The 70,398-nt window shown below is 38.4% G+C and overlaps 8 protein-coding genes across 18 annotated transcripts; 6 read left to right on the top strand and 2 right to left on the bottom strand.

The window, feature by feature from the left end:
- Positions 1–18,508: 18,508 nt before the first annotated feature.
- Positions 18,509–22,592, top strand: LOC131017932 (uncharacterized). The gene is made up of 3 exons (XM_057946678.1): positions 18,509–18,636; positions 19,929–22,140; positions 22,224–22,592. Exons 2-3 carry the CDS (start codon positions 20,918–20,920, stop codon positions 22,564–22,566), a joined length of 1,566 nt encoding a protein of 521 aa, XP_057802661.1. The 5' UTR covers positions 18,509–18,636; positions 19,929–20,917; the 3' UTR covers positions 22,567–22,592.
- A 1,982-nt stretch (positions 22,593–24,574) lies between these two features.
- On the top strand, positions 24,575–26,640 carry LOC131018480 (uncharacterized). The gene is made up of 2 exons (XM_057947197.1): positions 24,575–26,482; positions 26,617–26,640. Exons 1-2 carry the CDS (start codon positions 24,575–24,577, stop codon positions 26,638–26,640), a joined length of 1,932 nt encoding a protein of 643 aa, XP_057803180.1.
- Positions 26,641–30,947: 4,307 nt separating this feature from the next.
- On the top strand, positions 30,948–36,613 carry LOC131017933 (receptor kinase-like protein Xa21). Of its 4 annotated transcripts, none has more exons than XR_009099935.1 (5): positions 30,948–31,547; positions 32,261–34,279; positions 34,372–34,773; positions 35,587–35,781; positions 36,053–36,613. XR_009099935.1 is itself a non-coding variant. In XM_057946679.1 (4 exons), the coding sequence occupies exons 1-4, from the start codon at positions 31,004–31,006 to the stop codon at positions 35,718–35,720; spliced, it is 3,099 nt and encodes a 1,032-aa protein (XP_057802662.1). In that variant the 5' UTR covers positions 30,948–31,003; the 3' UTR covers positions 35,721–35,896. The 4 variants fall into 4 exon arrangements, 2 of the variants coding, with proteins under 2 accessions (XP_057802662.1, XP_057802664.1); XR_009099936.1 differs by having other exon boundaries at positions 36,064–36,613; XM_057946679.1 differs by lacking the exon at positions 36,053–36,613 and having other exon boundaries at positions 35,587–35,896.
- Positions 36,614–37,465: 852 nt separating this feature from the next.
- LOC131017934 (putative late blight resistance protein homolog R1B-16) lies at positions 37,466–41,459 on the top strand. The gene is made up of 2 exons (XM_057946682.1): positions 37,466–40,849; positions 40,965–41,459. The coding sequence occupies exon 1, from the start codon at positions 38,261–38,263 to the stop codon at positions 40,814–40,816; it is 2,556 nt and encodes an 851-aa protein (XP_057802665.1). The 5' UTR covers positions 37,466–38,260; the 3' UTR covers positions 40,817–40,849; positions 40,965–41,459.
- Positions 41,460–43,160: 1,701 nt separating this feature from the next.
- Positions 43,161–47,157, top strand: LOC131017935 (putative late blight resistance protein homolog R1A-3). Its single transcript, XM_057946683.1, has 2 exons — positions 43,161–46,271; positions 46,658–47,157. The coding sequence occupies exon 1, from the start codon at positions 43,271–43,273 to the stop codon at positions 46,262–46,264; it is 2,994 nt and encodes a 997-aa protein (XP_057802666.1). The 5' UTR covers positions 43,161–43,270; the 3' UTR covers positions 46,265–46,271; positions 46,658–47,157.
- A 1,043-nt stretch (positions 47,158–48,200) lies between these two features.
- Positions 48,201–50,601, bottom strand: LOC131017936 (uncharacterized). The gene is made up of 2 exons (XM_057946684.1): positions 50,359–50,601; positions 48,201–50,232 (listed from the first exon to the last, which is right to left on the bottom strand). Exons 1-2 carry the CDS (start codon positions 50,564–50,566, stop codon positions 49,133–49,135), a joined length of 1,308 nt encoding a protein of 435 aa, XP_057802667.1. The 5' UTR covers positions 50,567–50,601; the 3' UTR covers positions 48,201–49,132.
- Positions 50,602–51,409: 808 nt separating this feature from the next.
- Positions 51,410–54,801, top strand: LOC131017937 (peptidyl-prolyl cis-trans isomerase FKBP16-1, chloroplastic). Of its 8 annotated transcripts, none has more exons than XM_057946687.1 (9): positions 51,415–51,719; positions 51,863–51,933; positions 52,008–52,131; positions 52,798–52,857; positions 53,399–53,590; positions 53,684–53,718; positions 54,176–54,269; positions 54,391–54,451; positions 54,577–54,801. In XM_057946687.1, exons 4-9 carry the CDS (start codon positions 52,853–52,855, stop codon positions 54,778–54,780), a joined length of 591 nt encoding a protein of 196 aa, XP_057802670.1. In that variant the 5' UTR covers positions 51,415–51,719; positions 51,863–51,933; positions 52,008–52,131; positions 52,798–52,852; the 3' UTR covers positions 54,781–54,801. The 8 variants fall into 8 exon arrangements, with proteins under 8 accessions (XP_057802672.1, XP_057802670.1, XP_057802669.1 ...); XM_057946686.1 differs by having other exon boundaries at positions 52,045–52,131; XM_057946685.1 differs by having other exon boundaries at positions 51,415–51,878.
- A 413-nt stretch (positions 54,802–55,214) lies between these two features.
- On the bottom strand, positions 55,215–56,297 carry LOC131018481 (uncharacterized). The gene has a single exon (XM_057947198.1). The coding sequence runs from the start codon at positions 56,295–56,297 to the stop codon at positions 55,215–55,217; it is 1,083 nt and encodes a 360-aa protein (XP_057803181.1).
- Between the last annotated feature and the right edge of the window lie 14,101 nt (positions 56,298–70,398).

A 70,398-nucleotide genomic window follows, 5' to 3' on the forward strand; every position in this document is an offset into this window, starting at 1 on the left:
TGGTATCCATTGATCTTGGTGCTCAAAATTTTCTTTGTATGATACCAGCAGGCCTTCGCTAACATAGTGTTTAAGCTTTTGTCCTTCCTGAAGACTCTGTAAGAAGGGAATTGTCTTGTCTTCATCCAAATGAAGAGCCTTCTTGGCCTTTGGTTCTGAACCGCTTGAGGAGCCTTCTTCTCTGAATCTTTTTCTGCTAAAACCTTCTGTAACAGAGGGAAGAGCTTGAACAGAAGACTTGGTAATCTTTGATATAAGGTCTTTAGACTTTGCAAAGTTCTTTTTCAAAGATGCAGGGATGTCGAAACTCAACTCTCGCTCTCGCTTCTTGAAATCCTCTTCCCCCTTTTTGGCTTCATTAGGAGGGAGTCGGCTTTTGAGTTCTTGAAGATCATCAAACATCTTCTGAAGGAGCGCGGAGTTAGGGGACTCTCTGGAAAGTTGAAGTTCGTGTTCCACCTTGGCAAGGCGACCAAGAAGAGGGTGCATCTCTTCTGCAACTAGAAATAGAATTTCTAAGTGTCATTTAACAAGAAACGAAGAAAGTATATTTAATGACACATCAGCCTAAGATCAATATATCAGTCGAAATAAGTAAGGAAACTCAATCATTATCACAAATGAGTTTGTTTGAGAGAAGCTTACACAGTGACTAGCACTAGATTAGTCTTTGACTGTAGTGGAAGTTCCCCCTTAAATGGATGACTGATTCTCCTTCAGTTGTACACCTGTCGACTGTTGCTGCACGTTCTTCTCCAGTTTCGTCATTCTTCTGAACTGAAGTGTTTCTTCATGAATCACTTCTTCAAATACTTCTGACGTCCTTTTGAATTCTGTCTCTGTTTCTTCAAGACGTGCCATAAGTTCTTGTCTCTGAGACTGAAGCAGTTTCAGTCTGTTGATCAGTCTGCGCTCTTGAACATTTCTTCTATCAGCTTCGTCTTCGTCTAATATGTAGCGCATGATGATCCTTCGAGCATCTAGCACATGATCGATCTCTCTGATGATCTGTCTGTGCTCCCTAAGGAGATTTTCAAATCTCGTTCTTAGGTTTTGATACTCTTGTCGAATTTGATCATATCTGCTCGTTCCTTCTGACTGTGAGTGGATTGGACTCTGATTTTCTTCTTGAAAAATGAATCTGTCATCGTGGTCAGAATCCAATGTCCCAATCTCAAGTCCGTTGACTCCTCGAAAGTATGTATAGACATAATCACTGGAGGAGTCTTTCTTAATCCAGTTCATGATAACACGAAGAGAAGACACACAGGAAACAAGAAGGTAACACCAAACATGCAGTCTCAAGAAGAATCTTGAGAGAAGATTTTGATCAAAGATAAATTACCCTCAGTAGGATCTAGTTCAGTTAGAACCTAGTCAGAGACAGACTGTTCTTGCGAACAACCTGCTCTGATACCAATTGTTAGGTCCAGAGGGTCTCGAATAGGTGTATGGGGGGGGATACACCTATGGGCTATTTTTCTTTCCTCTAAAAATAGAGGGATCTCAAGCTAGAGATCAAAACGAAACTTTACACGCAAACTATGACACCTGTTGTCTGAAAACAGTTTTGACCAAACAGGGTTGACGACTGATACTGAAAACTCTTCAGTAAGGAGTTATCAGTTAAGTTGTTGGAACTTAACTAGATGCACGTAAGGGCTTCAGTCGAGTTTGCTAAAACAGAGGTGATATAAGTCTTCCTGACTATCAGAGAATAGATCAGTCAGACTGATATCACACGCAGCGGAAATATCTTTGTTTCGTAGTAGCCTCGGTTGAGCACGTTGTTAGTCTTAGGTTTCTCTTTGCAGTTATTCAGTATTCAGTTTATCAAAGATAAGAACACAGGTAAGTATGTAAAGACTGAAAGCTGTAAATAACACAAAGACTTTTACATGGTTCGGAAAACACTTTCCTATATCCACGATCGGTTGATCAGACCAACAATCCACTCCGCCAGTGCTTAACTGGTGCACTGCAAACCGAACCGTGTGCTTGCCGGGTGCACACAACTGTTTCACTGAAGAGTCCACTCTTCAGTACCCACACTTCACTCGTGTCGGATTTCTCACTCCTAACACGACCTTGCACTAGGATCTCACGGATTCAGAGTACCTTCCTGAACTCTTTTATCACTCAAACACTCGATTTCTTTCTCTCGAAAGGAGGTTTGAAAAATTTGTCAACTAGACTTCAAAGAACAAATTCTTTGGAGCAAGTTTTGACCTGGGCTTCTGGGTAAACAGATATTTGCCTAAGGTCTAAGAGAATGTGTATAATCAGCAATGACTGATTTTGGCTTTCGAATTCTCTTCTTCGATTCAAGATTTGGGGAGTTTAAGCTTTGAGCTGAGTAGTGTAGGAATAAATGGCTTAATTAGTCCATAATTACTTTGTAATTAATGGAATTAAATGGCATATTTGGAATCTACATTTTGAGTAGATTAATTTGGTATATTTACTTGTTCAAATCTATTAAGAATTGAATGAGTAATTAAATGCCAAAAGATAGCCTTTGAAAATGGAAATGTGGAGTGTCATCCCACATTGGAAAAATAAGGAAGTTGAAAGCTATTTATAAAGTGCTCTCCACCATAAAGAAACAATCAAGTGTGCTTCTCTATGGTGGACCATATGGTGCACCCAAGTGGGTTTTGAATTAGCCTTTTAAGGCTAAAACTCAAATTCCTACGAGGAAGGTGCGAAGCACCTTCCGAGTCCGAGTCCGAGGCCGAGGCCGAGCACGTGCACGTCGCACTTGTCGCAATGGGCGCTTTGTAGGCGCACTTTGCACTTCGCTCGTTCGCGTCGTCGCGAGGAGCTTTGAGGAGCCTTTAGTTTTGACAAACTAAACGGTGGCTCGTGTGACGTGGCAGTGACGTGGAACATGTGGCTCGGTGACGTGGCACCGCGTGGCGGATAAGGAATCTGGGTGGATGAGGTTGCTGACGTGGCAGCGGTTGGATCAGACTGGTGAGGTGGGGGTGGTTGGCTCGCACCCCTTTGACCGAACCAGTGCGATGGTTCGGACCATTGGTTGGTTCGAACAGCCACCTCCTGGCAGACACCTCTTCATCGCACCCTTCCTTCTCCTATAAATACAGCCCTGCAAAATGAGATTAGACACACCAAAATTAATTCAGATAATTAATTTTACTCATTCTCTTTTCTAGTTCATACTCAAGTCCCGAGTATTCTATAGTTCGCTGGAAGTTCGAGTTCCTAGTACAAGGTCTCGTACTCATTAAAACCGTTGTATCTTGGGGACATTTGCCATCGAACCGTGTGTACTGTGCGGGGCAATTTTGTCTTACGGAGAAAGAGTCCAACTCTTGCCTCGGTTCCTACATTCACGTCGTTATTCTGTCCGCATTTCTACACCCTTCAATAACAATCGTAAGACAAAATTTGTGTAGAAGATGACGACACCACCCAACAACAATGCTCCACCAGTTCCGACCAACATTCCACATGCTCAAGCACCTGCAAGAAATTTATAGTCGGTCGTTTTCTAGACTTCAAAATGGTTGATAGCAAAACCGTTGTGGAGCAAGTGCAAGAATTTCAACTGATCTTGCACGACATTCTTGCCGAAGGTATGGAACTGTCTGAATCTTTTCAGGTGGCCGCGGTGATAGAGAAATTACCACCACATTGGAAGGACTTCAAGAACTATCTCAAGCACAAACGCAAGGAGATGGGACTTTGACAAACATGGTTTTCGTACCTCAATATCGCATGAATTGTTGTCATTTTCCCCCATGAATTGATTGCTAATATGTGTTTGTATCCCAATTTTGAGTTTTGTTGAGTTTTAATTCCTTGGTGTAGTTTTGGAGTGATTTCAGGGAACATCAAGAATTAATTGGAGGATTTTGAAGACATGAGATCGAAGTACGTCTCGAGAGGAATCCGTGAGTGCAAACGGCGACCAAATCCGAGTCCGGACGAGGGAGAACGGAGCAAAACGAGCGGACTGTGCAAAACGCCCAGTACCCCGCGGTCACCACCCGCGGCTGCGGGGTAAGACCGCGGGTCAGCTGTTCCCGACTCAGGAGGGACCCGCGGTCCCGCCCCGCGGCCGCGGGGCGGGACCGCGGGTCCCCTGAGCATCCCCCACGTTTGAAGGCCGCGGACGCGGGCCGTGACCGCGGGAAAAGGGCGGGGCTCCCCCAAATGGACCCCAAACGCGATTTTAGCCTCAAAACTCCATTTTTCTCTTCTTTTCCCCATTCATTCAACACATAAACCCACTTCATCTTCCCCAACTCTCCAATCCCAAACCCTAGCCTCCATTATCTACCATTTTTTCTCTCTTCCACACACAAAAACAACACCAAAATCAAATAAAGAAGGGGAAGACTTGGAAAGGAGCTCATCAAGACTACATGATTGAAGATCAAGATTATAGGATTTGTCTATGAATCTCTATCTCTCTATATCTTTATTTATGTTTTCTTATGACTTGAGATTTGCTTTTATTATGAATATGCTTGGCTAAAATCTCTTATCTTAGGGATTAGATTAGATGGATTTGTAATGGATTGATTTCTTTGTTCAATATATATCTTGATTGTGCTTATTGTTGTCTTTTCAAGTCCTAGATTTATCTCTTGTATGATTGGTTGGCCACCTTTTGTGCATTTCTAATTTGTGATTTGAATCGGGAGAGGATAATTACAATAGATTAGGAGTTTGATACATATCATCTCAATAAACCGGGAGGTTGAGAGTTGGGTGAGGGCTTGTTGATCCTTTGTGCTCTTGGGAGTTATAGGTTAGAAATTGACCGGGGACGGCAATTATGACCCGTAATCTACTGTTTTAGTCGTCCGGGAGGGGGCTAAAACTAGTGGGGAGATCGCCCTAGATAAGTAGGCCATATCAAGATTTAAATTGATTTAGATTGAAGTTCATTACGATCTATCGAAATCTAGTCCCTAGGATAACTTTCATTCAAGTCATTCCCCAATTTATTCACTAAGTTTATGTTATTGTTATTTACTTTTCTTGCTTTATTTAGTTTTGTTTTAGTTATCAACACCTCTTGAACTTTGGTTGTCTAAATAGATTGAAAACAACTTATTAATAGTATTTAGAAGTTTGAATTCACCAATCCTTGTGGGATACGACCTTGCTTCCACTTATTGCAACTACACCGTACACTTGCGGCATGGTGAAAATATTAGCGAACAAGTTTTTGGCGCCGTTGCCGGGGATTGGTTGAGTTTTTACTTTTGATATTGTGAAAAGTTGTTTTTATCTAATTTAGATATTGTTTTTATGTTTGTTTATTTATATGTTTATTTGTTTTTGTTAGAGAAAATTGCTCCACAACCGTAAAAGCGGCACCAAAAATGGATGATGGAAGGATTGAGTTGGTTGAGCAACTCCAACTACAATTGGCGTTGATGCAACTTAAGTTGCATGTTTTGGAAGCCAAAAGAAATTGTAGGCAACCAATGATCCAAAAAGCCTTCCAACCAACACCTTCCTATGGTGAGTATTATGACATGGGGTGCAATGCCATGGAGTGGCAATCACCATTGGAGTATGAGGACCATTTCAATAGTTGGAATTATGAAAATTCTTATTCCACTCAAGAAGGCTTCCAAGGAGGAAATCGATACTATCAAGTGGAGAAATCGAATTCGAAAGACGATCTCCTACAATGCTTCTTAACTACACAAGCTTGGATAGAAAAAAGTCTAGCAAAATCGGAGGTTATGCTAGATGAGCAAAGGAGGTCTTTGGCTACCACTATGGAAAATCAAAAGCGAATTGATGATTTGTGCATGGCCATTAGCCTACGGAATGGAACCTTGTATGAGGAACCAATGCCGATGCTAAGTGAAGAGCCTCAAGAAGTTGAAGAAGAGTATAAAGAAGATGAGGATCAATTCTCCAAACCCCTTGAAGTTGAGAGCCCAACTTTTCCAACGCAACCTCTACAATTCCAAAAAGATGAAGATTTCACAAGCTTTAAAGAATGCAAAGTCAAAAATTTTGTCGATCCTTACCTCGACATGGGCGACTCTATGAAGGCTTGCTTCTTTCACTTTTATTTATCTTCATCTTTTGATTTTCACTTTGATTTGTCTAATAAGGAATTGTTTGAGTGTGGTGGTACTCTAGATGGTGAACGAGATTACCATGACGCCCGGGATGTCTCAAGAATTGCAAAGCCACCATATTTTTGGGTCGCGGTGGATGGAGCATGCAAATTTGATGAGAAATGGCCACCGCCTAAGCCTCCACCTCGTTTGTGAGTACGAGACAAGTAACCATTTTCTCCTTCATCCAAACTTATTTCTCCTTTGTGTGAAATAAGTTTGGGGGGAGGGTGAAGATGGGTTACTTATCTCGTTTATCCGTTGTTTATTTATTTAGTTAGTTTAGTTTTCGAATAATGAGATTTTGTCTCTGTTTTTGAGCTTTTCCTTGTCTTTTGTTTTTGAGCTTGATTGTTGAAAAACATGAGTTGGATGAAATGTGTGTTGGGCTTATGATATGAATGTTGCTTTTGAAAAGAAATTGTGTGTATCACTTGTGGATTATGCATGAAAAGTTTGAACTTGTGACAAGTGAGTTAAATGTTTTGCCTCCAAGAACTTGATAATGAGCTTGTAAGATTTGAGTCATTGATTGTCATATTATCACAATCTCATTTTGTTCTTGAGTGTAAATCGATTGAGCATGTATGTTGGTCTCTAGAACTTGCCATGAGTCCTCTCTTGAAAATAAAAGTAGATGTGTTGTTAATATTGAAGTGATTTAAGGCCATCTTTGTTAGCCACTTGACCCCAATTGTGCCAAATTCTCATATGATCCTAGTTTACCCCTTTTGTGCCTTGTAGCCTTTCTTTGAATGAACCAATGATAAAGGGGTAGAACTTAGAGTGTTAGTGGTTGCTTTGATGAAGAAAAAAGTTTGGGAAATGATTGAAATTGCTTATCAAGCTTTGATTGTGTGAAAATCACTAATCCCCTATGAGCTCAAAAAGAAAAAGAAATGAAAATGAATGTGAATAAAAGAGCATAAAGGGGAGTGATTTGCCTTTTGAATCATAGCCATGATAGATATCACTAAGGATGAAAAGATGAAATGTAGGGATTTTGGTTTTTGATTGATAAGAGAAATGGTGAAGTTGATTTGTTCATTGTGATTGATGGATTGTGGGATGAGTCACTTTGCCTAAAAAAACTACTCACCTTACCAAAGAGCCCTCATTACAACCCAATGAAAGCCCTTTTTGATCTCTATTTATAACACATTGAAACATAGAGAGTTAGGACAAACGGCAAGCCTATGGTAGATTGCATGCATTGTTTCGAATTGAGTGTAAACACGTCCATTCTAAACACTTGAGAGTCGAGTGCATCATTGAAACATTCACCTTGTGAGGATTCAAGCTTGGAGGCTATAATGTTGAACTTACTATCACTTGTGACTTCTTGAAATGCATATCTACTTGTGATACACTAGTGAAATATTTTGAAAAAATTGAAGCCCTTGAAATGACACCAATTCATTCTCACATGTTTGTTATCTTTTATTTCTCTTCTCTTTGTTGTTTGGGGACAAACAACGCTTTAAGTTTGGGGGGGTTGACAAACATGGTTTTCGTACCTCAATATCGCATGAATTGTTGTCATTTTCCCCCATGAATTGATTGCTAATATGTGTTTGTATCCCAATTTTGAGTTTTGTTGAGTTTTAATTCCTTGGTGTAGTTTTGGAGTGATTTCAGGGAAAATCAAGAATTAATTGGAGGATTTTGAAGACATGAGATCGAAGTACGTCTCGAGAGGAATCCGTGAGCGCAAACGGCGACCAAATCCGAGTCCGGATGAGGGAGAACGGAGCAAAACGAGCGGACTGTGCAAAACGCCCAGTACCCCGCGGTCACCACCCGCGGCCGCGGGGTAAGACCGCGGGTCAGCTGTTCCCGACTCAGGAGACACCCGCGGTCACCACCCGCGGCCGCGGGGCGGGACCGCGGGTCCCCTGAGCGTCCCCCACGTTTGAAGGCCGCGGACGCGGGCCGTGACCGCGGGAAAAGGGCGGGGCTCCCCCAAATGGACCCCAAACGCGATTTTAGCCTCAAAACTCCATTTTTCTCTTCTTTTCCCCATTCATTCAACACACACACCCACTTCATCTTCCCCAACTCTCCAATCCCAAACCCTAGCCTCCATTATCTACCATTTTTTCTCTCTTCCACACACAAAAACAACACCAAAATCAAATAAAGAAGGGGAAGACTTGGAAAGGAGCTCATCAAGACTACATGATTGAAGATCAAGATTATAGGATTTGTCTATGAATCTCTATCTCTCTATATCTTTATTTATGTTTTCTTATGACTTGAGATTTGCTTTTATTATGAATATGCTTGGCTAAAATCTCTTATCTTAGGGATTAGATTAGATGGATTTGTAATGGATTGATTTCTTTGTTCAATATATATCTTGATTGTGCTTATTGTTGTCTTTTCAAGTCCTAGATTTATCTCTTGTATGATTGGTTGGCCACCTTTTGTGCATTTCTAATTTGTGATTTGAATCGGGAGAGGATAATTACAATAGATTAGGAGTTTGATACATATCATCTCAATAAACCGGGAGGTTGAGAGTTGGGTGAGGGCTTGTTGATCCTTTGTGCTCTTGGGAGTTATAGGTTAGAAATTGACCGGGGACGGCAATTATGACCCGTAATCTACTGTTTTAGTCGTCCGGGAGGGGGCTAAAACTAGTGGGGAGATCGCCCTAGATAAGTAGGCCATATCAAGATTTAAATTGATTTAGATTGAAGTTCATTACGATCTATCGAAATCTAGTCCCTAGGATAACTTTCATTCAAGTCATTCCCCAATTTATTCACTAAGTTTATGTTATTGTTATTTACTTTTCTTGCTTTATTTAGTTTTGTTTTAGTTATCAACACCTCTTGAACTTTGGTTGTCTAAATAGATTGAAAACAACTTATTAATAGTATTTAGAAGTTTGAATTCACCAATCCTTGTGGGATACGACCTTGCTTCCACTTATTGCAACTACACCGTACACTTGCGGCATGGTGAAAATATTAGCGAATAGACTTGAAGACTTGATCGTTCGCTTGAGAATCGAAGAGGACAATAGAATCTCCGAAAACAAGACGAACAAAACTTCCATGGAGGCAAAAGCAAATCTAGCCGAGTCTAGCAACAAGAAGAAACGCAAGTTCAAAGGGAAAAATCCAGACTCAAAAGGTCAGAAGAGGATTAAAGGAGATTGCTTCAACTGCGGCAAACCCGGTCACATGGCAAAAGATTGTCGCAAACCGAAGAAAGACAAGCACAATGGTCACCATCAAGCCCACGTGACGGAGACAAAGTCTGTGCCCCTCGACTTAGGCGAACTTGACTTGTGTGCCGTCGTAGACGAGGTCAATATGGTCGGCAGTCCAAGAGGATGGTGGATCGACACCGGTGCTACCCGGCATATCTGCGCCGACAAAATAATATTCTCCTCGTATGAAGCTCTCTCCGGCGACAGAAAACTGTATATGGGCAACTCTACCGCATCCTCTATCATCGGAGTTGGAACCATTGTGCTCAAGATGACGTCGGAACTCAAGATAACCCTACAGAAGGTGTTGCATGTTCCCGACATTCGCAAGAACTTGATCTCAGGATCCGATTTGTGCAACGCCGGATTTAGACTAGTGTTTGAAGCAGGCAAAGTTGTAATGACCAAGAATGGTCGCTATATAGGAAAAGGCTTCCTAGATAATGGCCTTTTCAAGCTTAATGCTATCCATGTACTTGTACGTGATAATGAAATAAAGAAAAAGGTTACTTACTTGGTTGAGTCTCCTAATTTATGGCATGATAGATTAGGACATGCAAATCTAAACACACTACGTCGTTTAGTAAATTTAGACTTATTGCCAAAGATGTCCTTCAATCAACACCAAAGATGTGAAATTTGTGTTGAAGCAAAAATGGCAAAATCTCATTTCCATTCAGTGGAAAGATCAACGAAACCTCTTGAATTGATTCACACCGATCTATGTGATTTAAAACTTGTGCAAACAAGAGGTGGAAAGAATTACTTTATAACATTTATAGATGATTGCACATGATTTTGCTATGTGTATCTTTTGAGAAGTAAAGACGAAGCATTCGAAGCTTTCAAAACATACAAAAATGAAGTTGAGAATCAACTTAACACCAAGATCAAAATGATTCGAAGTGATCGAGGTGGCGAGTACGTTGCACCTTTTGAGGAATTTTGTCGTGAAAATGGCATTATTCATCAAACGACTGCACCTTATTCTCCACAATCAAATGGTGTTGCAGAACGAAAGAATAGAACATTGAAAGAAATGATGAATGCTATGTTGATAAGCTCAGGCCTATCACATAACATGTGGGGGGAAGCTATTCTTTCGGCTAATAAAATTTTGAATAAATTACCCCAAAAGAAACAAGAAAAAACTCCATATGAATTATGGAAAGGAAGGAAGCCGTCCTATAAATATACAAAAGTGTGGGGGTGCTTAGCAAAAGTCGAAGTACCTAAACCCAAACAAATAAAAATAGGACCAAAAACTGTTGATTGCATCTTCATTGGATATGCAAACAATAGTAGTGCGTACCGATTCTTGGTACACAAATCGGAAGTACCCGATATGAATGAGGGAATGATTATAGAATCAAGAAATGCCATATTTTTTGAAACTATATTCCCTAAGAAAGAGAAGAATGATATAAGTTCGAAAAAGAGAACTTATGATGAAATTTCGCTTAAAGATAACGGACCAACACGTGAACTAACACCGCAACCAAGACGCGGAAAGCGAACAAAAACTGCGAAAACTTTTGGTCCGGATTTCGTAGTTTATACTTTAGAAGACGAACCAAAGACAATCAAGGAAGCATTGTCTGGTCCTGATGCCGATCTATGGCATGAAGCTATCAATAGTGAAATTGAGTCAATCTTATCCAATCACACTTGGCATATTGTTGATCTTTCTCCGGGAAATAAACCTTTGGGTTGCAAGTGGATTCTTAAGAAGAAATATAAAGCCGATGGATCTATTGATAAGTATAAAGCACGTTTGGTAGTTAAAGGCTACAAACAAAAGGAAGGGTATGATTACTTTGATACATACTCTCCAGTCACTAGAATTACATCCATTAGAATGCTACTTGCTATAGCCGCATTATATAATCTTGAGATACACCAAATGGATGTAAAAACAGCATTTCTAAATGGAGATTTAGAAGATGAGATATATATGGAACAACCCGAAGGGTTTGTGATTCCCGGTCAAGAAAAGAAAGTTTGTAAACTTGTAAAGTCTTTGTATGGACTCAAACAAGCTCCCAAACAGTGGCATGAGAAATTTGACCAAGCAATGATGGCAAACGGATTCAAAATCAATGAATGTGATAAATGTGTATACATTAAAGGAACATCCGACAATTTTGTCATTGTTTGTCTCTACGTTGATGATATGCTAATTATGGACAGCAACAATAAAATAATCATAGAAACCAAGGAGATGTTAAAGAGAAACTTTGACATGAAAGATATGGGATTAGCTGACGTGATTCTAGGAATCAAAATCCTTATAACACCCGAGGGAATAGTCTTATCACAATCTCACTATGTTGAGAATGTACTTAAGAAATTCAAAGCTTTTGATCTGCCTCCGACTAAAACACATGTTGACTTAAGTGTACACTTAGCCAAAAATCGAGGAGAACCCGTATCACAATCGGACTATGCTAGAGTTATTGGAAGCCTAATGTACTTATCAAATTGTACAAGGCCGGACATAGCATATTCTATTAGCAAATTGAGTCGGTTTACAAGTAATCCAGGAAAGGATCATTGGACCGCATTAATAAGAGTGTTGAGATACTTAAAACACACAATATCTCATAGTATACACTATTCGAGATATCCCGCTATTTTGGAAGGGTATTGTGATGCCAATTGGATATCCGACACTAAAGACTCTAAATCCACAAGTGGGTTTGTTTTTACCATTGGTGGATGAGCAATATCATGGAAATCTTCTAAGCAAACATGTATAGCCCGATCTACAATGGAATCGGAATTTATTGCTTTAGACAAAGCCGGCGAAGAAGCCGAATGGTTAAGAAACTTCTTAGAAGATATTCCCTGTTGGAAAAAACCTTTGCCTCCTGTTATGATACATTGCGATAGCATGGCTGCCATAGGGAGAGCAAAGAATAGTTTGTATAACGGTAAATCTCGACACATTCGTCGAAGACATAATACCGTTAGACAATTGATCACTACAGGAATAATGTGCATTGACTATGTAAAGTCAAAAGACAATATTGCGGATCCGTTTACTAAAGGTATTAATCGTGATCAATTGTATAACGCAGTGAGGGGAATGGGATTAAAATCCACACGTTAAGAACTTTCATAGTGGTAACTCAACCATGATGACTGGAGATCCCAAGAACATGGTTCAATGAGACAACTAAATTATGGAAGTTCAAGTTGAGCACTTGAAACTTTCAAAAATCCATTCTCATAGCTGCTCAAGTGCAAAGCCTGCAGCTTGTGGTAAAGGGTAAGCCATCAAAAGCTTTTAATGATTCCTATAACCTTATTAGGTGGAGTATGGCAGGATACTCTTTATAGGAGATCACCTATACAAGTGAAGAAGTGGGGCCGCTTCAAATTATCAATAACACTTGTGAATCCAAAAAATGGTCCAAGGCCGAAATGGACACAACGTGAGAACGAAATATATTAGATCTATTATTGTGTGTATGTTGTTGACTAGGTTTACACAAAAGTTGACCGGTTCAAGACATCATGTTCACCGAGCAACGAGTAAATCCGATGGCATTACACTAAGGAAGGTTCAAAGCTAACAACTACCTATCCTAATGCAATAATGGATCGTCGGGACTTAGTTTTTTGCATTTGCATTAATCATCATTCATGTGAGGGATTGTTGGAATAAATGGCTTAATTAGTCCATAATTACTTTGTAATTAATGGAATTAAATGGCATATTTGGAATCTACATTTTGAGTAGATTAATTTGGTATATTTACTTGTTCAAATCTATTAAGAATTGAATGAGTAATTAAATTCCAAAAGATAGCCATTGAAAATGGAAATGTGGAGTGTCATCCCACATTGGAAAAATAAGGAAGTTGAAAGCTATTTATAAAGTGCTCTCCACCATAAAGGAACAATCAAGTGTGCTTCTCTATGGTGGACCATATGGTGCACCCAAGTGGGTTTTGAATTAGCCTTTTAAGGCTAAAACTCAAATTCCTACGAGGAAGGTGCGAAGCACCTTCCGAGTCCGAGGCCGAGGCCGAGGCCGAGCACGTGCACGTCGCACTTGTCGCAATGGGCGCTTTGTAGGCGCACTTTGCACTTCGCTCGTTCGCGTCGTCGCGAGGAGCTTTGAGGAGCCTTTAGTTTTGACAAACTAAACGGTGGCTCGTGTGACGTGGCAGTGACGTGGAACATGTGGCTCGGTGACGTGGCACCGCGTGGCGGATAAGGAATCTGGGTGGATGAGGTTGCTGACGTGGCAACGGTTGGATCAGACTGGTGAGGTGGGGGTGGTTGGCTCGCAACCCTTTGACCGAACCAGTGCGATGGTTCGAACAGCCACCTCCTGGCAGACACCTCTTCACCGCACCCTTCCTTCTCCTATAAATACAGCCCTGCAAAATGAGATTAGACACACCAAAATTAATTCAGATAATTAATTTTACTCATTCTCTTTTCTAGTTCATACTCAAGTCCCAAGTATTCTGTAGTTCGCTGGAAGTTCGAGTTCCTAGTACAAGGTCTCGTACTCATTAAAACCGTTGTATCTTGGGGACATTTGCCATCGAACCGTGTGTACTGTGCGGGGCAATTTTGTCTTACGGAGAAAGAGTCCAACTCTTGCCTCGGTTCCTACATTCACGTCGTTATTCTGTCCGCATTTCTACACCCTTCAATAACAAGTAGCAATTTTGGTAGAGCTTCAGCTTATGTCGTTGAATCGGTGAAGATTGAAGTTGATCCTCGAGCGCTACTTATAGGAGAGATCCTGAATAGATCCGTTGGCGGAGAACATCTTCAAGATTTCTTCCGTTGGAGAGCTTTTTGAATTTGGGCTGAGGCTTCAATCTTCGAGGTTCCTTGTTTGGTGGGAACGACTATCTTGATGAACAGGAGATACGACGTCTCTGATAAAGTAGCCACCAAATATGAATGACCTCTGCAGAGAGGGATGATCCTGAGATCTCTGCATTTAATGCGGCTGTACTATGTGAGCACGTGGCTTCCTTTGAATGTTGGAAGTTCAGTCCGAGGAAGAATGTTTAACTGATACTTGACTTTAGTATCAGTCCGCTAAGTCCACGGAGCACGCATTAAGTAATCAGTTCAGAACTGATTCTTCAACTGATACTTCAGTTGGTAGCTTCAGTCTTCAGTCTTCAGTTCTTCGTTCTTCAGTCTTCAGTCTTCAGAACCGCAAACTAAACTAGAAACGAACTCTAACACTTGAGTTCAAAACAGTTCTAGTCTATTACAAATTAAACCTAAGGATTTTGGTATCATCAAAGCAAGACATGATATTCCATGGGGTTCCCAACAAGTAATGATATAATATAATAAAATTAATAATAATAATAATAAATAATATTAGTAAAAATAATAAAATATTTTTAATAATAATAATAAATAAATAATATTATTAATATAATAAATAATAATTGTAAAAATAATAAAACAAATTTAGTTATAATATAATATAATAAAATTAATAATACTAATAATAATAAATGAATAATATTAATAGTAAAATAATAAATGATAATAATAGTAAAACGATATATGACTAATAATAATAATAATAATTTATTATTATTATTATTATTATTATTATTATTATTATTATTATTGTGTTAATTTTATTTCATTCATATCCATTCATTCCTTGTAAATACCAACCATAGGAATCCTATATATCATTCCATTCCATTCCCATTATCATTCCATTCCAAAATTCATTCCATTCCTTTCTAATTTTATTCCTCCATACCAGCCATAACCTAATTACTTTCTAGTTTATTTAAATTATCTCATTTCATATTCACTTTTGAGTCAACTTATCAGATAGCTATATTGAGCAATCAAAATCAATATTTTGCCACTCATCTAAAAAAAATATAAAATTTAGCCATTTTTTACATTTTAGGACTATTTTGCCCTTAGTAGGCGGGCCGGTGGATCGGGTTAGGGTTATGCGCGCGGGTTGCGCTTCGGATTCGGGTTGGGCTCGCGGGTTATGATGGTACAGTTGGTACAATTAGTGGCAATTGTGTCATTCATTAGGTACACTTGGCACAATTATGCCCATTTGTGCCAAGAGAAAGGGCGCAAGAGAAGGGCGCAACCGCAGCGAGAGGCGTGGCCGCGAGGCAACACGGCGTGAGCGAGAGCGGGAAAGAGAGGCAACATGGAGCGGGGCAGTGAGTGAGAGAGAGAAGGGGCGCGAGCAAGGGTATTTCGTTCGACAACTTCGTTATCGGTTACTCCTCGTGCCAATTCCTCCATGCGAGTACGGTGCAGGCCTTCTTGGTTGAAATCACGATCAAGATTGCGGTTGATGTCACAAAGAGAATTGAGGTTAGCGTTGGCATTGGCATTGCTGTTATCGGTGGCGTTGTCTTTCTCCATGGTGCAGGGCGATAGAGGTCGTTGAAAAACACAAACAAAAAAACAGGAAAATCGTCAAACGTCTAGCTCGGGTTCAGATTTCCCACAGACGGCGCCAGTTCTTGCGTCCAAAAATAACAGCTATGACGGAAAATAGTAAAGAACGTGAGATTTACGTGGTTCGATCATAAAGATCTACGTCCACGGGGTTGCAAGGTGCTTTCACTATGTATCCGGAGAATCTAATGGCTTACAAAAAAAATCAAGCGCTAGATGATCTAACAATGAGGAGATACATCCCTATCTATAGGCAAACTAGTAGAAAATCTAATAGGAAAATGATTCTCTGACCTAATCCTACTCGGAGTAGACTTCTCCGTGTTTATCCGCGTACTAATCATCTTTATCTTGAACTCGAAACCTTCTTGGATTGGGATCCTCTTCATATTCTAATAAGATAAGATAATATCTCCATATTTCAGAGTTAATCGCAGACTAAATAGGTCTGTTCTGGGCTGAGTGTCGCCCTTCGAGTTAAGTCAACCTGTATTTGACTAAATCAACCATGTTCAGCCCGAAATCGAGTCTGTTTCACTTACCATCATCCGATAAATAAGGAATGCATATTTTTATCCTCATCAGGTATAAATTGAAAAACAAATTTAATTAAAGACTACAAAAAAAAATAGCTTATTAAAAAAAAAGAACACTTTAACTCAAGGCAATAAAATAATGCATGTCAAATAGTTAGTAAAAGATTAGTAAAAATAATCACAATATATTATCACTATCATTTTAGTCTTTTACATCACATTTTTCAACTTTCTTAATTTTCGTGTCGAACACCAAATAGGAAGTTGATTGGTGGACGGAGGGAGTAATAGAATGCAAAAGAAGAAAATTATTGAATAAAAGAGATGAAAACCCCTCAGATGTAAATTACACACAGAAGGCTGCACCAAGATTTTTTTTGAATTCTCTTTGATTGAATATTGTAAATTAAATCATATTGAATGCAAACAAAATTCTCCTAGTAAAATTGTGAGAGGGGATTATTTTTAAGTTAAATTTCTGAGAATATGAATAAGTGTAATGCATATCTTTTTCTGTGCTTTCTTTTCCCTTGTACATTGATGGGGCTTAGAATTCTTTTTTTCCTCTGTTATTTAGGATTTCGGAGAGGGAAATATAGTACTCCCTCCGTCCACGAAATGAGTACCCATTTGTGGACGGCACGGGTTTTAAGAAATGTATGGAGTGTAGTGTGAATAATTTATAGGTCCCACTTTTTGAGTGTATTAATTAAAGAGATGTGTGGGGTACACTTGCCAAAAAGGGAAATGGATACTCATTTCGTGGACGGACGAAAAAGGAAATATGGGTACTCATTTCGTGGACGGAGAGAGTATATCTGTTAATATTTTATTATTTTTTAACATAAAGGGCTATAGAGAGAGAAAAAAAAAAAAGGGCTATGAAAAACGTGTGGCAAAGCAGGCCTTTCCGCAATAAGCCCAGAGTCTACAAACTTTCCCCCTTGACTATTGCCCAGTTGGGTTTGGGCTTTTAGATTACTAGAAAATAATCTTTACAATATGGGTTGAGCCCACTAGAGTAAAAATTTATGCAATCACAGCTTTAGTAGATAAGGTGCTCGACGATTGGTCTCACAGAAATCCTCTCCATTTTCCAAGAACGGCGAACTTCTGCAGCTGAGCTGATAAAGACGCCACTAGGTAATTGTTGATGGTACCAAAATGTTTCTCATAAAAACTTCTGCATTACAAATTCTTTAGTGAATAGCTCCAAATGTTACAAATGTTTGAATGAGGAATAAACTATGCTGCGGTTTGGACGATCATCAAAGTTGGTCCTCTGTTTTCTTAGCTTTAAACTTATCCTTTTTTTTTTTTTTTTTTACCAAGGATTAATTTGAATATGTTGATGATTGCTAATTCAATGATGTGAACGCAACATGTAGATACAAAACACTTTTTTGAATTTTGAGTGGGCAAATATTTATTGGACACCATCTGGTCCACTTTTAAGCATTAATTTATGGGGGATTTGCATAAACTACCCACCTTTTTCAAATTGTATTTAAGAAATACCACTTTTTCAATTTGCTATACCCTATGACCTTTCTAATTTTTTAATATTTCTTTGGTACCGATGAGTTTTCTTGTTGTCATACAAAGTACTCCCTCCGTCCACCAATTCAAGGCCTACTTGCCTTTTTGGGACGTCCACAAAAACAAGGCCTATCTATTTTTTGTAAGTTTTTATTCATTATTTAATCAAAAAAGTCAAAGATTCTTTACAAAAAAGTGGGACCCTTTCTCCACTCAACTAATAAAAATACACTTTTTCTTAAAAAGTGGGACCCTTTCTCCACTCAACTAATAAAAATACACTTTTTCTTAAAACCCGTGTTTTTTCCCCTAGGCCTTTAATTGGTGGACGGAGGGAGTACTAATCATTTGGCACAGTACACTGACATCTAAAGACATTTTCCTTACTATTTCACGCAAAATGTCTTTTGCAGTGATATATATTTCACGTAAAATTAAAGAAATGAATATTTGTTCCTCAGAAAAAAAAAATGAATATTTGATTAAATGAATTTTCCGTACAACTTTTTTACTAGCCCGTGAATTTTTTAGTACATAGATTCTATTTCTTGTGAATGAATTGTCAATGTCAATAAGGTACACTCAATTCACGGGTAAATTAAGAAAATTTCACAATATATTGTAGTGGAGAATGAAATAAAACACAACAAAATATGTTTGGAACATAGGAAACAAAAGAAATATCATTGTTTTGTCTTCAACATACGAAACAAAACAATTTGGAAGGAAGTTTGCTTGGAGTTCCAATATTTTGTTTGTTTAAGGAAGAAAAGAGATATAATACCAGGTTTTTCTCTATAATTTTTTTTTTGATATTATACGAAAAATTATAGTATTATTTATTGTCACGTACTTTTTATTGATGCTTAAATAAGTTATTATGTTTTGTGATATTTATTTTTTTTGTAATTTTTGCATAATTCTCATTTTTTGGTGAAATATATTTTTGCTAATTTTGCAAATTTGAGCATAATTCCCTTTGTTGAAATGTCAAAAATCGAAAGTTTGCGTGGAAAAAACTTGTATTTTGCTTGAATTCCATTTTTCGCATTAAACTAGTAATTACTTGAAATTTGCCTAATTAGGGTCAAAACATGTACTTTTGCGTGAATTCATTGATTTTGCTTAATTCAAAATTCTGCTTGAAATTCTGCGTGAATTCTGCTTAGTTTGAATTAGTATTTTGCTTAAATAATTAGATTTCCTTGTTGTGGAATAGTTTTAGAAATTGTGTGGAATTCTAACTAAATTCCATTTTGCTTATTTTAGTTCACGCAATTTTAGGAATTGTTAAATTTTTTTATATTTTGCTCGTATTTTTTATGATTAATTCCTCACGCAAAAGAGTTCCACACAATAATTCCTCACGCAAAAAAGTCCCACGCAAAATATTCCTATTCAACCGTAAATTAAAGCAAAACCCACGTTAATTTTTGGGATTATAGCAAAAAAATACACGATCTTTGATAAAAGTTACAATTTTCACCTGAACTTTCAAATTAGCCAAAATATACCTGAACTTATATTTTTTGTTGTAAATTTCACATGAACTTGCAATGATTGAACTCCGTCGAAGTGAAATTTACAACAAAAAATATAAGTTCAGGTATATTTTGGCCAATTTGAAATTTCAGGTGAAAATTGCAACTTTCATCAAAGTTCGTGTATTTTTTGGCTATAATCCCTTAATTTTTCTTGAATTTTTTCTTGAGTTTTTGCTTGAGTTTTTTTGGAGTTGAAGTGAATTATTTAGTTTCTGCTTGAATTATTAAGTTTTTTTGTTTGATCTAGTAAAACTTTAGTTTTTTTAATTGAATAAATTTTTTTGCCTGAATTAGGAATTGAATTAGAAATGTTTGGTTGAGTTATTAGAATTTTGCGTGAATTAATTCATATTGAATTTTATTCATATTGCGTGAAATTTTGGTGTAGTTTTTGTGTAAAATTGATATTGGATTTGCATGTCATTATATATTGCATTTTTGGTTATTTCAATTTAATGCACATATTTGTTTAATTTTATTTTGCTTTAATAAGGACATCACAATTTTAATGTGCATGCTTATCTTTTGTTTGTAGATGACGGAGTGGAAGAATATCATTGTTAACTATGGAGGATATTGGAATGATATTCTTTATAATGGTGGGAGTGCAACATTTTGTTATGTCCGAGCAGATAATATACGTATTTCGGAATTACGGCAAAGTATTAACTACTACTTGGTGGCAAATTCTTTGAATTTGAGTTGTGATTTATACTATCTATCAAGAATTCGAAGTGGTAGGCTGATACGATCTTTGTTAAGTACTGATGAACAATTTTTTCGATTATGCACTATTGAGGTAGAGCCACAGGTTTATGTGACTCACAGTGGCAGCACTTGTCCGCCGGAGCAAGAAGTATATCGACCTTCGCTCGACATACCATCTTCGTCCACTTATGAGCACACCCCATTGCCCACTTCGTTCGATGAGTACATTACACAACAAATGAGAGGTTTTGATTGGTGTGCTGATGCATCTCCTCATTCGACAATGAATGCCCATACGCCAGGATCGATTGGTGCCGATGACATCAATGATGAGGAGTACATTCCATCAACAGAGTCTGATGATGAGGAAGAGGAGGAAGAAGAAGAGGATGAGCGTCAGTCTGTTCGGGTTGATTATGGTACTTTTGCGGAGCATATCGCATGGATCCGTAGGGAGGGTGGAATTGGCGAACTTATGTCTATGATAATGCAAACTAACCCACGAGGTCTAGCAGAAGATTTAGGCCAAGAAGCTGCTGATCAGATGAGCAACTGGCTAGTTCCTGTTATACCAGGCGATTTTTCAGTGAATCTTTTTGCGGGTAAGCTTGACGACATACCAGATCCTGATGAGCTAAGCGAAGGTTCAATCAGCAGGGATCTTTGTGGGGTTGTGGCATTTGGATCGGCGAGCAGAATTCGTCATTCCTCGATCTGATTTGGATAGGATGACGTTTAAATATAAATATCGGAGTAAGTGTCCATTTCAGTTACGAGCCATTTCAGTTACGAGCCACTCAGCAGGGATCTTTTTGGATGATTCGAAAGTTTGGTCCTGCCCATACTTGCATTGGGGAACTTGTTAACACTGGCGTGCGAAAGGTCCATGCTCATGTCATTGCAGCACATTTAGCAAAGAAAATGTGTGAAGATGGTGAAATTGTGAAGCCGAGGTCCATTATATCCGACCTACAACGAGAGCATGGTGTCAAGGTCAGCTATGGTGTTGCACTGCGGGCCCGTAATTTGGCTGTAGAGATGATATATGGCGGCCACAAAGAATCATATTCATTACTACCGGGCTATCTTCACATGCTGCGAATGTGCAATCCAGGCTCGTTGACCGACTTGGATATTGATGCAGAAGGGCGGTTCAAGCATCTATTCGTCGCACTTGGTTCGTGTAGAGTGGCTTACACTATGTGCCTCAGACCAATAATTGTGGTGGATGGCACACACTTGAAAGGTCGCAACAAAGGTATTTTATTTGTTGCGGTGACGAAGGATGGCAATGAACAAGTCTTCCCGATGGCTTTTGGGGTTGGTCCAATAGAGAATGATGAATCGTGGACATGGTTTTTATCTCGATTGAGGATGGCTTATGGTCAGAATGCCGAGACGTTGATTGTTTCTGATGCTCATATCAGTATAGCGAATGCTGTCAAGGCAGTATATCCTGATGCTGCACACGGTTTGTGCTACTACCATCTGCTCAACAAAATAACTCGATATGGTAAGGCAGCTGTTGCATTATACCAGAAAGCCGCTTATGCATATAGAGAAAGTGAGTTTGACGCTGCGATGGCAAGCTTAAAGGCTCTTAGGGAAGAAGGTGGAGCATATAGCAAACTGTTGCAGGTTGGGCCTCAAAAATGGGTAAGGTGTAAGTGCCCTGTGCGACGATATAGTTTTCTCACATCAAATGTCGCTGAATCTTTCAATTCTCGTTTGTTGTGGGCAAGACGACTACCTATATGCTCCATGGTTGAGGCAATCCGGCACATCATAGAAAAATGGTTTGATGAACGACATGAAGCTGCTAAGGCATTTTCTGCTGATGTTACACCGGAGGCGCTACGCAAACTCACCGTTGAATTGGAAAGATCACGACAATATGAGGTCGTTGCCATGTCCCCATCTACATTCAAAGTTAAGAGTACCAAGAAAACATTCAAAGTCAATGTAGAAACGCAATCGTGCACTTGTATGGAATGGTATATGAACTTGGTACCATGTTCACATGCAGTTGCAGCTATAAGGTATTAGAGTATTTGTTTTTCTTTTATTTACCAATTTTGCCAAATATCACGGAAATTTAATTGTAACCCATTTTTGTATGCAGACATTTAGGCGACGATATATCTAAGCACGTTGGGGATTATTATCAAGCTGCAAAACTACGTGAGGCGTATTCCTATCGAGTTAATTCAGTCCCACCACAAGCATCATGGACGATTCCATCAAATATGGAAGGATTCTGCATTCTACCACCTATTATAGGTCGACAATCTGGACATCCAAAGACTACGCGTCATCGAGGACCAACCGAGAGGACTGCTCCCACACAAAGAACTGCACCAGATAATACACCGTCAAGCAGTCGTAGTCATGCCCCAAGAAGCTGTAGCTTGTGTGGATCAGAATCTCACACTAGAGATTGTTGTCATTTTTTAGTACATGAGTGATACATGAGGTTTGTAATATGGTTTGTACTGACTAAGGATTGGGCACGTTTGGTATTATTAGTAATAAAAATTAATTTTAATTAAATAACTGCTTGAAATTACAAATAATTGCTTGAAATTGCTTGAAATTGCTTGACATTACTTGAAATTGCTTGAATTTATAAATAATTGCTCGAAATTGCTTGAAATTGGTTTGACCTTGCTTGAAATTGCTTGACATTGCTTGAAATTGCAATTATAGTAATAAAAGTCACGCAATAATTGTTGTAAATTGCTTCAATTTAATGCAAAATAGTAATTGATACCTAAATAAGTTGTACCCAAATAATTGATACCACAAATTAGTGCAATCAAAAGTCACGCAATAATGGATACCTCAAATATTTGTTTCAACTCACACACTATTTGATATCCCAAACATAAAATGACGTAGATTAAAAATTTACTTTCACGCAATAATAAAAAATTCACGAAAATTTAAGACAGAATTGCATATTTCCAAATTGAATGGAGAATTCACGCAAACAACATTCAGGGAAAATTTATGAAAAATTTAAGGCAACAACTAATATCCTCAAATCTACACAAATTGATGGTAAAATTCACGGATCTTGGAGGCATAATTCAATTAAGGAAAAATTTGCCCCAGATAATTCACGCAAAAAAGAAAGAAAAAAAAATTAAAATGTTCAAACCTCAGCTGACTCCATCTTGCGGGAAAAATTGAAGAAGAGAGTTTGAATTTTTAGCAATTTTTGAGAAGTTTGCGGGAAAATGTTCAAACCTCAGTTGGAATTGCATATTCCACTGTACAATTTCAGACTGCCAAATGTTATGACATGCAGGCTGCACACAAGAAATAATAAAATAATCAAATGGATATAGCATGAAGTTATTTTAAAAATTGGGTATTTTCAAAATGTAAGTTGAGAAAAGTGGGTAGTTTGATATAGTGACAATACATAGTAGTAGCATTTTTGATAAAATAAATAAGTTTTGTATCACACCCCATAAATAAATAAGTTTTGTAGCACATTTGACCTAAAGTACATAAGTACAAGTCAATAAAGTGAATGATAGTGACATATTACTTATTTTTGATTTAAAAATAACCAAATAAAACCAAAATCTGATTCTCTCTCTCTATTCACGTTAAAATTAAAGATACAAGATATATATCATATCATCAAACTCAATATATATTATAACGAATTAATCAACCTACTTACAAATCGACAATAAAGCTAGTATAAACTAGATTAAATAAGCAAACAAATGAAAATGCAATTCTCTCTCTCTCTCTCTCTCTGATTTAAAAATAAGCAAAATCTGATTCTCTCTCTCTATTCACGTTTATGGCGTGATTTTATGTGATATTATGGTTGTTGGGTGCATTTACACCAACTCAAACACTTGTTAAGGAAACAACCTTAAATTCACGAAATTAAATGCTCCGTACACGGTTGCTGTGGGTAGTTAATGAAGGATACCAACCAAATGTTCATTCATCAGACATTTGAACAAGAAAGAAGAAGAAAATCCTCTCAATACACATACACGACTCATACACGGTTGCTCAAAAATTCAAAAAAAAAATCATCTAAAGGCTTGTATTACATAAGGTATGTGAAATGCATATTTTTTTTAAATTTCGACTGTACACGGTTGGTATTCTAGAGTACACGGTTGTACACGGTTTGAGTTTTAGTGATTTTTTGTTGTTTATTTCAATAATTATGTTATATATATGACTTATTACATGTTTTGGACTAAAAAACGGCATAAAAAAACACTATGTACGCAAATTACCTTATTTTTGAACCCTTAGTGTTCTGCTGTACACGGTTGTGTACACGGTTGTACACGGTGGTCGAATTTGTTGTACACGATTGGGTTGAATATGATTTTGATGTTATTTTTAGCATGTTTGTATATTCAGTTGATGTATTGGGGTACACGATTTCCTGTTTGTGTATTTAAATGTTGTATTTTTATCGTTTTGAAGCAGATGTCGTTTCAAGCAATCGTTATACGGCACAGTGGTCAGTGGAAATTAACCGAGTATGAAGGAGGCGATGAGGTTGTCGTGTACATGTCTAAGGAAGACCTTTGTCATGCGAAGTTGATGCAAGAGGTGCACGATCAATTAAACGAGGATGGTCGATCCACTTATATGCTTTTCTACACATCGACCACGGACGAAGGGCGAAAAATAAAAGTGGCTTTGAAGACTAATTCGGATTTGAACCGGCTGATTTCCGAGCATAAGAAATATCCCGTTGTTTATGTGATCGAGAAGGGCAAACAATCTGCGGCTCCGGTTCCTCAGACTCAAGAGCGGGTATATTATGAGGGACATCGGTCTACTATGTTTCCTATTGAGACGGACATTGGAAGAAGTATCCCTACACACGATGATAGTAGGGACGATTCATCGTCGCAGGAGGAGGAAGACGAGTCCGAGTCTTCGGATGAGGAAGAAGAGGCGATACGACGCAGAGAGATATTGGATTCAGTGTCGACTGAACAGGAAGCGTGGAGACAGACAGGGCCTCAGAATTTCACATCGGATGATCAGCCCGATGTCGAGCCTCGTGTTGGAGTTCAGCAGCTTGAGGCACGTGACTGGGGGATTCCAGTCCTCGATTTTGACGATGCGCCGGCATTAGGTTGGGAGGATTCTAACGTATTGGAGAGCGGGATATTATCAGTGGGGGCTCTATTCCGGTCGAAGGATGATTTGGCAATCGCTGTTGGCCTGTACCATATGGAGAATCACGTGGAGTACGCCGTGCGTCGTTCCAGTACGACCCGTTTGTGGTTTGTTTGCAAGCATGGCAACGGTTGTCCGTTCATGCTGCGAGCCGTTCAGAGTGCATCGATCTGGAGAGTGATCAAGGTGGTGATGGATCATACCTGCCACACGGATTTGAATCGCACTGCCCCGAGACAGATTCCGGCGAGGGTTGTTGGAAGATATTTTGCACGGAAATTGGTAGGCGAGGGGGTCGTTTTGAAGCCGAAGGAGATGATGTCAGAGATGCAGCGCTTATTCGGTATTGAGATCAATTACAGCTTCGCTCTTCGTGCAAGAAACATCGCGATTGAGATGACGTATGGTGATTTTGGGAACTCGTATCAGATGCTCCCATCGTATTTGTATATGCTGAGAATGAGTAATCCCGGCACATTATACGACCTTGAGATGAAGGATGATGGCAAGTTCCATCATATGTTTGTTGCACTTGGACAGAGCGTGACTGCCTTTGAGAAGGGTTACTTGAGGCCGATCATCGTCGTAGACGGGACCCATCTGAAGGGAAGGAACGGCGGCATTTTGTTCGTCGCTGTTACAAAGGATGGGAACGAAGCAATATTTCCTCTCGCAGTTGGGCTTGGTCCTATCGAGAACGACGAGTCTTGGACTTGGTTCTTCCACCGACTGCGGACTTGCTTTGGTCAGTCGGATGATCTCTTGATTGTGTCTGATCAGCACAAGAGCATCAGAAATGCTGTGGAGTGTGTCTACCCGAACGTCCCTCACGGGTTGTGCTATTACCATATCCAGAAGAATCTCGCGCATTATGGGCAGCATGTAGCTGCAGTCTTCAAAGCAGCGGCATATTCCTATCGATCAGACGATTTTCAAAGGAATTTTTCTGCGCTTCAAGTACTGAAAGTCAACGCGCACACACGCCTCGACACTATTGGTGTGGAGAGATGGGCCAGGTCCAAGTGCCCTGTACGATGCACGAGCTTCATGACGTCGAATGCTGCCGAGACGATGAACAGTAGACTGTTGTGGACACGACGACTCCCGGTTGCTTCATTGATCGAGACCTATCGAGCCATTATGGAGAAATGGTTCGATAGGCGACGCATCTCGGCTGCATCGAGGTCACATGAGTTGATTGAGGTAGTAGAGGGAAAGTTGCATGTGGCTGTCGAAGCGGGTCGGCAATTGGCTGTTCGAGGGACGACGACGCACATGTTTAGTGTTGAGGATGATCATGCATTCTACATTGTCGATCTCGAGAATCGGACTTGTAGTTGTGCTCAGTTCGACCTGGATGACATTCCGTGTCGTCATGCTTGTGCCGCTATTAGGTATCTCATTTATTACAAACACACCACAACTTACACTATCTTCTTGGTGGAATTGCTATTTGATTGGCATCATGACGATCTTCATTTCCACATCTGGAGCGTGCACAAACCTCACGGGATTGTGTGCATAATAACCCACAGTGTGCAGCAATTTAGGCATCAGGCGAGTGATTGGCTTCAATGCACTTGGTCGACGCTTTCGTGCACCTTCCACATGTGACAGTGAGTCATACACTCTCACCTCCCATGCGGAGATAGATATAACCACAGTACACCAATGACTCTTATCGACATTGCAAATAGCAAAAATCTGCAACACAATATGAAAAATATTTAGAAACGTTACGTATTTCAGTTAGAAAATTCCAAAATATGTTTATATTATACTTACCTCTTTCGCTTCCAACCAAGGCCATGTATGGCCTGAATCAATTCCATGAAACATGGCGATCAGCTTGTCGGGCACCACCCACTCCTCGTATCCGTGTCGACCCCGAATGTTGTCCCAATCTGGCTCATTCGGATGCAACGACCTGAACTCTCTCCAAAGGGTCTCCTACAATCACAGATTCATGATTAATTTATAGGTAGTTGTATATACATAAACAGAAATTATTCTATCAAAAACTTACATAAAAATCCAAAAAAGCTATCGGCGTTCTAGCCCGTGTCACGCCTGCAACGAGCCTCGTATGCCCCCGATCTATCCACTGCTGATTTTGACGGAGCCGTCGGAGAGCCTTCAGATTCCAGAGGTCTAATATCTGCTTAAAAAATTCATGATTAATTATGTACAATGCAAATCTTAAGAAACACAGTAAAATCAAATTATTGTACCTCCCCGTCCAACTCCTCGCGAGGATTCATAATCTTGTGGAATAGCTCCTGGGACATCACCCAACCCGTCTCGATCACTGTGACATAAGTACCCGGCGGCGATCTCATAAACGCCTTGAAGCCCCGCTTCTTCGCCTTCAGCAGCCCCTTACCATACGGCAAGGCCGGGTCAATAACCAATTGAGGCCTCTCTCTAGCACCCGCCTCCTCCTCTGACGAAGTCCAGGAAACATTCAGATCATCATCTACATCCCCCGCTTTAGGCGAAGGGGTCTCTGGACTATGGTGTCCAGCCGATGGCCCTGGGCGATCACTGTGACGTGAGGCGGATCGCCTCAAAGATGTCTGCCTCTCACCATGATGTGAGGCTGATCGCCTCATAGATGCCTCCCTCTCACTGTGACGTGAGGCAGATCGCCGCTGACTCGCAGGGGGTGGATCCTCTCCACGCTCTGAGCGTCTCTGACTGCCACGAGGCGGATCCATGTCTCCAACTGAGTGCCTATGGCTCACATGAGGCGGATCCTCACGCTCTGATCACCTAGGACTAGGAATGTGAGATGTAGACCGTCTGTGACTGGGTCTCGGCTGGTCGAACTCCTCACTCCCATGTCTATAACGACTGGCATGGCTGGATGATGATCTATACCTCCTCGAAGAAGAGCGTCTCCCAAAGATGTCCTTCACAGCGGCTATGACCTTCTTCGTAATCTTGGGGACCAGTCCATGCTCAGAGTCGTCATCTACAAGCTCGCGCCGTATCTCGCGCCGCATCTCAGGGACCACGGTCCGGATCTGCTCCTGTGTGATACGGGCAATCAGGTCATCATCGCGTTGCCTCCAATAATCCTCATCTCGGTCTGCCTGAGGCTCGCGATCATCAAACTCCTCTGACCTGCGCCGCTTCGACGGGCTGCCAGCCGGGTCCTCAAACGTCTGTCTAATACGCTCGACATGGACAGGGACAGGCTGCTTCTCACGAGCCCTCTCTGCTCGTGAGCTACTCCTCGGGACAGGGACAGGCTGCTTCTCATGAGCCCTATCTGCTCGTGAGCTACTCCTCGGCACAGGGGGAGGCCTAACAGGAGGAGGCGGTTCCGGTACAAGTGGCTCTGTCAAGCCGGCATATTTCCCTCCTGGATGGTATCGTACAGAAAAAGGGTCGGGAAGCCTCAGGGTCTGCAAATACCATGAATCATTCTCCTCCTCGACCGGTTCGAGTGTCCGGTGACACTCGGCCTGCACAAAGATGAATCGATCATTTCTCATTATTCGTTAATCATAACATAATAAAATGATTGAAACTGTAAAAAAACAACAATAATTACCTCATCAGCATCAAAAAAGTGGGTGAAGTCAGAAGCCGACTTCCAAGTCGTCCAGTTCACCAATCGTGGCATCTCGAAGCTCGAGTCACGAGCCCCACACGCGCGGCCCAACCTCGGAATGGCCTCGTACGACCAAATCTGTAATGCCCATATGGGCCCATAGAAGTGGTACGTCCTCCTAATACCTGTAATCTCCGAGGGATGCTTCTTCAACACACTCATCCCATGGCACAAAATCTGGAATGAGTAAGAGCCCCACGGGAAGTCGATCCATTTCTGATAGTCCTCTACCAGTGCCCACACACAATCATGCACGTATTTATAATCCCGACAGAAGACGAGATCATACGCCACGAGAATATTGCCCACCCTCAAATAATCCTCGGCAATATTGCCCATACTGCGGTTAACGAACCGCTTTCGCAGATCCTTCACTTCCATCTTCTTGCCTTTAAAAACTCGGTGCCATAGACTCTGCTTCCCAACACGGTGATCCACATTAGGATCAAAATGCTGCGGGGATGGCCCGAAGCACAACCCCGTCACCAGACAATACTCCATAGCACCGAATCGAATGTCGTGTCCACCAATGTGGAACCACTTCTCCCACGGACCGAATGCTTGGTCATACAACTCCCGTGCAAGAAGATGGTGCAGTGCGGCATTCGCACTATCCTGCCTCTTCAACTGAAGTAAATGCCCAAACGGACCTTTCTTAAATTGTTCAAGACACCGGTAATGCGTCAGACATGTCTCCACTTCCTTCAGTGTCTTGTCCTTGATGTAGTGATTGATACGTGCGGCATAACCTTGCTTGCACGGACGTAACCAAACATGCCTCGGAGGCTGCAATTAATTCAAAATGATGATCAGTATCAAAAAATATCAACCGTGTACAGATTCTAGACCAACCGTGTACAACCGTGTACGGATACCCTAACCGTGTACGGTTGTACACGGTTGTACACGATTAAATCGTGTACAAAAAATACCTCTATACGTCTAAAATACACAATTAGGGCATATTACATGATTTAAAATCAACCGTGTACGATTTTAGAGAAACCGTGTACAACCGTGTATAGATGAGCAAACCGTGTACGGCTGTACACGGTTAAATCGTGTACGACAAATACCTTTATACGTTAAAAATACACAATTAAGGCATATTACATCAATTAATCCTAACCGTGTAACATAATTGTCTAACCGTGTACAACCGTGTACTGAAGAACCGTACACGGTTGTACACGGTTGTTCAAAATAATTTCCAGATTCCAAATTTCACAAATTACCAACATAATTGTCTAAAACATGCTACAACCGTGTACCTAATAATCAAATTTAACAATACAAAACACATAAACTCAAATTTTGACAAATATAGGCCATGGTTACTTACCGGATTCGGCATCGGGTATTGTTCGCTCCTCCTTGATGTACTCGGGCGACTTTCTCGTTGTGCCTCTTCCCCATCGTAATCTGATTCCGTTGAACTCATAGTGGCTTGAGTTTATGGAGTGCACGGTGGGCTTGAGTTTCTTAGAGAGAGAGAGAGGCGTGTATGGAGTGTATGGAGTGCACGGTCCTTAAGGTTTTTGTGTCTCTTTTTTTTTGAATTTGGAAGCTGAATAATAGAAGAGAGAGAGAGAGAGAGAGAGAGCCGTGTATAGTGCACGGTCTTCTCAATATTTGCATAAGATTCTTTTTTTTGGGGAATGATTTGAAACAAGATTCTTGTTTGACCACTTTTCAGCCGATCCTCACGATTCATGCTTCCAAATCGTGTACCAAATCGTGTACATGCAAGAAAAGAAACCCTAAACCCTAAAAGATATACTATCAGATCACGATTTTGGAGAGAGAGAGAGACATAATAAGACAAATCGTGATAATGATAGAAGATTCTATCAGCCACGTTTTTTATTGTTTAAAGAAAACAAAATTTTTAAATAAATCAAAAATTTGGTGGGGACTATTAAGAATGTGCTACAAAACTTATTTATTTATGGAGTGTGATACAAAACTTATTTATTTTATTCAAAGGGCTAGATAAAAATCTCACCCTTTGATATATTACCACTTAATTTATCGTATTTGTCGATGCCGCCATCATCATCATCATCATTATTTATCGACTGGGGCACTCTCTCTCATGATAAGAAATGGGGAAATCAGCCAAAATAGTAATGTTGCTGGGGATATTTTCCTTGAGAATCTGCTTTGCTGCATCTGCATTTATTAACATGTCTACTGTGGATGAGTTGTCTCTCCTGTCCATGAAAGCTAACATAAATTCCGACATCCTGGCTAGGAACTGGTCCAAGGAAACCTCGTTATGCACTTGGACCGGCGTCATTTGTGGCAAGAAGCATCCACGGAGAGTGACAGCTATCAATCTTGCAAATATGGGTTTGGAGGGAACCATCGCAAAGGAAATCGGCAACCTCTCATCTCTGAGATTCGTAGACATCAGCAACAACAGTATCAATGGCCAAATCCCAAGTGAAATTGGATTGTTGGGGAAGCTGCAGGGTTTGAACCTTTCACATAACTACTTGAGTGGAGATATTCCGACAAGTTTATCGCCGTGCGTACAACTGAAGATGTTGGATTTGTCTCATAACAATCTCACTGGAACTGTTCCAGCTGGGTTTGGCAACTGGTCACAACTTCAGGATCTCTCTTTGAGTAGGAATTATTTGACAGGTATGTTCTTGATAACCTGCCTTAATTTTTGCTCCATTCTGCTTCAGTTCCTTTTTGTTTGTCAAATAAGAGCATAAGAGAATTATGTGAAAGCTTTGTTTTCTGATAGAAGATCTTGGCGCATATAGTTCTGATGTTATTCAATGGACGTAGCATGTGGGCGTGCATCAATAGAATAAAAATGTAGTACAATACTATAAGGGGATGTTTACTTTGAGCCAGTGATAGATTAGATTGACAATGATACGAGTGGGCATTTGAAGGGTTAAATGATCAACAAGTCAAACTTATTCAATCCATCAAAGGATGTGGTTGATTTATCTAATCTATCTCCCAAAGTGAACACCTAATAATAGGATGTCTCGTACCTATCTACTGGGTAATGGTGGTTAGACTCTGTTTTTGGAGGAAATAGAGATTGCTATAATAGAGGTTATGATTTATCTTGTAAGTGTTGTTTTAGCACTAGTTTATGTTATTTCATTAAAACAAAGTACATTTGCAGCCTAGCTTGAAAAGTTAGTTCTTCAAATTATTTGAAACACCATCCCCTTTCTTCTTCTTGTTTTTGTTGGGGGACTCCAACATGAGACCTAGGGCCTTAGGCATTAACTAGTCTACCACTTGGCCAACACACGCACACAACATCATCCCCTTTCACTTTGATGCGTTGTTGTTCTCTCAAAAAGACAGATTCTTGTTGGGATTTACAGGTACAGTTCCAACGACAATTGGCAATTTGTCGAATTTGGAGGTATTGGATTTCAGCAGGAACAGTTTTTATGGGACAGTTGTGTCCGCAATGGGACAACTATCCAGTTTGAGAATATTGAATCTTCAAGCAAACAATCTAAGTGGTGAAGTACCTCAAGCTATCTTCAATCTCTCCATGTTAGAATTCCTTTCCCTTAGAGAAAACAACCTATTCGGAAGTCTTCCATTTTCTATTGACATAGGCCTTCCAAACATTGAGCGTATTTTTCTTGGAAATATCCAACAGAGGTTTGATCTTCTAGCTAATCGCTTCCATGGAGAAATCCCGAGTTCAATCTCAAATCTCTCTAAACTCATCGCACTGGATCTTTCTGATAACTCATTCAATCATGTACCAATGAATCTTGGGAGTTTACATCAACTTCAGATGCTAAACTTGGAAGCAAATCAGTTGACAAATAATTTGTCCAATCCTGAACAGGACTTTCTCTCTTCCTTGGCAGCTTGCAAGAATCTGAGGTTTATACAGATATCATTTAATCCTATAACTGGTGTTCTCCCAAAATCCTTAGGCTCGAGCAATCTCTCTGTGTCCCTTGAAACTTTCAAAGCTTTCTCTTGCAAAATCTTAAGTCCGATCCCCGATGAGATAGGGAACTTAAGCAGCTTGTTGTGGTTAAACCTCGGATATAATCACTTCACCGGAGCCATTCCCATGATGCTGGGAGGTTTAAGAAGCTTGAGGAATTTGGAAATCTACGGCAATAGATTTCATGGCTCCATCTCCACTGTCTTGTGCAATCTAAATTCTCTTTATTCGTTAAACTTAGCAATAAACAATCTCTCTGGACTACTACCAAGTTGTTTAGGGAACCTCTCTTTGTTAAGAGAAATCTATATGTCAAGCAATGAATTCAGCTTCAACATCGCATCAATTTTATGGTTTGATAAGGGTGCTATCAATGTGAAGAATCTGGTAGCATTGGATCTGTCGTATAATCAGCTCTCTGGGGAGATCCCAAGCACCATTTCCCAGCTTGAGAATCTAGTTCGACTATCATTGTCTAGAAACAAACTGAGAGGCCGCATAGTTGAATCGTTTTCTCTTCTAAAGGATTTGGAACTCTTGGATCTGTCCCACAACAATCTCTCTGGTCCGATTCCTAAGTCTTTGGAAGCACTTTCACATCTTAATTACTTTGATGTATCATTTAATGAGCTTAGAGGTGAAATTCCAGACAGAGGGTGTTTTGTCAATTTCAGTGCGGAGTTTTTCGTTGGTAACAATGGTTTGTGTGGACCAATTCGATTTGAAGTGAAGAAATGTCAATCTTTAAGCATGAGAAAACGTTTACCATATTTATCATTTTTGATAGTTGTTGTGATTGGCCTTATTCTTGTCCTGAGATGGAAATTTTGTGCAAGAACGACATATCCTTTGTCTCATTATTTTCCATATGACATTTATAGGAGAATTTCATATCAAGAAATCCTTCGCGCCACAGGCAACTTTGATGAAGAAAACTTGATTGGCAGGGGTGGCATTGGCTCAGTATATCTGGGAACATTTTCTGATGGAATGAAGTGTGCTATTAAAGTATTTGATTTAGATGTACAAGATGCATTGAAGAGCTTCCAGACTGAGTGCGAAATATTAGGCGGATTACGCCACAGAAATATTGTCAGGATTATCACTTGTTGTTCCCAGCCTGATTTTAAGGCCTTGTTGATGACATATATGCCCAACGGTGATCTAGAGAAACAGCTCCACTTTGCCAATTGTTCCTTAGACTTGTTCACAAGAATGAGAATAATGACAGAAGTGGCGCAAGTGATAGAGTATTTACATGAATACTGTACAACGCCCATTGTCCATTGCGATTTAAACCCGAAAAACATCCTTCTTGATGAAGACATGGTTGCACATGTAGGCGACTTTGGCATTTCCAAGATCTTGAGTCAAGAAGAAAGAATGCTACGTTCTAGGACTTTGGGTACTATTGGATACATAGCACCAGGTAACATATTCTTCAGAAAATTATTATTCCAAGAGTAAATTGAAGGTTATTAGCTAAGTACACTTATTTGTTCACTTGCATAAACTTTTCAGAGTATGGATCACAGGGATTAATCTCGACCACAGTGGATGTTTATAGCTACGGGATTTTGCTGATGGAAACATTTTCAAGAAGAAAGCCAACAGATGAGATGTTTTCAGGAGAGTTAACCTTGAGGAGATGGGTCTCTGAATCATTCCCTGATTCAATATTGCAAATTTTGGACAATGAGCTTCTGGATACGGATGGTGAAGAAGCTAGAGCTGTCTTCATAACTTGCTTGACATCAGCTATTGAATTAGCATTAGAATGCACGGCAGCTTTGCCTGAGGAGAGGCCTAGTACGAGATATGTTCTAAAGAGGATGAGAGATGTTCAGAGCAGAATCAGAGAGATCGAGATCAAGTTGAACGACCTGAAAATGTCGTTCTTGCTTACTGATTCTGATCGGGAAGGTAACTATCTATTGTTGTATAGATTTTTACAAGGGCTTTATGTTGATATATATATATATATATATAACTGTTTATTATAATAGTTTTAACAATGGCAATAATAGATGAGTGGTATAGTAACAGCAGATCATAAAGGTTCAGTTGGATTTCACTGTTGATTGTTTCTTGATTTGAATTTGAAGTCTTAAGCAAACATCCTTTTTTTGCCTTAGCTACCTACAAAGTCTAAGGTAAAATGAACATAAAATTCATGTGTTAGGTTTGTAGTTTACTTCACTTCGTAGGATGTTTTGTTTAGTCACGAAAATTACATAACAACTGAATGTATATTAGTTTTCGTTTACCGGTTCAATGAAGGCAAATCTGACTGTTTATCAAAATACTACAAAAGAAAAAAAATAATGGTTAACTTCAAAAGAGTCACCAACTCTGACTTCATTTTGGTTTCAGACGTGCTTTATGAAAGTGTTAGGAAATCTGATTGAGAAACTAGGACAGCTTGGGAAAAAATTCACGCGGTCATTTTTTAAGTGGTAACTTTTTTTTGGGTCTGCAATTGCTACAAATAAAAAAGTGGAATCATTCTTGAGATTATACGTGAATCATGTCTAAAGCCAAAATCAGGCCAAAGTTCATGAATCGACCTAAAGAAAAATCCAAAAGTTCACGTTTTTGGTACATGATTATGGAGAGTTTTAGAGTGTGTTTGATTTTGATTATATATCTAAAATGGACTTTTGGACATTGGACCGAATATGCAAAAGTATTATTTGTTCGTTACATGCCTCACTCTTTTAATGAACTTATCTACAGAGATAAGAAAATCTGCGAGAAGATGGAGACAGATAAGATGGAAGGCAAAACAACGAGTACCCATTCTTGCACGCATACCCGAATCACAAGAAGTTGTAAATTTTGAACCAAGTGAAACAGAGTCATCAAATTGAACTACAAGCTAGATTACTTTCAGAAGGAAAATTTCCTCGTTCGCTGACTCTGATGTAGTAGGTAAGTAAATATATATTGTTTTATAATTGTTTACAAGGGTATTGGCTTTATACTAATATAAGTGGTGTAATACTTACAACATAGAGTCCTGATCAAAAGTTTTCAATTGGATTTAGCTCTTGATTGCTTTTTTATTTAAACACTAACTCGAGCATCCTTTTCCCCTAGCACATGTAAAATGCCTCTATTAATTTATTAATGACCTCCTCTAAATAGTAATTTTTAATTTTATATTAATATTGTTAAGACAATAAATCTAATACTGGGACAGCTGAGATACAGAAAATGTTGGGAGAGACTTGAGAGGGTCCAAACTGGAAGAATTAGTTTTTGGTGCTGTTCGGAATGGAAACCTGGCTTTACATCAAAATGCAAATGGAAATAAAGATATAATAATGCTGGATGTCCAGCGTTTTAGTACGTTTCTATGGAGATAATTAGATCTTGTTTTAAATGTCATGCATAAAATTCGGTTACCAAATGTTACTGCCTTGTCTGTTCAATATTCACAGGTTCTTTCATATTGAGTACTAGGTTCAAGGTTGTATCTTGAATTATTGTTTATTATTGCAATAAATATTTTTTATTGTAGTTTTGGTTGATGGTGAGCTTCATTAATATCTACATTCGTAGTCCAGCCTTGAGTATACTACATAATTTGAAATTCTCGACCCATCACCGAACATCTATGGATGAAGTAATGTTAAATTTTAATCAAGGGAGTCTTGTATCATATGAGGGGTCTGTAGAAGCTCAAGGCGGAAAGGTTTGTCTGTAAAATTTGCTCTCTTTTTTTGCCAGTTCGACAATAATAAGGTGCCCTTTTGCCACATATTTTTAAGTTTTCTTTTCTTTTTCTTTCATTTTCCATGTCTTTAATAATGTGGATTTCGGCATGCGAGTCAGCTCTGAGCCATCAGAAAAAACCAGAGTATATTTGAAGAAAAATTGGTACCCTGAGTATCGTGTTGTAAATATCCACATGTTGGGATAATATCAGTCAAAACGGCCAAAAAATAAAATAAAAATAGTATTTACCATTTTTGTTGAACATGGAAACATTGAAACATTATTGGAAAGATGTCAATGGTGTTACATTAATGAGATATCTGCCCATTTAAAAGTTCTGTTTCCAATAATCTCAGCAATAAAGTTATAAGTTATCCGTTTAGGAATAGTGTGCTATGCTTTTTCATTGTTATACAGTTTTTTGGTGAGAGATGTCGGATCAAAGTTGTACCAAATTCTTCCCCATCTTTTGTAAGAATTTTGTTCTTCACAGGGGAAAGATCAAATACAAATTCTCTACATCCAAGTGGCACTGATGGGTTCGTGCTGTGTTGGGTTGACGGTTTGTTTCGTAGAAATTCTTTCACCATTTTTGCAAGAAGGCGATACTATTGTACCACTAGGTAACTCTTTGGCATCAAAACAAGAAATACCAACTTGTACTTATAAAACTTGCTAAAAGTTCTATATAATTTTTTTTTGTGAGCTAATATTATCTGATACTTACTACTAAAGTTGTGGAACCTATGTCACAAAACAAGAAAAAAAATAAAGAAGAAGTTGTGGAGCCTTGTTGAAATCTTCAGAAAGTAGCACTTAAGACTACTGTGTTGTTAGGATGTCTCAATTCACATTAGTTTTTTCTGAGTAATTAAAGTTGTTAAATATTGACTTACTATTTGATTGCAATTTGTTATTTCTTAGAAGAAATAATAAAATAAGAATTGTAGCTGTAACATACCTTGTTTTAGAATGAAATGAAATAATAAAAGAAATAGCTTACTGTTCATCATGTGGAAGAGGGCCCTCTGCTTTGGAATTTTTCACCTTTATTAAACAGTGCTGTACCCATCAAAGACAGGTATTGCTTTTCTTGGTATGTCCCAGTTTGGCTACATCACTATTCACTATCAATCCCCCCTCTCTTTCTTCTTTTTTGAAAACCACTATATTATGTATTTTTGTACTGATCATATTGATTTAATTTCTTGTTATTATTTATTCTCTTTTCTTGTTTGATCTCAGGATTTATTCTCTTATTTTTGTTCTGTAGTGATTGGTTTTATCTAAATTCTATTGGAATTATTTCGTCTTGTTTTCATTCTGTGACATTTAGTTTTTCTTTTTTCCTTTTAACTGGTATCTGTATCTGAAGAGTGAAATTAATATCACATCATGATTTATGAATATTGATAGCCATAAATGGTTGAAGGCCACAAAAGTTCCTTTTGAAGAATGAGTGGATGACTTTGTCATTTTGGCCCACCAGTTGTACAATTAAAAAGTAGACAAATTTCACTCGCTTTATTGTAAAAATATATGCTATCCTTGGCTAGTTGGCTTTATGTGATTTAATTGTCAACAATTTCTCTCTATCTTCTGAACTAGTCCTGCTCTCATTTTTCCAGCTTGGTTTACATTGATTTGCAAAAAATTTGTCATACAAACTTCTTAATTGTGAACAGCAAATATGGCTTATGCTGCTCTTCTTTCCCTTGCCCAAACCACTGGAAAAATAATCTTAGATCAAGATAGATATCCCATTTCTCGTGATAAAAAACAGCAAATTCGATCTGTCTATGCACCATTTATTTTCTTGCAAGAGTTTCTTGAAGATTTTCCACAGAAAGCCAACATTTTGGATGGGCGTATCAGAGATTTAGCATATGAAGCAGAAAGTTTTATTGAGTCTCTCATGCTGGAGGAAGTTGCATCACATTGGTGGACAGCCTTAGCTTCCAAATCCAAGTTTAAACACCAAATGAGAAAGATAAGAGAAGAAACAGATTCAATCAGAAGGGAGGTGATAATCATGAAGAATAATAACGCAGATGCAGTGCAACTTGGTGTTTCTTCTTCTTCTTCTTCTGCAGTAGGCTCACCATCTAGACCTGCTACCGTTGGCAAGATTGACTATATGGTTGGTTTACATGAAGATTTGGTCGCAATACAGTCTCGACTTTGTGGAGGATCACCGAATTTGGAAGTTATCCCAATCGTTGGAATGGGAGGTATAGGAAAAACTACTCTTGCAAAGTGTGCTTACGACGACCCACTAACGGTGCAGCAGTTCGATATTCGTGCTTGGGTCACAGTATCACAGGACTACAATGCAGATGTAATTTTTTCAGGCCTCCTAGCTTCCATGGAAGAATTTAACAAAGAAAGATCTGAGCGGAGCAGTGAATTAGTTGGAGAGAAAGTGTTCAAAATCTTGAAAGGCAGGAGGTATCTCATTGTAATGGATGATGTTTGGAGTACAGAGGCTTGGGATGATGTAAGAATTATACTTCCCGATGATGGTAATGGAAGCCGAGTCATGTTAACGACAAGAGAAACTGACGTGGCTGCTTATGCTGATCGTTTGAGCGGTGTCCACAAGATGCGTTTGATGGATGAGTCTCAAAGTTGGAATCTACTTCAACAGAAGGTGTTTGCACATCAAGATTGTCCTCCGGAACTGGAGAAGACTGGAAATGAGATCGCAAGAAGCTGCAAAGGGCTGCCTCTTGCGATCGTGGTGGTTGCAGGGCTCCTATCTGCGGTTAGCAACAATGTAGCTTCATGGAGCGAAATTGCACGAAATGTAAATTCAGTTACTATAGGAGGACAATTTGAAAATATATTGTCTTTGAGTTACAGTCACTTGCCTCATTATCTGAGGCCATGTTTCTTGTACATGGGAATGTTTCCAGAAGATTGTGAGGTCCGTGTCTCAAAACTCATCAAATTATGGGTAGCTGAGGGATTCTTGAGACGTCTGAAAAGATCCAAAACCTTAGAAGAAGAGGCGGAAGAGTTTTTGGAGGATCTTGTCAAGAGAAATCTTGTTTTGGTTACCAAGAGAAAGTGTGATGGCAGGATCAAAAGTTGCAGCCTCCATGATCTGATGCGAGATTTGTGCATAAGAAAAGCGCATGAAGAGAAGTTTCTTGTGAACTTCAGCAGCGGGCTTTCAGTAAAGGGCAGAAAAAATCAGCGGCGTGTAAGTGTTACTCCTTCGGGTTTACCCTACTTCTCAGAACTTTATGGCTTATCCATCCATACGATTTTGTGCTTCCATGGAATTTCTGTAGCAAACATGTTGGAAAGATTTAGATTGCTGAGGGTATTGGATGCAGGAGATGTTTATGTATTATCAGTACCAGTTGAACTATTTGACCTTTTTCATCTGGTATACCTTGCTATCTACTATCTTGGAACGATTCCTGCAGCCATTTCGAAGCTTCATAATCTTCAAACTTTACACCTTCGTGCAAAGAATGAATGGAGGCTTTTTAGAGACCATTCGGTCCATTTGCCACAGGAAATTTGGAGGATGCCACAGTTAAGACATCTTGTCTTCTATGGCAGGTTACCCGATCCAGAAGGAAGAGCAACTTCTAGTCTAGAAAACCTCCAAACACTTTCGATAGTGTCACATGTCATTTGTAGTGAAAGGATTTTGAGAATTATCCGAAACCTAAAGAAGTTAGAAATTGATTGCTCTGATTGTCGTCCAGGTGAAGTTTGTCTGAACAATCTGGTACATCTGCGTCAACTTGAAGATTTGAAGTTACGTTCATCTTTTGGTAATGCATTTTGCCAGAAGGATCTCTTCACTTTTCCTAGGGCGCTGAAGAAGTTGACCTTAAGTCGTTTGCCTCTTCCTTGGGAGGAGATGACAATTATTGGTTCATTGCCAAATCTTCGAGTGCTTAAACTGACTCATCAGGCTTGCAAAGGCAACACATGGGAAACAACTGAAGGAGAGTTCCCTCTTCTGGAATTTCTGTTGATAGAAAAGTCAGATCTCGAGCATTGGATAACTGAAAGTAGCCACTTCCCAATGCTCAAGCGCCTGGTACTCAATGACTGTTGGCAGCTCGTTGAAATACCCGTAGACATTGGAGAAATTCCGACACTTGAACTGATTGAGGTGAAGGGCAAGGCGAAAATGTCACTTGTGGAGTCGGCCAAGAGGATTCTAGCAGAACAACAGGAATGGGGAAATGCTCTTCAAGTTCGTTGCATGACTCATCGATGATATGCTCAATCCAAACTTACGTGGATCAGCCAGGTACTTAGTTGCACCTGGTTCATCGGGAAATATGCCAGTGTTTGCTTCTATTTGTTTCATCATTAAGACATGCATTTGCATATTTCTATAACCAAATGATATTGTGTGGTTGAAGGGAATTCTCTGAATAGATTGAAGGGAACTCTCCGAATAGAAAATGGATTATGAGAGTGGGTGACTTGATTTATTGATTGGTCTGTGTAGAGATATGTCTGCCACATTGGAATTCACAATCAAATGTGTTGTTCCATTTCTCTTATGAGAATAAGTTCAATTCTTTGAAGAATGAAGGCACAAAACTCTGACGATAGGTGTCACTATCCTTCGTCTTGGATTAACTACACTTGCCATCTGAAGTGGCCAAGAACCATGATCTTTTCACTCATAGTTTTCTTGAAGGATTCATTTCCAAGTTGTATGAGAGTTGCGCCTTCTTCATTGGTTTTGGATTACTTTTGTGATGCATAATTCCTTTCCTATGATAGCGATTCGAACCTTGTTCAGTTGCTTTTGGTCTTGCTTGTCTATTGTAAAGAGCTGGGCAACTTGTCTCTCTAAGGCAGAGTTGTGTCATGGTGCTTTGTGAATTCTACTTGGATATTATGTGTCCTGTTATGCTCTTTGATTCATCTGCACAATTATTAGAAATGGATATTGGGCCCATTCCTCCCTTAAAAGACCTTATAAGGTGTCCTGTTATGCTCTTTGATTCATCTGCACAATTATTAGAAATGGATATTGGGCCCATTCCTCCCTTAAAAGACCTTATAAGGGAGAGGGTTGCCTCACCATATAAAGTGGCTCATGCCACTATCTCCAATCCAATGTGGGACACTTCAATACACCCCCCGCACGCGCAGCGTGGACTATCCCAAACGTCATCTGTTGACAACGATATTGGGGGGGCCCATCATTGGATTGGGTTGGCTCTGATACCATGTTAGAAATGGATATTGGGCCCATTCCTCCCTTAAAAGGCCTTATAAGGGAGAGGGTTGCCTCACCATATAAAGTGGCTCATGCCACTATCTCCAATCCAATAACAATCAAATATGCCATATTAGGAATCCAATCCAATACAGCTTTGTTAAATGGGCCAATTTCAAAGAATCTGCTTTTTGTGAGTTTGATGGATGTTCATATATATTAGAACATGTCACGTTCGAACTTTTCTCAACGTTTGATTTTTATTTTATTTTTTATATCAAATTTGTACATACACATCCTTGTGAAATTATGATCATGAGAATATAATGGTCCATGTGTCATTTAGAGCCATGTAGACATGCTACAGAACTGGCGTACTGAAATGAAATGTTGCGTGGCAATTTGATAGTTACAAAAATTGTCCTCATCTGGTTGAAAAAAAAAAGGGGTGTGTTTTCTTTAATGGATAAATTTATCATGGAAAATGAGAAATAAAAAAATTTATATCTTTAGGCTTTAGATGCCTTCTTTTTTTTCCCTCATTTTCTACAAAAGAGAAGTTCGTCATTTTTTCTTCTTTATTTTCACTTCAAAGATGAATAATATTATCACACAAAAAATGGAGGGATAATATTATCACACAAAAAATGAGGAAGGGAAAATGGTAAACTTATCTTTTGTAGAAAATGGGAAAAGATACATTTAAAGGCATAATTTTTTGTTATCCCTTGTTTTTCCATGATAAATTATAAATTTATCTATTAAATAAAACACACTAAGTTGATAAAATTAAAATAATGTGATATTATTAAAAAAGGTCCTCATCTCCATTTCCTCTTGTGATGATTTGAAGCCTCAATCTATTGATTAGAGATGAAGTGTTTTACCAATTGAGTTGTGCTTTATTGTCATTCTTTGAAGTTACTCAGTTCGATATGTGAAGCATAATTAAAATTAGAAAAGGTATTACTTGTATAAATTTAACAAAAAAAAAATGTTACTTTGATTTGGGCTATAAGACATGATTTATATAATTTTCCATTGGGAACTACTGTAAGAATAAGAATTTCAGCATTTGTAATTACTCGTAAATTAATTTTGGATGAATGAGAAATTAACGCCACATTTATAATCATAAAAATTTGTTCAATTTAATCAACTTTTTTTAGGGGTTCTGAAAAATAAAATAACGAACTATTTTGAAATTTACAATTTTTGCATGATTTTTGAACTATGGTTAATTAAATCACCATTTTTTCATTTTTTACAATTTCCTCCCTCCAATTACAATTTTAAAATAATTTGTGATTTTATTTGCTAAGACTTTTTTTTTTTTTTTTTTTTTGCATTCTTGTTTTATTTTCTGGGTGACCCACGATAATAATGATGTGTATTCTTATCACTTTGTTTTCTAAGACGTTCTTCTTTCTTGATCTGATTTTTCCCACGAAGGTCAAACGAAAGAAAAAAAACTGTTCCTCAACGTAGCCAGAGATGGCTTATGCTTCTCTTGTCTCCCTTGAAAACACCATAGATCGATTCCTGAATCACAATCTATTTTCCATATCTGTTGAAGAAACACAACAAATTACATCTCTCCTCGAGTATGTTACTCCCATTCGAGACTTTCTTGAGGAATTTCCAGACGAATCCAAGAGTTTGGAAGAGCAAATGAGGGAACTGGCAAATGAAGCAGAAGATACTCTAGAATATCTCGTGTTGGAGAAGGTTTTTTTGCCTTGTGATGATGAGTCTGAATCCCGTCCAAGTAGAAACCACAAACTCGACCTGAAAAAAGTTATCGAGCATACTTGTTTGAAGCTGGAAAAAGTGATGGAGGAGTTTCCTGAAGATTTCCCAGACGAAGCGAAAGCTAACAGTTTGGAAGCCCGAATCAGGGATGTAGAATATGAAGCTGGAGATATCTGTGAGTTTTTCGAGTGGGAGGAAACTCACAGTCGTTTTAGAGAAAAATGGAGATTTTTACCACCAGAGTTTACCAAGTTCAAGTCCAAACTCCAGTTCATACACCACTTGAACAAGACAAGAAATGAAATCGATTCGATCATGAAGGAGGTGATGGCCATTAAGAGCAACAGCGATGCAGCCGCTTCATCATTCACACTTGCACCAGTTGATGATATAGTTGGTTTCAATGAAGATGATGGTGATGAATCTAAATGCCATCGAAGTGCGAAACATGAGCTCCAGCTGAAGAAAGTTATCGAGGAGATTGCTTTGCTTGCTGCAAAAGTGAAGAACATAAAGGATAGTTCCACTTCCAGAAGCAAAAATATTCAATGTGGTGCTAATTCTTCTGCTCATTGTTTTTCAACAGCTGCTCCACCTATCTACAGAAACTCCATGGTTGGTTTTGAAGATCATGCGATGAACATCAAGGACCGGCTCGTTGGAGAAACATCCAAGCTTCAGATCATACCAATATGTGGCATGGGTGGCATCGGCAAAACTACTCTTGCTAGAAACGTTTATGACGATCCATTAATTACAGGTCATTTTGTGATTCGTGTTTGGGTTACAATATCACAAGATTATAGTGCACAGAGAGTTCTTTCAAGCCTTCTGGAGTCCTTGAAAGAGTACAATACAGGTAGATTGGGACAAAGAGATGACGAAAAAGTGTACAAAATTTTAATGGGTAGGAGGTATTTAATTGTGATGGATGATATTTGGAGAAGTGAGGTATGGGATATTGTTAGGAATGTGTTTCCTGATAATGTTAATGGAAGTCGTATCATGCTAACCACAAGGTTGAATAATGTGGCTTCTTATCCTGACCCTTCAAGCAAGTGTTACGAGTTGGGTTTATTGAATGCAGATCAGAGTTGGAATTTGCTTAAAGAGAAGGTGTTTACAAATCAAGATTGTCCTTCAAATTTAGAAGATATTGGGAAGGAGATTGCAAGAAGCTGCAAAGGATTGCCCCTAGCAATCGTGGTGATCGCGGGGCTTCTATCCACGGTGAGTAAGAATCCAGCTTCGTGGCATGAGATTGCGGAAAAGGTGAAGTCTACAAAAACTGCAGAGCAAGAGCAGATTGAAGAGATACTATCTTTGAGCTACGTCGAATTACCTCAATATTTGAGGCCATGTTTCTTGTACATGGCTTCCTTTCCGGAAGATCACCAGATCCTTGCAAGGAACCTTATTAGATTATGGGTAGCTGAGGGCTTTGTGAAATATCCAAGCAACTCTGAAAGCTTTGAAAAGGTGGGAGAAGAGTGTTTAGATGAACTTGTTAAGAGAAATATTGTTTTGGTCACAAAGAGGAAGTTTGATGGAAGAATCAAAAGCTGCAGCCTCCATGATCTGATGAGGGAGTTGTGCATTAGAAAAGCTCATGAAAGTAAGTTTTTCTTGAATATGATGGATAGGCATATTGAAAAGGAGCATTTCATAGAAAGCATAGAGAATCATCGTCGTGTAAGTGTTGATACTTCTTATCTAAGTTACCTTTCAAGCAATGGTGGCTCAACTATCCGTTCCATCAGATGCTCGAAATATCATTTAGTGAAACTGGACTTTCTCGAGGGTGTTAGATTGCTGAGGGTGTTGGGTGCTGAACCAGCTGATGTGAAATCATTGCCAACTCAGCTATTTGAGCTATTTCATTTAAGATACCTTGGTGTTAGATATAGCCAGCATATTCCTAGAATCTTATCAAACCTTCAAAATCTGCAAACCTTAATCATTCGCGAAGAGCAATCCAAGTTTGGAGTTGGAGAAGCTTGTGAAACCTTATTGGTGCCGTGGTGCATGCCACAGTTAAGACATGTCTACTTTAGTGAGAAAATTTGTTTTGAAGATCCGATAGAAACAACTTGTTCTCTAGAGAATCTGCAGACAGTTTCGTATGTTGATAGTGCGTGTTGCAGTGAGGAGATCCTGAAAAAGATCCCAAACCTTCAAAAACTGAAGGTGGATTGCTCTGCTGGTCGAGATGTAGCCTGCTTGAACGATCTGGTACATCTGCATCGACTCGAGAATTTGGTAGTGTATGCTGGTCGTTGGGTTATACATCGGCCCAACTACTACAGTTTTACTTTTCCTGAGATGCTTAGAAAGCTGACTTTGAGGGATTTGCAACTCACTCGTAGGGACATGATTGTTGTTGGTTCGTTGCCAAATCTTCGAGTGCTTAAACTGAAAAGCTGTACTTGTGTTGGTGGAGACTGGGAAACAGGGCAAGGAGAATTTCCAGTGTTGGAAGTTCTTCTAATAAAACAATCGAGGTTGGAGAATTGGATAACTGAAAGTAGCCATTTCCCCATACTCAAACACTTGATGCTTTATTCTTGTTATGATCTCACTGGAATTCCAAATGATATTGGAGAAATCCCAACTCTTCAACTCATTGAGATTAAGGGTGATGTGAAAAAGTCTCTAACAGAGTCGGCTCAACTGATACGAGAGGAACAAGAAGATATGGGAAACACCACCCTTCAAGTTCTCTGCATTGCTAAGTAGAATGAAGGTATTTTCTGATCCCTTTTACCTATATACTCCCTCCGTCCCAATAGTAATGTCATACTTTCCTTTTCTGTTACGTCCCAATATAAATGTCTCATTCCCTTTTTGGCAATATATATTCTCTTTCTATACCTAATATTTAAATAATTTACATCAACCCACTTTATCTACTTTTCACACATTTCTTAATCTTTGTGTCCAAATGTTATGAGACACTACTATTGGAACGGAGGGAGTATGACATTATGGGAGCTTTTTTTTTCTCGAAAGGAGTAAGCTACATGCAGCCCCTACATTATCTCATGTGCTTGAAATTGACACGTATAGTAGACCTTGCTTTTTTATCTTCTTCTTTTTTTTTTTTTTGTTAACTATGATTTGATCGTTTAGGAGTTGCATGTTCTTGCATTCAATGAAGACGATATGATGAAGAAGACTATGATGATGATGACAAAGATGAGTAAGAGGATGATGATGTGCCTTCTTCATGATTCAAACCCAAAGAGGTCAGTGGAAGCAAGCTTTATCAAAGAGACTTTAGCGAAGAGTTTGCTTAAGTAATGTATGTTGTGGAATTGTTTCAATTTGTTAAATCCTTGTGTAATTGAATGTTAATATGGTGTGTTATTTCGTTACCGGTATAAGGTTCTCATGATTGCGTGGAAGTACCATACTTAGGGATGTCAATTGGGCCAACCCACTCGGTTTCAGGCCAACCCATTCGGTTTCGGGTTATTTTCGGTTTGGGCTAGTCGGTTTTTTATTTTTCGGACTAAAATTTTTCGACCCTAACCCTAACCCACTCGGTTTCGGGCTAGCCCGTTCGGGCCCACATATTTACGATTTTTTTATATGTATATTTTTTTTATATGGATAATCATATTATTGTAATAAAAATATGTCGTGCTTTTTAAATCAAAATATTTTGTCTTATTTTAGATACAAAAATTAGTGTTATTTTAATGTAAATTTACATAATATCTAATTTTAACTTTGTTTCCGATAAAAATAGTATATTGATATAACATAAATTACTATATTTCTTTTACTTTTATATCATAAAGATTTAATATTAATAGTTAGAAAAAATCAAAACATATTATACAAGCATCAAAATGTTATTATCAAATTAAAAAGTAAAGTATTAAATTTTAGAAATCAATTATTAAGAAAGTGTTCGGTTAATCGGGCCAACCCACTCGATTTTCGGGCCAACCCTATCGGGCTCGGGCTATTTTCGGTTTGGGCCATTCGGGCTAAATTTTTTTCGGGCTCAAAATTTTCAGCCCTAACCCACCTTTTTTATCGATCTATTCGAGTCGACCCGTCGGTTTCGGGCTTTTTTGACATCCCTAACCATACTACACGCTTTTCTAGAAGAGTGATGCTGATATTTGTACGAATAGATGGTGGTATTTTATACTCTCTCCCTACACAAAATATTGTCCTAAGGTGGAAAACAAGAGTTTTAAGAAAAATTGTACTCCATCTGTCTCGGAAAAGGTCCCCCAAAAGTTTGGTCTAATCTCCTTATTTTCTATTTTTGTACATGACTCCACCATCTACTTTACAATTACAATCATTTAAACACTATTTTTGTACGTGGTCCCACCATCAAATAACTTTTTTACCAACTTTTATTAAAACCAGTATTTTTTTTCTTGGGGCAAACTTTTAAAGAACGGAAGGAGTATTGTTTATTTATTGAGTAGAGAAAGAGGTCCGCGAAAAATTGAAAAAATTAATTAAGTTGGTGAATAAAAAATGAGACCCACTTATTAGTGAGTGGAGAAGGGGACCAAAAAATTACTACTAAAAATAGATTAGGAGGACGAATAGAAGTATTTAGTTTTCAGAATTGCATAAGTGATCCTCAAACACAATAGACTTGATGAAGTCAAAGAAAAGGTTTGAACTGATTCAACCAACAGAATAGAAAATCATCCATACATTCATTAAATAGCTGCAAGATTCAACATATACGATTCTGGTCTATTGGGCCAATATAAGTGGGCCAGCTCAACGCAAAGCCTATTGGGCCAGCTCAATGAAAGGCCTTCCTCATTCACTTTCTGAACAAATTTAGATTACATGAGCTTATAACTATCAACAATGTTTGGGAAGGTAGATGAATTAATCCCTTAGTTTGATAGACCACCTATGAATCTGTTATTTATATATAAAAAGATTTAGTTCGAAGGAATTTGGAGTTACCTCATTAGAAGATTATCATGATTAACGAGTCATAAAACGAACTTGAAGCCAAAACTGTCATCGTGAGAATCTGAGGCCTAGTTCATCACATTTGATTGCATATTTCCTGATGAACAAAAACATTAATTTTTACATAGGCGTTTGGTTTGAATGATAAGGCATGATTGATAAAATAATCCAACTTAATCAAGTGTTTGGTTTGCATGATTCGACCCATCATCCAATTGAATGATTATTTATCACCTCTACTCCTATCAATCTTATCAATTTTGAGATGTGCAAGTACCTGATCTGCAACAAAATTAATCTTCTGTGTCGACATAAGGTTAGAGCACATCATCGATGTAAAGAAATTGATCGATATACCAGAAATTCAATTGGGTAAACAATGCGAAAGGATTTACGTGGTTCGGCCGTATGGCCTACGTCCACGGAGGGTCAAATGAATCTTTTATTGCTTCTTCACCGGAGAATACACCGGAGATAAAACCACCACACCGTACAACCAAGAAACACGACTCGATTTACAGTATGATTCTCTCTAACCAGGGCCGGCCCTGACATTTCGGGGGCCCTGGGCGAGAAGGAAAAAAGGGGCCCCTATAATATTAACTATAAAGTGCAATAAACAAGAAAACAATAATGAAATAATTACAAAAATAACTTAGATCTTCTAGCATTTTGAGAAGCAAAATCATCAATAATTTCTTCAAGATCAAGCTTTTCTAATACCTCATGTTCAATGCATAAAACCGCTAATCCATTCAACCTTTCTTGAGACATAGTAGAACGTAAATATGATTTTATCAATTTTAATTTTGAAAAACTTCTTTCTGCTGAAGCTACAGTAACTGGTATAGTCAATAATATTCTATATGCAATAGAAACGTTTGGAAAGCAATCTGAAACTTTAACAAATTCAAGAACCTCATCAAGCGATTTTGTTTCAGATGGTAAACACATTTGTAGCACTTGCAATTCAGAATATAAATCTTCAGCATCAATGTCAAATTTATCATTATGTTTCAGGGCATCTTGAAGCTTAACACAACACTTATGCAATTTATCACTATCCCATAAAGATAACATCTTATGAGGAAACAAAAAGCCAAAAATATCTTCAAAAATTGTCAATTGTTCAAATCTAGTCTTTAAAGATAAAATAGCAATATCCACTATAACAAGAAAATAATTGATCCTAAAAAACTCCTCATCAGATAATGTAATCTCTTCTTGGCAACTTTCATCAAATTGTTTCTTCCTACGAATCATACGTTTTGGTGGAAAAATAGGATCAATTTCCATCTTAGATGCAAGCTCCTTAGCTAATGTCAAGGCCGATTGAAAACCATCCTCTCTATATTTTTCAAAATAAGAAATCAAACCTTTCAAAATAACTATTGCAACATCAATTTGCATATCTTTAGATTGTAATTTTTTGCTAATCAAATTTGTTTTGTTCAATATATTATGCCATATAGTCATACCCAACAAAAACTCAAAATTCTCAAGTTCATTAGTCGCCAAAGACTCGGCTTCACTCCTAGTTTTAGCATCATCACTTACTCTTGCTAATTCAAATAGAGCCTCTCTTATCTCATTAGGTTGAGTTATTATAGCAGTAACACTATTAATATGACTTTCCCATCTTGTTGTTGATAAGGACTTCAAAGTAAATTGATTAAGGTGATCCTGTAAAAATTTCCATCTTTTTGTAGAACTTGCAAATAAAGTATACAAACGTTGCACAACTCCAAAGAAAGAAACCGCTTTAACACAAGAACTAGCCATATCACATATCGTTAAATTAAGAGAATGACAAGCACATGGCATATAAAATGCTCTAGGATTAATTTCAAGAAATCTCTTTTGCACACCTTGATGTTTCCCTTTCATATTGGAACCATTGTCATAACCTTGTCCCCTCACATTATCAATATCAAGCCCAAGTGATTCTAAAGCAGCTTGTATTTCATTGAAAAGAGCTAATCCCGATGTATCATCCACACTTATAAATTCAATGAAATATTCCTTTATCATTATGCTAGAACTAGTCATATCAACACATCGAATTACTAAAGTCATTTGTTCATTATGACTTATATCTGAAGTGCAATCAAGTATCACTCACTACTAGAAAAATGCACATAGATGACACTAGATAAATGACGCTTTTTTCTAAAAAGCATCATCTATGAGCGCATTTTTTGCTTAGATGATGCTTTGTTAAAAAGGCGTCATGTATGAAGTGTCAAGATTGCAATAGATGACGCTTGTACAAGAAGCGTCATGTATAAGTGTCATGTATTTATAACATAGATGACGCTTTATGAAGAGCGTCATCTATGTGCGTGCTTTTTAATTAATATAGATGATGCTTTATGTAAAACGTCATCTATGTGCGTGTTTTTGAATTACAATAGATGACGCTTTATGAAAAGTGTCATGTATGATAGTGTTCATCAAAAAAAAAAATTAATCTCTTTTTTATTTTTTATTTTTTTAACGTTTAAATCATTTATCTACAACACCACTAATTAATTATTATTGATATTACTATTTAAAATTTTATATAGTTATTTTTTGAAAAAAAAGTGCTCTAATTTATTTATTTTTTTAAAACCGTGTTATATTATTCTAAATTATGGTATATTGTTCTAATTTGATTTTTTTAAAGTAGTGTTTGTAATAATTTTATTATTATTGATTATGCTATTTAAATTTTGATATAGTCAATTTTCATTAAAAAAAAATATGTTGAAATATTTTTATAAAATTAAAAGAATAAAAAATGTATATGCTTCTAAAGAGGTTCGAACATTTGACTTTAAGAACAAATGTATATAACGCCTTTTCCAACTACACCATCAAACAATTTTGTAAATGAACCAATTCTAATTCTATTTATATGCACTTATAAAAAAAAAAAGAAATAAAATCTAATTACCCTAGTTAGCCTTAAGCAAATTCGCGCCCATCAAATTTGCGTCCACCAGCCTCCAGTTCTCAGCGAATTCATCTTCAACAAAAATTCGTCCATTGCCGCGCCGCTGCCGCCCATTGCCGCGCCGCTCACTGCCACCCATTCGTCTGAAACATTGCCGCCCACTGCCGCGCCGCTCGTCTGGCCGCCGTCGACTGCTGCCTCTCTTCCGCTCTCTATCTCTCTCACCCGTTTTATCTCAATCTCTAATTTCTATCTCTTTTCATTTGCAGAGCCGCCGCCGCCGATGATGTTGTACGTATCTCTCCGTCCTTTCGCCTCCCTCCCCTCTCCAATACTTTTTCGCTAGCATTCACTCTTTCACTTGAGAGATTTTGGTGCTCAATTTCGAATTTTAGGGTTTTTTTTGCTAATTCATTGTAAATGGGGGTTTGAAGATTCCAAAGGCTAAAGGTTTGATTGCTGCCATCAGAGACGAGAATTGCTGCCATCTTTAAATTAGCTAGAGGTTCGATTGCTGCCATTTTCAATGTGGGAACGAGAATTGATACTATATGTTTGTTTTCTTTGCTGATGCTGAAGGAAAATGAGATTTAAAGCTGAAGATTGAAAATTCCAGAAATATTGTAGAAACGTCTGTCGCCGTGCTAGTCGTGACATCACCGCCTCCAGCCTCTGAATCAGTTCATCAGCTTTCATTCTTCAGGTAACAACTCAACTGAAATTCAAAAATGTATTTATGGCTTGAATTTTAGGAGCAGATTATTATGAAGAATTGATTGCGTGAATTGAATATGGCATATTCTTTTGTTTATCTTTTTTCGATGCTTGCTGATTGATTGGATTGGAAATTTAGATCTTTCGTTGAAACCTTCAGTTGATGAGATATATGGGGTTCTATCCTTTGTGTTCTGGATACTAACTTTGATACCACTTGTTAAGTATGTCTTCATAGTGCTTAGAGCTAATGATAATAGTGTTGGTTTGAGATTGAGGTCTGCATTGGAGAAGCATAGGTTGTGCAGAGGGTTTTGTTCACTTTGTCTCTGCTTAATTAGGGCTTGTATGGTGATTGGGGATGGAGTTCTTACTCGGGTATGAGCAGATGCTTGTTGCTCTGGTTTTTTGTTATGCTGCAAAAGATTAAGAAATGAAAAGGTTGGATATGATATGAGAATTGCTTTTTTTTTTACATCTATCTTTGTGTTTGTCTTTGGAAAGCTACTGAGTTATGTTGCTATTGTTTTAGAAGAATTTCAGTAACTTTTTGTTCAGACTAAAATATTGTTGCAATTTTCTGTTTTGAATATTGTTGGTGAATGATGATGTTTGTGATTGTTTTTGGTGTTGTTGGTGATGAATTTGTGAATAGGGTTGTCGAGGTGAGATTGAAGAGGTTCGTGAGGATTGGGCATCTTGTGTGATCAATGAGGTTTGTCAAATAATCCATAAAATTTATATCCTACTATTATAATATCTAAATAATGCATATAACTCTTCAAACTACTATGCTTTAATTGTAGATTGACAAGTGAAATTCGTTAGTTTTGGATATGCTGGTGCAGTAGATGATCGTTCTTGGTTGGCTTCGGCTGGCCGGGATGGTCTAGCAGCTGTCTGACAGACTAACTATACTTTTTCCCAATTTTTTTAAGCTAGTGAGAACTGTGTTTATTGGGAATTTCTTGTGCATCCTTTCACTGTGATTAAAAAAGATGTGCAGTCTTCTGTGTGTAGCTTGAATACTATGACAGGAATAGTGGTTGGAAGTTAATGGAACTATATGAAGTTTTAACTCTAAGAATCTATTCTCCCTCTCAAGAAAAAAACTCTAAGCATCTATTTATAATTCTGGTAATCCAAAACATATCATATAATTTTCTTGGTAGATTAGATGCATTTTTTTCTTAGTTATGTTTCATTGATGCTTTGGAGTGATATGCTGAATATTGGTGATATATTGAAGATTACAGTGTTAGGACAACTAAGGAAGTCAAGTTGGTTTCTGTGCAAAAGAACATGGAGGATGGATATCCATCCTTTGTAGCAGATAAGGTAGCAAGAAGAGCGATCTTGCGGCCCATCGGAGTTAATGCAATCCTTGGAAATGTCTGCACTGCTCTTGCTGCCCCGATGCAGGAAATGAAAGAACTGGATGTTCTCAGGTATTTGCTTCTTGTGCTTGTTTTCTTCTTCTAAACGCGTGTATTTGAGTTGGTTCTTACACATTATGGCCGCTCCCGTTTTGAAGTATCCAGGACACTGAAGCTTCCTTGTGAAGTGATAATACAAGGTAAGTTCTTCCAAAAAATTTGGCATTAGAGTTGAACATATAGCTCCATGATAAAATAAACTCACACTTTGTTTTGGCACAAAATAAGTGTATTGCCCTAGCTTGTGAATATCCTTAATGCATCATTCAGAAAAGTAGATTGGACTTTTAGCTAATTTTGTAACTAAACTTAATATGATTTTCCAAGTACTACTTGATGTAGAAACTGTTTAGTAGTTATTAATCAGGAATTCCAGCAACTGTAGTAGCAAGGACAGTCCCTGCAACCTCCCTTTATTGCATTTCAAAATATTCTCATTCCTATCCTATGCATATGTAATTATATATACACACACACATACATACTTTTACTCAGTCCAACTCCTCATATTGAAAAACTCTGGCTCCCGTCATTCATGTACATTAGTTTGATTATCCATGATCGATCTCTTATAATTTCTCTTGCTATATTTCCAAGACATAGTTGAAGGAAAAGGGCAAGAAGCTGGTGAAGAAGATACTGTGCAGTTCAATTATGTATGTCGGCGATCAAATGGATATTTTGTCCATAGGTAGTATCAGATGGTTATGCTAAACTACAAAAATTGTTTTCTTTTTTAATCTTTGACGTCATGGTTTTTTTGTTCAGTAATGATTTTTGTTACATTGACACCATCTATTTTCCACACGTAGCACTGTTGATCAGTTCAGCGGAGAAAGTTCTCCAGTCATACTCCGTCTGGATGATGAGCAGGTTTGCATACTCGATACTTTTGTGAAGAAGAAGAAAGCACTAGTAGATGTTACTGCATTTTAATCACACTGCTTCCCGTTTTGTTGATTCATTTAATTTTGAATTGCTGCTTCTGGAAATGACAGGTGATAAAAGGTCTCAAGGAGGTTTTGAGTGGCATGAAGGTTGGAGGTTGGATCAATGAGGTTCATGAAGAGAGATTCGTTAGTTTTGGATATGAGATTCCAACGGCTGCTACTTCAAACTACTTTACTTTTTTTGTTTGTATTAGCTTAGGATGTATTCAAACATTAACCCAAACTTATGGATGTCGGATGATTATTGAATGAATGTGTTTTTGAGAATTTAAATTATGTGCTGAAATGATATATTATACAATTTATTGAATTTCAAAATTTAAAACAGGAAATTCAAAAAATAAAATAAAATTCAAAAATAATAGATGACGGTGAAAAACTGTCATCTAAAACATAAAAAACATAATCTATTTATGGATACATGACGGTTAAAAAGCGTCATGTATGGTAGTTATAGATGACAGTGATAAAGCGTCATCTATAAAAACATGAAGTGTCATGTATTTATCATATATATGATACTTTTATCATTTGCACGCTCATAGATGACGCTACTTAAGTGTCATCTATACTATAAAAGCGTTATATATGAGCGCATAGATGACGCTTCTTAAGCGTCATCTTATCTGGAAGCATAGATGACATGTCTATTCTTGACACTTGTGGATGCACATAGATGACGCTTTTTAAGCGTCATCTATGAGCGTTTTTCTAGTAGTGACTGAATAATACTTAGCCTCTTTGATTTTTTTGACTATATCATTCTTAACTTTAGAGGCTAATGTTGAAATCAACTCATTTTGAATCTTATGAATAAGGTAATGATAGTGAATTTCTTTATTTTGGACACGTCTTAAGTGCTCTTTCATTACCAAATCAAATTCTGCAATTAGTTCAAGTAAACCCAAAAAATTACCATTATTATTTTGGTAAATTTTCTCATTATCCCCACGAAAAGCCAAATTACGTGTAGCAAGACATTTCACAACAACAATAATTCTAACTAAAACTTGTTTCCAATGTTCTTTCTCTTTCTTAATGTGCAATTGTAAATCTCTATCAATTGTTTGATTGCGTTTCAATCTAATATGCAAATCAATCCAAGTTCTCATATTATTAATATGCTCGACACCATTCTCATGTGTTTTGAGTCTATCATGTATATGTTTCCAATCGTTCAATCCTTCATTTGCCAACAAACTTTTACTTTGACATGATTTAAATAATTTACAACAAAAGCAATATACTTTATTCACATCTTTTGAATACACTAGCCATTTTCTATCTTGATTGTCACCATTTGGTAAATTTCTAGTGTAATGAGAATATGCAAAATGTCTACCAAGTTCATCTACGGGGAATGTGAGATTGTACTCTCTTAGGGGACTTTTCTCTATCAAGATATCTCTAGTTTTATTATCAATATTATCCCAAGTTCTTGGATCAAATATATTCAAAGCAACATCATCAATTTCTATATGCAATTTCTCATTCTCATTCTTATTCTCATTCTCATTCTCATTCTCAATCTCAATCTCATTCTCATTCTCATTCTCATTCTCATTCTCATTCTCATTCTCATTCTCATTCTCATTTTCAATAGTAGCATCAACCTCTTCATTTTCAATCAAATCAACTTCTTTCACCGAAGAACTAGAACTAGGTATAAGAAACTTATGAATGGCTCCTTTTTGGGTTTTAATCACCTCATCAATTCGTTTTCTTTTATTTCTTTTTTGACTACCCGATGCATATTTTCTAGGCAACATAATAACCACAATAAATTTCAACCTCAATAAGACAATAACAATTAGCAATATCCACTATAACAAATAAATTATAATCACAATTTCACAATCAAACACAAATCCACCAAAAATACCATAAACCTCAAAGCAATTAAATTTAAAATTGGAACAACACACCGGCTAATTTCTGCAGCTCTGCTCTGTAGAACTGAACCGGCGATCGGGAGCCGGCGACGCAGCAATAGGTCAGACCAGGCGACCACTTGAGGAGAAGAACAGAACTCCCTGCGCGGCTTCACCCTTCGGACCCTTCCCCGCTTCGGCGCTTCCCGGCGCTGGCAGTGGCAGAACACAACAGATGTTCAATACAATTGTCAATTGAGTTGAGAGTGAGAGATGGAGGAGAGAGTTGAGAGATGGAAAGAGAGAGAGAGCCGTGAGAGTGAGAGATGGAGGAGAGAGTTGAGAGATGGAAAGAGAGAGAGAGCCGTGAGAGTCTGAGAGCAGAGAGAAGAGAGTTATGAGAGAGAGAAATTGTGAGAGAGCCGTTGAGAGAGAGAGAGTCTTCAAGTATAATTTTTTTTTGATATGTTGTGGGCCGCTAGCTTTAGAAAGTAGGTAAGTAATTTTTTTTTTTAATGGCATGGTATAATTGAAGTGGGCCTAAATTTTGGGGCCCCCAATCTAGGCCATTGCCCCACCAAAATAACATAAGGGCCGGCCCTGTCTCTAACTCTCTCATCTATACTGCAACTCACACTCAAGGAAGAAGACTCGTTGCTTACTAATAGAATCTCACACAATATGTATTCTATCAGCAGCGAAACGACACCGCATGAGAGAAAGCGCATAAGTAATAATAAAAACGTTATGCGACTAACTCAAACTAAAAAACAACTACAAAAAATAGTCCTTCATCTTTCCAAAGAAAAACATAATGGCCTGATAGCTTTGAAGACATAGCCTGTCTTCACAAATCTCCACCTTGTCGAGAAGTAATCAGCAACAAAGATACAAACATCTTCCCCTCATTTACGCCCCATCACAGGACTTCCTTTATGAAACTTCAGCAAGTGATGCATGACTGCATCTGAATTAACCTGATGCAGTGTTTAAACTTTGAGGTAGGGAGCACCTTTGTCAGCATATCTGCTGCGTTGTCTTCCGTTCCAACCTTTATCACCTTCACCAGTCCCTTCTTCACTATATCCTTCACGAAATGATGCCTCACGTCTATGTGTTTAGACCGCTCATGAAAAACACTGTGTTTCACTACGTGAATGGCGCTTTGGCTGTCACAAAACACTTTCACAGATTTTTGTGTTACACCAAACTCTCCCAGCATTCCCTTTAACCACAAGCTCTCTTTCACCGCTTCTGTCAACGCCATATATTCCACTTCTGTCGTTGAAAGAGCTACTACACTTTGTAGAGTGGATTTCCATGAAACAGCAGATCCATACAATGTGAAAACATACCCGGATTGTGACTTTCTGCTGTCAATGTTGGCAGCATAGTCAGAGTCCACAAATCCCATCACTGGATCATCTCTGAAATCCATTATCCTTTCAAAAACAATTCCATAATCTGAGGTTCCTTTAAGATACCTCATTATCCACTTCATTGCCTCCCAATGATAGTGTCCAGGATTGGCCATGTATCTGCTCAAAACACTAATACTATGAGCAAGATCTGGCCTACTGCAAACCATGGTATACATGATACTACCCACTGCATTTTCATAGGGTATTTTATTCATCTCATCCCTTTCTTCTTCATTCTTGGGTTGTTGTTTAGTTGACAGCTTGAAGTGTGGAGCTAAGGGAATAGACACTATCTTTTCTTCATGCATTCTGAACCTCCTTACAACTTTATCAGCATAACTCTTTTGAGTCAACCAAAGTTTACCTTGCTTTCTATCTCTGTAGATGTCCATGCCCAATATCCTTCTAGCATCTCCCAGTTGCTTCATTTCAAAAATGGATTCCAAATCCTTCTTCAGAATTCCTATTTCCCTTTTGCTTTTGCTAGCCACTAACATGTCATCCACATATAGTAGTAGGTATGAGACAGTATCTTTACCTGCATTTTTGATGTAAACACAGTCATCATATGAAGACCTACTGTATCCTATTTCTCTCATGTGATGGTCAAACTTTAAGTACCATTGCCTACTGCTCTGTTTCAGACCATAAAGACTCTTCTTTAAGAGGCAAACTTTGTTCTCATTTCCAGGTAGAATATGTCCTTCAGGCTGCTCCATGTAAATAGTTTCGGTCAAATCCCCATGAAGGAATGCAGTTTTTACATCCAACTGCTCCAACTCTAAGTCAAATTGAGCAACCAGTGCCAATAATATTCTGATTGAGGTGTGTTTCACAACAGGTGAAAACACTTCATTATAATCTATACCCTCCTTTTGGGTATATCCCTTTGCAACTAACCTGGCCTTGTATCTGAGAATTTCAGTACATATCATTTCCAATTTCCTTTTGAAAATCCATTTACACCCTATAGTCTTTTGTGTGAGTGGTCTCTCAACAAGTATCCAAGTTATATTTTTACTCAAAGACTCTATTTCCTTAGCCATAGCTAAGATCCACTTGTCCTTTTCTGCTGAACTGACTGCCTCTTTGTAATTCTTAGGTTTTGAATATAAAGTTTCAGATGCCACTACAAGAGCATATGCTATGAGACTATCTTCTCTGTATCTTATAGGCTGCTGTATAGACCTTCTTTGTCTATCTCGAGCTAGCTGATAATCAGTGAGACCTTGATGACCATTCTCATCAAGTTCAGCTTCTGACTCACTGTCATGAATATAAGTTTCTCCTTCTTCATGAGAATCATCTTTACTTTCCTTATCAGGTGGCAGCTCCACCTCAATTTGAATGTCAGGTGTTTCTTCATCTGAAACAGATTTGTTGATGCCTTCCACCTTTAAGTATGGCATTTTCTTCTCATCAAATATAACATCTCTGCTCAAAATCACTTTTCTTTCACCCTGTTCATTACTCCACAGCCTATATCCTTTGGTTCCCTCTGGATATCCCAAAAAAACACATTTCACAGCCCTTGCATCAAGCTTGTCTTGCTTTGTGTGAACATATGCCTGACAACCAAAGACCTTAAGATATCCATAACTAACAGGCCTCCCTGACCACCTTTCTTCAGGTATCTCAAAATTCACAGCTGAAGAAGGACACCTATTTATCAGATAACATGTTGTGGATGCAGCTTCTCCCCAAAAAGATTTAGGCAATCCAGAAGAGAGGAGCATGCATCTTATTCTTTCAAGGATTGTCCTATTCATCCTCTCAATCACCCCATTCTGTTGGGGGTTGCCTGGTACAGTAGTGTGCCTTTTAATCCCTCTCTCTGAGCAATAGTTTTTGAACTCATTGGACAGAAACTCTAGACCGTTGTCGGTTCTCAAACACTTAACTTTAAGACTCTTCTCAACTTGGACACCTTCACACCAATTTCTGAATTTTGTGAAGGTATCATCCTTTGTTTTGAGAACATAAATCCAAAGCTTCCTTGAGTAGTCATCTATCAGGGAGAGAAAATATTTGCCACCCCCTAGAGTGGTTGTTCTGCTAGGCCCCCAGAGATCAGCATGTATGTAATCTAGGGGCTGCTTTGATAGGTGTTTGCCAGTTGAATAGGGTTGTTTCTTGCTCTTAGCAAGTATGCACTCTTCACACTTATCCATCTTGAGAGAAGCTCCACCTTGATTGAGTATCCCTCTCTTAATCAGGTGACTCATTCCAGATTCACTTACATGCCCGAGCCTTTGATGCCAAATCATTCCAAGATTTTGTGTCACTACAGCTGATTCTCCAATCAAAGTGACTCCATCCAAATGGTATAAACCATTTCTCCTTGTGCCTTTTAGCAGCAACTTTTCCCCTTTTGTTACAAGCACTGATCCATTCTTTGATGAGAAGTCATACCCCTTTTTCTCAAGTACGCCCAAAGATATCAAATTTCTCTTGATTTCAGGTATATATCTTACCTCAGTCAGTGTTCTAGTTGATCCATCATTCAACCTCAGCATTATGTTCCCAATTCCTTTCACACTACATGAATGATCATTACCTAGAACCACTGACCCCAGGTTTTCTTCCTTCAAATCCATAAACCATTCCTTGTTGGGGGACATATGGAAGGAACAGCCCGAATCCATTATCCAAGATTCACTTGCTGGACTATTCATCACATTTAACACTTCATGGTTTTCTTCTCCCTCAGCTAGATCAGCTGAATCTGCATTAGAAATCCCTTGATTCTGTTGCTTCCTTTTCCATGAATAGCAATTTTTCTTAATGTGGCCCGGCTTTTTGCAGTGATAACATTTTCTTGTGTCATCTACTTCTCCATCTTTGGATTTCTGCTGGTTTCCTTTCTTGGGCTGTTGGCTGCCTTTCTTGAATTTGGGATTCTTTCCTTTCTTGATGTTGAGACTCTCTGGTTGTGCAGAAGATTTTGAAGATGTGGATTGCTGCATTCCTTTTGCCTTCAAAACGCCTAGAATTTCTTCAAAAGTAGCCTTGCTGAAAAGGATAGTGTCTTTCAAATGTTCATAAGACTTTGGCAAAGCATTAAGAAGAAGAATAGATTTATCTTCTTCCCTTAATTTCTCATCCACATTCTCCAAATCATCAATTGATTTCTGAAAATCATTCAGTTGATCACCCATATCTTTATCATCAACGAATTTGTATTGATAAAGATGTTGTTTCAGATACAATCTGTTGGCAGTAGTCTTTGCCATATAGAGATTATCAAGTTTGTTCCATACCTCAAGTACGGTTTTCTCTTTGATTACCTCCCTGAGTACTCGATCACCAAGGCACAATAGAACCACGCTATGTGCTCTTCGATCAATCTCGGCTCGACTGATCTTCGCGCCTCCTTCCTCAGCCTTTAGATCCACCCTAAATTCCGGAAGTGAATCCCCCAAACCTTGCTGAATCAAAAGAGCTCGCGTCTTGACCTTCCATAGGGTGTAATCCCCCTTTCCATTAAATTTCTCGGTTTCGAACTTCGTCGAAGACATTGTCGTGGATTGGATTCCCACAGACGGCGCCAAATTGTAAAGAAATTGATCGATATACCAGAAATTCAATTGGGTAAACAATGCTAAAGGATTTACGTGGTTCGGCCGTATGGCCTACGTCCACGGAGGGTCAAATGAATCTTTTATTGCTTCTTCACTGGAGAATACACCAGAGATAAAACCACCACACCGTACAACCAAGAAACACGACTCGATTTACAGTATGATTCTCTCTAACTCTCTAAGCTATACTGCAACTCACACTCAAGGAAGAAGACTCGTTGCTTACTAATAGAATCTCACACAATATGTATTCTATCAGCAGCGAAATGACACCGCATGAGAGAAAGCGCATAAGTAATAATAAAAATGTTATGCGACTAACTCAGGCTCAAAAACAACTACAAAAAATAGTCCTTCATCTTTCCAAAGAAAAACATAATGGCCTGATAGCTTTGAAGACATAGCCTGTCTTCAAATTCGATGAGCCATGCAACGAACTTGAAGGGCATCATTTCCCCACTCTCGTTGTTTCTCTAGAATCCAGTTGGCCGACTCCACAAGTGACGTTCGCGCTTTCCCCTTCACCTCAATCAGCTCGAGTGTTGGAATTTCCCCGATATCTTCTGGTATTTCAGCGAGCTTCCAGCACTCGTCGAGCACCAGGCCTTTGAGCATTGGGAAGTGGCTACTTTCAGTTATCCAATCCTCGAGATACGACTTTTCTATCACCAGAAATTCCAGCTTAGGAAACTCTCCATCACTTGTTTCCCATGTGCTGCCTTCGCAAGCCCAGTGAGTCAGTTTAAGCACTCGAAGATTAGGCAACGAGCCTACAATAGTCATCTCCTCCCAAGGAAGAGGCACACGGCTTAATGTCAACTTTCTCAGAGTCCTAGGAAAAGTGAAGATATCCTTATGGCAAAACACATTGGTAAAAGATGAACGTAACTTCACATCTTCAAGTTGACGCAGATGCACCAAATTGTTCAAGACGCCTGAATGATAATCAGAGCAATCAATTTCCAATTTCTTTAGGTTTGGGATCATTCTCAAGATCCATTCACTACACATAGCATGTGATACTATAGAGAGTGTTGGAGGTTTTCTAGACTAGAAGATGTTATTCCTTCTGGATTTGGTAATCTTCCATAGAAGACAAGATGTCTTAATCTTGTCATCGTCCAAATCTCCTGCGGCAAACGGATTGAATGTAATCTAAAGTGCATCCATTCATTCTTTGCGTGCAGGCTTAAAATTTCAAGATTACGAAGCTTTGAAATGGCTGTAGGTATCCTTCCAAGATAGTAGATAGCAAGGTATACTAGATAAAATAGGTGAAATAGTTGATCTGGTAGTGAACTCACATAAACATCTCCTGCATCCAATACCCTTAGCAATCTAAAACCTTCCAACTTGTTTGCTACAGAGATGCCATGGAAGCACAAAATCGTATGAATGGTTAAGCCATATAATTTCGAAAAGTATGGTAAACCCGAAGATGTAACACTTACACGAAGCTGGTTTCCTCTTTGTGTTGAAACGGCACGCCCGCGACTGAGATTCACAAGAAACTTGTCGTCATGCGCCTCTCTTATGCACAAGTCTCGCATCAAATCATGGAGGCTGCAGCTCTTGATTCTGCCATCACACTTTCTCTTGGTGACCAAAACAAGATTTCTCCTGACAAGATCTTCCAAACACTCCACCGCCACGTCTTCTAAGCTTTTAAATCTGTTCCGACCTCTCAAGAATCCCTCAGCTACCCATAGTTTGATGAGTTTGAGACACGGACCTCACAATCTTCCGAAAACATCCCAATGTACAAGAAACATGGCCTTAGATAATAATGAGGCAAGTGGGTGTAACTGAGAGAAAATATCTTTTCAAATTGTTTCTCAGTAGTAACTGAGTTTAGATTTTGTGCAATTTCCCTCCATGAAGCTGGATTGTTGCTGACCGTGGATAGGAGCCCTGCAACCACCACGATTGTGAGGGGCAGCCCTCTGCAGCTTCTCGCGATCTCCTTTCCAACGTCCTCCAACTCCGGAGGGCAATCTTGATGTGCAAACACCTTCTGCTCAAGTAGATTCCAACTTTGAGCCTCATTCATGAAACGCATCTTGTGGGGACCACTCAAACGATCAGCATAAGCAGCCACATCAGTTTCTCTTGTCGTTAACATGACTCTGCTTCTATTACCATCTTCAGGAAGTATAATTCTTACATCATCCCAAGCGTCGGTGCTCCAAATATCATCCATTACAAGGAGATATCTCCTGCCTTTCAAGATCTTGAACACTTTTTCCCCAGCCAATTCATTGCTCTCCTCGGATCTATCTTTATCAAACTCTTCCAATAGAAGCTAGGAGGGCCGAAAAAACAACATCTGCATTGTAGTCCTGTGATACTGTGACCCAAGCACAAATATCAAACTGCTGCACTGTTAGTGGGTCGTCGTAAACACACTTTGCAAGAGTAGCTAGTTTTTCCTATACCTCCCATTCCAACGATTGGGATAACTTGTAAATTGGGCGATTCTCCACATTGCAAGAGTAGCTAGTTTTTCCTATACCTCCCATTCCAACGATTGGGATAACTTGTAAATTGGGCGATTCTCCACAGAGTCGAAATTTTATTGCTAGCAGATCTTCATGTAAACCAACCATATTGTCAAATCTTTATGATGGGAGCAGGCCTGGATAGTGAACCTATTGCAGAAGAACAAAACCTACTCATCACAGTGGAAAATGAGGAACCATTAATGATTTTCTTTGTCAAAAAAAAATAAAAATAAAAAACATGCTGCAGAGGAAGAAGAAGCACCAAGTTGCACTGCATCTGCACTGTTATTCTTGATGATTATCACCTCCCTTGTGATTGAATCTGTTTCTTCTCTTATCTTTCTTACTTGGCGTTTTAGCTTTGATTTGGCAGCTAAAACATTCCACCAATGTGATTGAGCTTCCACCAATATGAAAGACTGAATAATATGTTGTGCTTCATATGCTAAATCTCTGATTTTCCCATCCAAGATGTTGGCTTTCTCGGGAAAATCTTCAAGAAACTCTTGCAAGAAAATAAATGGTTCATAGATAGATCGAATTTGTTATTTTTTATTACGAGAAATGGAATATCTATCTCGATCCAAGATTATTTTTGCAGTGGTTTGGGCAAGGGAAAGAAGAGCAGCATAAGCCATCTTTGGTGATCACACTTAAGAAGTTTTTGCTACTAGATTTTTGCAGATAAAGATAAACTAAGCTGGAAGAAATGCTGAAAGATAGCAGGGCGCGGGAATAAAGCGAATGAATTGTCTACTTTATTTTTGCAAGTGGAGGACGAAATGACAAAGTTGCCCTTGGAAAGGCATTTCTGCGGGCCCTTAACCATTTATGTCTATCAATTCATTTCCTCATCTAAAATAACTTTTGAATAAGTTCTATAATTTGATAGAACTTTACTTAAATCATATTACACTAAAATAGTAGGATTGAAAAACTTTAATTCTAAGATAAGTATACTCAATCATATATATTACTCATTCCGTCCCATTTAACCTGGCCTTTTTAATGAGATTAAAGGGGCCATATTAAATAAGACGAAGCGAATATTAATCATAAAAAATAAACATCAAGAGCCATGAGATATTCGAAAATTTCAATCCATTAAACTAAACAAGAGATTAACCTTGTTATTTTTATCTATCAAACCTAATCCTTCAAAGTAAACGTCCCTTAGGTGGCGTTTACTTCGTATGATTAAGTACTTTTATCTACAAGATTAGGATTCCTCCAATCCCACTCTTCATTAGAATATAAATCAAGGAAAACTAGCTAGCTCAAATGATTGAAATAATCAACCACCTTGAGATATCCCAGAATTCTAATCCATCTAAGTAAACAAGTGATTAAGCTTATTAATTTTTATTTATTCAAACTAATCTTCAAAAGTAAACATCCCCTTAATAAAAGACTAAATTAACTCGAGGTATCCTCCCTCACCTTATAAATTTCTTTCATTCACTTAACATATTTCTGGTTATCTGTCTGAGAATCCTTCTTCGAATCCTATCGTTCGCATCACTGACTTAGGCATCGGTGTCTCTCCTTGGAGACCTCCTCCAAACTTGTTTTGCAGGATGCCTGGACGCAGCGAGATGATACACGAAATCTAATCATCACTTCCGTCCAACCATCCGAAGGTAGACCATTCTAACTGTTGTGAAGTTTCCATTTTGAATCTTACATTAGGTAACAACAATTCCTTCCTCATTTAACCCCATCTCTCTGCTCTTCATCCCTTTCATGATTCTACTACAATATGAAGGTATAAACTATAAACTAGCTACTTCATATTAAATCAAACCACAACAGTTGGTATTCTAGAGCCTCGCAATCTTGATCATGGCCGCTAACACCCATTTAAAACACCTGCAAGAACCACAAAGAGGGAAGCTTCTTTAATTCAATTGCAAAAGAGAAAATAGCTTAAATCAATTCAGATGCACAAGAGGCAGTCAACACCAAATTTGAGTATTTTAAGGACAGACAGCCTAATGGTTTCGAAACATTGATAACTTGGTCATAGATCTTAGAAGTAGTTTTAGCTAGGTTTGAAAAACTAAATGAAGCTATGATCATTGCAAGATTTAATAAGTTGAGGAATCCTAGCTCCTATGCAAAATATGTCGAGAGATTTGAAAAATTAAAAGCATGCATGATACTTATTGTAAACACAAATTTTTGTATTTCAATTTAAGAAAATACAAAAGAGCGTTACAAAGATAATTTGATAGAATTTGATAGAGTTTTGCGGGTTGCAATCTCTAGATGTTCCTCTGATTCTTCTCTTCCATTTGATTCTCGAACAATCTCGAAGATTCTTGAAATATTTGATTTGATGACACTACAAGAATTCAGCTCATAGACAACATAATATAGACAACATGCTTCTAAACCTGTTGTCTATGATAACTATAGACAATGGTTTTGGAAAAACCGTTGTCTATTTAGGGCGGTCATAGACAACGCGTTTGAAAATCGTTGTTTATTATAACTATAGACAACGGTTTTGAAAAAACCGTTGTCTATTTAGGGCGGTCATAGACAACGATTTTGGAAAAATCGTTGTCTATAAAAGAGGAGTTTTTTCCTACATTTTTCTCTCTCTTCTTTCACTAATTTTTTTCTTTAATTTTTTTTTATGAACATCATCAAATTTAATTCATAAAAAAAATACTTAATACTACATCTTAAATTTAAGTTAATGAAAAAATATTTAATATGTATAAAAATCATAAAAAATAAATAAATTATGAAAAAACAAAATTAAAAATATTTTATTTTTTTTCTCTTCATTAACATTTTATACCCATATTAAACCCAACACAAATCCAACTCCAACCCTATTCCCCTTATCTCTCCTGCGCCCCCTCCCATCTCACTATCTCTCTCTCAGAATTTCATCCCTCTCTCTCAGCTCTAGGTCCCGCCGCCACAGCCACTTTGCGCCATCGCCGGAGCCCGACAGCTCCATCGCGGCCAACCGCCATATTCTCCCTCCTCTTCCTTTTCTTTCTATCACTTTCTCTCTTCTCACACCCAACGCACACACCCAGATCCGCACTCAAATCAGCGGCGTGGGTGCTGTCGCTCGTCCTTCCCGGCAAAGCAACGACGATAAGTCGCTGACACGCCCGGCTCTTCCTTCTCTCTCTCGGTGGCATCACCGCCTCATCTCCTTTACCCCTCTGACTTAGATCGGCGACGGTGAGAGCCTCCGCCGTCTGAGCCCTAGCCCTAATCACGGCTCCCACAGAATCTGCCGCCTCCCCCTCCTGACTCCTACCGACGACACTAGCGCCGCCGTCCTCACTCTCCTCTCCCCCAGATCTGACAAAATCTCTCTCTCTCTCTTTCCAACAAACTTCGGCGGACGACAGCAGCCCTCCTCCGGCCGCCGCCACCGCTCGTTCTCCCTTTCAAATCTTCAACCGACAGCAGCAGAGTCGCGGCCGCCGCCGTCCGTCTGCCTTGGTAAAAACCCTATATTTCTTTAGTTTCTAATTCCTTTCATTTCGTTCCCCTTTTTGTTTAAAAACTGAAATTCTCTTCTCATTTCCCTCTTTGGCAGATCGGAAACCACCGTGGTTCCGCTGCCGCCATCATCGCCGAACCCAACCCAGACTCCCAGAATACAAATCTCAGCCCAAAAGTAAAAGTATCAAGATTCAAATGTTGGATGAAATTTGTGATGTTGGATGAAATTTGTTTGAATGTAATATTGGATTAATAATGTTTGAATGAATGTATGGATTTTTAGTATTAATATATGTATTTTTAGTTTTCTATTGGTAAATATATATTTAAAAAATCAGAAAATATAAATAAATTACAAAAAAAATATTTTAAAAACCATTGTCTATATTAGAATAGACAACGGTTTTTTGAAAGTTGTCTATCAGAGAATAGACAACGGGTTTCCGACAGTTGTCTATTAGAGAATAGACAACGGTCAGAAAACTGTTGTCTATGACCGCCCTCCAATAGACAATACTCTCATTTACAACAATTGATTTTCTAATAGACAACGGTTTTTTGTCTGTTGTCTATTGGCATTTTTCTTGTAGTGTGACGATAAATCCAAAAGGACTTTAAGCCATGATTTTGAATTGCACGTCGAAGTTGATTTGATTTGGAGAAGAACATCCTTAGAATTTTGTAAGAACGACTTGAAGCTTTCGATCTTGAAGATTTGAATGCTTAATTGTTTGAAGATTTGAAGGTTTGATCACTTGAAGATTTGAAGATTTGAAGGCTTGATTACTTGAAGCTTTGAAGATCTTGAATTCTTGAACTCTTGAAGCTTTGAAGATCTTGAATTCTTGAACTCTTGAAGCTTTGAAGGTCTTGAATTCTTGAAGATTTGAAGGTTTTGAATTCTTGAACTCTTGAAGCTTTGAAGATCTTGATCACTTGAAGATTTGAAGGCTTTGAATTCTTGAACTCTTGAGGCTTTGAAGATCTTGAATTCTTGAACTCTTGAAGATTTGAAGAATGCTTGAATGCTTGAAGAATACTTGAATCCTCCACTTCTTCCACTTGTGACACTTGAGAGAATTCTTGTGCTCTTCAACCTTTCCCTCCTCCAAGATCTCATTTATGAGCACCCAACTCTTCTATTTATAGACTTTAGAAATGGGCCTCATGGACTTTATGAGCTTTGGGCCTCCATGCATGGGCCTTAGGGCTTTAGGTGTCCATGAGCCCGTTAATTTATTTATATTAAAAATTAATTATATATATATATCTATTTAATTAGGAATAAAATCCCATTTAATAAAATAGAAAATATAATTGAATATTTAATTCATGAATATACACGTGGCGCGATTTAATTTGACGACAAATTTACTTGTCTACAAATTGCCCCATCGAGACTTGTTTATGGACAGAATGCCTTTGGTAATAGATGAGTCTCGAAATTCATTTTTGATAGTTTAAACTCTTATCGAGGAGTTCTTGATTTGAATTTGAATTTTAAATAGTTTATACTCGTATTTAGGAGTTCTTGACTTGAATTTGAATTTGTAAATAGTTTGTTAGGTCCGGGGGGTCTCGAATAGGTGTATGGGGGGGGGGGGGAATACACCTATAGGCTATTTTTAATCTATCTACCAACCTCAATCAGAGGGATCTCAGTCAGAGATAGAAAAGAAACTTTTCATGCAAACCAGACACCTGTTTAACCGAAATTAGTTTTGACCAACAGGGTTGACGACTGATACTGAAGGCTCTTCAGTAAAGAGATATCAGTTAAGTCACTAGAACTTAACTGATCCACGTAAGGGCTTCAGTCGTGTTTGCAAAGATAAAGATGATATCTCTCTTCCTTACTATCAGAGGATAGTGAGTCAGATTGATATCATACGCAGCGGAAATTAAACTTAGTTTCGAATAGCCTCGGTGGAGCAGATAGTTGGATTAGGGTTTCTCTAGCTGTTAGTCAGTGTTCAGTATTATCAATTGAAGTAGCACAGTTAAGAATGTAAAACTGAAAGCTGTAAATAACACATAGACTTTTACGTGGTTCGGAAAAACTCTTTCCTACATCCACGGCTGGTTGATCAGACCAACAATCCACTCCGCAAGTGCTTGCCTGGTGCACTGCAAACCGTAAACTGAAGATAAACTCTATTCAGCACCTACACACCTCGCGTAGGGTTTCCCCACCTACACACCTCGTATAGGATTTCAGCACCCACACAACTCGCGTAGGGTTTCCCTGCTAAGCACACCTCGTGCTCAGACTTCCCTTTCAGAGTTCAGAGTACCTTCCTAAATCTCCGAGTCACTCAAACACTCTTATGGGGGAGAGGTTTAAACGAGTGGCAACTATACTTACAAAGAACAAGTTCTTTGAAGCAAGTTTGACCTTTGGCTTCTGGGTACACAGAATATATGCCTAGGGTCTAAGAGAATGTATGTAATCAGTAGTGACTGATTTTGGCTTTGGAATTCTCTTCTTCGATTCAAACTTTGAGCGGTTAAGCTTTGGGCTGAGTAGATATTTCGGCAGAGCTTCAGCTTATGTCGTTGAATCGGTGAAGATTGAAGTGATCATCGAGCGCTATTTGTAGGAGAACTCTTGAATAGATCCGTTGGCGTAAATCGTCTTCAAGATTTCTTCCGTTGGAGAGCAATTCGAATTTGGGCTGAGGCTTCAATCTTCGAGGTTCCTTGTCTGTGTGGAAACGGCTCTCTTTGAAGGACAGGAGATGTGACATCTCTGAAAAGTAGCCACCAGATAGGAATGACCTCTGCAGAGATAAGATATTGAGATATCTCTGCATTTAATGCGGCTGTACTTGAGCGTACGTGGCTTCCTCTGAACATTGGAAGATCAGTCCTAGGAGAAATGTTCAACTGATACTTGACTTTAGTATCAGTATATTGCGCGCATTAAATAATCAGTCTTCAACTGATTCTTCAACTGATACTTCAGTTGGTAACTCCAGTCTTCAGTCTTCAGTCTTCATTCTTCAGTCTTCAGTCTTCA

The sequence above is a fragment of the Salvia miltiorrhiza genome, chromosome 3 (assembly GCF_028751815.1).
Source record: "Salvia miltiorrhiza cultivar Shanhuang (shh) chromosome 3, IMPLAD_Smil_shh, whole genome shotgun sequence".
Taxonomy (NCBI): domain Eukaryota; kingdom Viridiplantae; phylum Streptophyta; class Magnoliopsida; order Lamiales; family Lamiaceae; genus Salvia; species Salvia miltiorrhiza.

What these genes read in the sequence shown, in the direction of transcription:
- LOC131017932 (XM_057946678.1), top strand. Translation starts at nt 20,918, where the DNA reads ATGATTCGAAAGTTTGGTCCTGCCCATACTTGCATTGGGGAACTTGTT. An exon ending in CATGCAGTTGCAGCTATAAG is followed by an intron (nt 22,141 to 22,223) that starts GTATTAGAGTAT and finishes TTTTGTATGCAG; the next exon opens with ACATTTAGGCGACGATATAT.
- LOC131018480 (XM_057947197.1), top strand. Translation starts at nt 24,575, where the DNA reads ATGTCGTTTCAAGCAATCGTTATACGGCACAGTGGTCAGTGGAAATTA. An exon ending in GGTCACATGAGTTGATTGAG is followed by an intron (nt 26,483 to 26,616) that starts GTAGTAGAGGGA and finishes TCGGACTTGTAG; the next exon opens with TTGTGCTCAGTTCGACCTGG.
- LOC131017933 (XM_057946679.1), top strand. Translation starts at nt 31,004, where the DNA reads ATGGGGAAATCAGCCAAAATAGTAATGTTGCTGGGGATATTTTCCTTG. An exon ending in GAGTAGGAATTATTTGACAG is followed by an intron (nt 31,548 to 32,260) that starts GTATGTTCTTGA and finishes TGGGATTTACAG; the next exon opens with GTACAGTTCCAACGACAATT. An exon ending in TATTGGATACATAGCACCAG is followed by an intron (nt 34,280 to 34,371) that starts GTAACATATTCT and finishes TAAACTTTTCAG; the next exon opens with AGTATGGATCACAGGGATTA.
- LOC131017934 (XM_057946682.1), top strand. Translation starts at nt 38,261, where the DNA reads ATGGCTTATGCTGCTCTTCTTTCCCTTGCCCAAACCACTGGAAAAATA.
- LOC131017935 (XM_057946683.1), top strand. Translation starts at nt 43,271, where the DNA reads ATGGCTTATGCTTCTCTTGTCTCCCTTGAAAACACCATAGATCGATTC.
- LOC131017936 (XM_057946684.1), bottom strand. Translation starts at nt 50,566, where the DNA reads ATGACTTTAGTAATTCGATGTGTTGATATGACTAGTTCTAGCATAATG. An exon ending in TATGAAAGGGAAACATCAAG is followed by an intron (nt 50,233 to 50,358) that starts GTGTGCAAAAGA and finishes CTTTCTTTGGAG; the next exon opens with TTGTGCAACGTTTGTATACT.
- LOC131017937 (XM_057946685.1), top strand. An exon ending in TTGTGAAGTGATAATACAAG is followed by an intron (nt 53,719 to 54,175) that starts GTAAGTTCTTCC and finishes TATATTTCCAAG; the next exon opens with ACATAGTTGAAGGAAAAGGG. An exon ending in TCCGTCTGGATGATGAGCAG is followed by an intron (nt 54,452 to 54,576) that starts GTTTGCATACTC and finishes TGGAAATGACAG; the next exon opens with GTGATAAAAGGTCTCAAGGA.
- LOC131018481 (XM_057947198.1), bottom strand. Translation starts at nt 56,297, where the DNA reads ATGTTGCCTAGAAAATATGCATCGGGTAGTCAAAAAAGAAATAAAAGA.